Source organism: Biomphalaria glabrata, chromosome 12 (genome assembly GCF_947242115.1).
Source record: "Biomphalaria glabrata chromosome 12, xgBioGlab47.1, whole genome shotgun sequence".
Taxonomy (NCBI): domain Eukaryota; kingdom Metazoa; phylum Mollusca; class Gastropoda; family Planorbidae; genus Biomphalaria; species Biomphalaria glabrata.
Window position 1 is genome coordinate 32,733,020 of NC_074722.1, and position 72,089 is coordinate 32,805,108.

General features: G+C 38.2%; 4 protein-coding genes across 5 annotated transcripts in view; 3 read left to right on the top strand and 1 right to left on the bottom strand.

Annotated features, from left to right (window-relative positions):
• Positions 1–6,354: 6,354 nt before the first annotated feature.
• Positions 6,355–34,402, top strand: LOC106060362 (carbonic anhydrase 2-like). Its single transcript, XM_056005646.1, has 10 exons — positions 6,355–6,377; positions 16,927–17,027; positions 21,152–21,181; positions 22,412–22,585; positions 24,061–24,209; positions 25,869–25,961; positions 26,409–26,475; positions 27,997–28,008; positions 31,254–31,417; positions 32,654–34,402. Coding segments are annotated over exons 1-10 (1,014 nt in total). The 5' UTR covers positions 6,355–6,375; the 3' UTR covers positions 32,876–34,402.
• A 3,358-nt stretch (positions 34,403–37,760) lies between these two features.
• On the top strand, positions 37,761–49,515 carry LOC106075807 (carbonic anhydrase 2-like). 2 transcript variants are annotated; one of them, XM_056005647.1, is made up of 8 exons: positions 37,762–38,002; positions 39,616–39,642; positions 41,953–42,123; positions 44,137–44,285; positions 45,295–45,387; positions 46,166–46,232; positions 47,712–47,875; positions 49,128–49,515. In XM_056005647.1, exons 1-8 carry the CDS (start codon positions 37,903–37,905, stop codon positions 49,335–49,337), a joined length of 981 nt encoding a protein of 326 aa, XP_055861622.1. In that variant the 5' UTR covers positions 37,762–37,902; the 3' UTR covers positions 49,338–49,515. The 2 variants fall into 2 exon arrangements, with proteins under 2 accessions (XP_055861623.1, XP_055861622.1); XM_056005648.1 differs by lacking the exon at positions 45,295–45,387 and having other exon boundaries at positions 37,761–38,002.
• Positions 49,516–51,474: 1,959 nt separating this feature from the next.
• Positions 51,475–53,798, bottom strand: LOC129921945 (UPF0134 protein MPN_137-like). The gene is made up of 2 exons (XM_056005319.1): positions 53,793–53,798; positions 51,475–51,816 (listed from the first exon to the last, which is right to left on the bottom strand). The coding sequence occupies exons 1-2, from the start codon at positions 53,796–53,798 to the stop codon at positions 51,475–51,477; spliced, it is 348 nt and encodes a 115-aa protein (XP_055861294.1).
• Positions 53,799–67,127: 13,329 nt separating this feature from the next.
• LOC106062929 (carbonic anhydrase 1-like) overlaps positions 67,128–72,089 on the top strand; it is a 16,542-nt gene continuing 11,580 nt past the window's right edge. The window contains exons 1-3 of the mRNA XM_056005645.1: positions 67,128–67,460; positions 69,260–69,292; positions 71,424–71,597. Coding sequence (XP_055861620.1) covers positions 67,364–67,460; positions 69,260–69,292; positions 71,424–71,597 — 304 coding nt within the window. The 5' untranslated portion in view covers positions 67,128–67,363. The remainder of the gene's footprint in view (positions 67,461–69,259; positions 69,293–71,423; positions 71,598–72,089) is intronic.

A 72,089-nucleotide genomic window follows, 5' to 3' on the forward strand; every position in this document is an offset into this window, starting at 1 on the left:
GTAGAAATAGAGCTATGCTTTTAGATATGTAGTTAAGGCAGTTTATCTAGTAGACATGTAGAGATAGTCAATAGAGATAGACCTATGTAATTAAGGTAGTCAAGCTAGTAGCCATGAAGTTAAGATTACGGACGAGTGCCGTGTTTCACAGGGCTATTAAAACCCTGTTGCGACCTGCATATTTTCCCACAACTGATGAAGACAAAGCCTTTGTCCGATGGGTATCTATTCCTTTCTTTTCGTCTTCTGCGCATGTCTTCAACATACCCTTCGTATGTCTATCATGAAAAAACAACAAGAATATAAATCAATATATACAAATGAATACACAAAAATGTGTGTATATATATATATATATATATATATATATATATATATATATATATATATATATATATATATATATATATATATATATATATACATGCAATATGCACGCTTCTTCTTATATGATATAGTAGTTGCAAGTAGTTCCTTTAATTGTAGTTAAATAGGTGGACAACACTCTACATACATGCTATGAACGCCTACACTCCGTCCTGTATTTTATCAAATGTCAGTTATTTCATTGATACACACATTATCACTGTGGTTTCATAGCACAATAAGTTGCATAAAATCCAACTGTTAACTTTAGGTGAAAGGTCATAGTGGAACTGTGTCAAGAACGTATATTTCTATGCACTGTAGGGGATTAATTTCTTTGTGCTCTTGTGTGTAATTTTTGACAATGGAAGACAAATTTTTAAAAAATAAGAAAGATTATTATTGTGTGCCTTGTACCAGAGCTAGTGGTGCGTACGAGTGCACTACTGCAACCAGAACAGGAAGACGCTGTATTCGAGGAAAGGACAGTGTATTAAGTGAAGAAAAGAATCGTGAATTGTTGCAAACTAAGGAGCCGTCTTTTGTGCTGCCTGAAGGCTGTAATTTGGACCTGGAGCGAAGCCGGGGAAGGCTGTCGTTGGTCCGTATTCAGGTTTGGCGGAGAAAGGATTGGTAGAATTTGGAACAAGACTATTTGAATGTAGAAGCGTGTAATGTGTTTGTCCTTGTGAATAAACACATGCATGTATTTACTGTATAACGTTTCAACATTATTGTTATATCCTTTAATAGTCTTGAAAATGCTCTCAACAAGACACTTAAAGGTACAACTATCAATTCCTATTCTCCACTATCTTCTTTCTTTTTCAGAAAAAAAAATGATTATTTAAAAAAAAAATGATTATTTAAAAAAAAATGATTATTTTTAAAAAAATGATTATTTAAAAAAAAAATGATTATTTAAAAAAAATGATTATTTTAAAAAAATGATTATTTAAAAAAAATGATTATTTAAAAAAATGATTATTTTAAAAAAATGATTATTTAAAAAAAATGATAATTAAAAAAAAATGATTATTTAAAAAAATGATTATTTAAAAAAAAAATGATTATTTAAAAAAAATGATTATTTAAAAAAAATGATTATTTTAAAAAAAATGATTATTTAAAAAAAAATGATTATTTAAAAAAAAAATGATCTAGACACTCAACTTTGTGTTCTTCCTGTGTTTAGGCTCCGCCTCCTTGAGTGACCCTTGCATAACTTCCCGTAGACATACTTTAAGGCCTCGCTTTGAACCCAATCATGGGCGGAATGGCTTTATGGGAATTTGGGCAAATGCCCGGTGGGCCGGTACCCAAATGGCCTGGTAGGGCCACCGAAATGGCCGCAACGATGCTACTATGGCACATATCAAATCGTTAAAGTTTTTATAATATTCTCTTATAATAAGGCCCTCTGAACGTCGTGTTTAAACACACATTTTTTTACAGACTCTACAGTGAAATACTAATTTAATTGAACACATTTTCCGAAATAATGTAATAGCCTTCTACCATAGGCAGTGTTACTAGTAGGCTTCATCCGTTTAGGGCCAATACATACTTGACGATTAAAACGCAACACGAGGCCTATATTTATTATAAAGATATAGAGTTAACTGTATGCAAGCATATCGATACATTGTCAAGCTTAACATAATGATTTTTGATGACAGATAGAAATGAATGCCCATCATATGATGTAGAATTAGTGGGCTGGGTTGTATAGAAATGCCCGGTCCGATTTTGACATCCAGTCCGCCCCTGAACCCAATGTTTCTAAACTGTATTATATTTTTTACCATCGGGGATTTTATTTTAACCTACATGTACCCTGGTACAATATTTTGAGAACCGGGAAAGTCTGGACACAAAATGAAATTGTTTTCCATTACGATCTTAGTGCAAAACTTGAACATCGGCCTCGATTTTCTAGGAGACTCTTTAATATCACAGACAACTTAAAACAGTAGCATTTAAGAACATACAACAAAATTCAAGATAACGACTCCTAGCATAGGTTACAGATTTCAAGTGTGTTAGGATTGACTAAGGATTTGTTCAGCTTTCAAGGTACAAACAATTTCTTTGTTATCTCCCTTTTTAAATGCCTTTGACATAGTCTTAGGTTTCATAGAACGTAACTTGATATTGTAACTAAGAGCTTGATAGGGACAAATAGAAAGTATGTGTTCAGGGGCGAAGACGTAAGGAAGTTACTGAAGTTAACAGTGGCGTGGCTAGGGGGGATTTGGGGGCGCGGGGCCTTAACCTCCTTAGGGACCCTTGCATTTTGACATTCGACATCACGATATGAGATAATGGCTTAATATTTAATGTAAAAACAAAATTAGGGCAGTCATTTGGGGGCCCCTTCAAGTGGGGATACGGGGGAATTTTCAGTATAGAAACCCCACCCCCCTTTTCCCATCCTAGCTATGCCACTGGGAACTTCTTACAGACTTTGCAATCTATAGGATGATGTTAAAGGTCATCTGTTTCTTTCGCCAACGGCTAACGATCAGGGCGTCATGTGGCCAGCTCAACAATCAACCACCTTTACTTTCCCTAGTTAAAGTCAGTTACCCATTAGAGTTGGGTGGACTCAGGGGCCCCCCTAATAATCCCGAAATTCAAAATATCTAGCCTTTGGACCCAGGTTCGGAAGATAAGCGCTTAACCACTCAGTCACCGCGCTGAATTTGGCTAAAATTTTCAATAGATCTCTCGTACATACAGATGCAGACCTCCTTTCAATCTTAAAGTTTTTTGACCAGAGCTCATTCAGTAACGACTAATAACTAAAAGCACAATATACAAGGCCAGTGTAACGACACTACACATAGACAATCATACGAACACGCACAGACAAAAAAAAAAAGATTAATACACCATTTGTATGACAAACAAGAGGTTTCCAAGAAATGAACCAGCTGACTTCTGAATCGAAGAGTATTGGGTTTGAATCTCGGTAAATACTTGAATCTTTAATTATTTAGGGATTTTCTTTATTAGGACACGCAACTCTAATTGGTACCTGACATTAGTTGGGTGAAAAAATGTCTGTCGTTGTGCTGGCCACATGACACCCTGGTTAATCGTTGGCCATAGAAACAGATGACCCTTATATCATCCACCTCACAGGTGGTAAGGTCTAAAATGCGATAGTTTAGTTAGCTTTTACTTAAGAAATACAAGTCCTTACAAGTGTAGTACAGATCTTGAGTCAGTTGCAATGCAGTATTATTTATTGTAAACAAGAGTTTTAGAGTACAGGTTTAAAAACGTGTGACTTGGGTTTCCCAATTTTTCTCCAAGCTTTCTGTTGATTAGTTGGTTGGATGCTTTACAATTTGGAAGAAACAAGAAATTATTATTAAAAAATACTTTAAAAAAAAAAGTTTAAAATTGTATGGGTGGGTAGCTGTTTAATTTAGGTTGGATCAGTCATGTAATTAAATTTCTAATACATCTAGACCAGGGGTTCTCAACCTGTGGGTCGCGACCCCTTTAGGGGTCGATTGACGATTTGGCAGGGGTCACCTAAGACCATCGAAAATATAGATTGTTTTTTGTCTATTCTTCTATTGCTGTGTGGATGGGGGTCGCCGAAGAGTGAGATTGTAAAAAGGGGGTCGTCGAGCTTAAAAGGCTGAGAACCGCTGCAGGGGCGTAGCTAGGAATTTTCCATCGTTTGGGGGCCCGGGGGCTTGACCTCTTTGGAGCCCCTGCATTTTCCATAGCATTTAATTTTTAATGTAAAATACACTTAAGCGGGGGCCAGGGGGGATTTTCAAATTCTCCCCCCTCCTTTTCCACCCTAGCTACGCCACTGAACCCCTGATCTAGACTACCAATAATAAATTCTGTGTGATTAGAAATATTTTTACCAATTGATTTGGTTTAGCGCAGTTTCATGGGGGGGGGGGGGGGGAAGAGAGAAAGTAAAGAGTTTCTGGATTAATGTTACCGTCATTGTTTTTCAAACGTATTTATAAAAAAAAATATTTAGAAAGACACAAAAGATAGAGACACATTTCCATACGCTAGAAAAAATTCGTACAAATGCTCTTTCTATTGTAGTGCTATTATAGCATGGAAATGGGTGGCATGAATCAGACAGGAAAAGCGACTTGGCAGAGTTTAAGACATTGATTAACATCCGTAACTAGATTGAAAACATGAAATACGTTGGATGTAATTATTTTTTTTTTAAAGTAACGTCTGTGTTATAGAAGATAAGATTAGAATTCTAATGCTCAAACTTCATCAAGCCACTGTTGAACTCACATGAACGCCCGGTACTATTAGCTCATCGCCATGCAAAATAATCAGAAAATAGAATATACTCCTTTTTAAACTGCAGTTTCAGGTGTTACAATAGACAATGTTACATTAGAAAATGTTACGAAAAGACAATGCTGCTCAAAATGTAATCATAAGGGTCAAAGTGCCCTATCACGCCTGTTTCTACCTCCCATCCACTCCCTTCCCAATTAACATTCCTCCAAGCGAACACATTTTCTGGAAATGAAATAGGATGGGCCCTATCGTAACCTCTGCTTCTGATATGAGTGAGATTAGACTTGCACTATGTTAGATTTCCACTTTAGTCACTCAAAAAACAAAAAGGCAGATAAGTACCAGTTGTTAAAGGAAAAAAAAAATCCCAAACAAACTCCGAGTCGTTGAAAGAATTTTTTCCCAAGGGTGAAAATATTTTTTTTTCGTCGTACCCCGTAGGGACAACTGTTTGGTTTGAGTTGTCTGTCTGTCCGTCTGTCTATCACAGTAAAAGAGACGCTATTAAATATTCGTTTTCAGCAGCGTCTTCATCGAGTTTTATAAGAACACGGTTCTCGAAAACGATTCTGACGATTTTAAAAAAAATGTGACAGTTGATGCGTATCACTGGCTCTTTGGCTACACGAGAAAACTCTATCTTGACAGCTATAATTTTTCAAAGTATAAAAACATAGACTTGTATATACTCCATCTAGACTGGACATAGAGATTTTTTAACATTACAAAAAATGTGAAATTTTTTTTAGAAAGTTGGATCAAGGCGTTGTTTTGTAAAGTGGCTATAAGAAGTATAGGCTATTTTTTTCAACCCTAACCTATGTAACATATAATTTAATTTTTAGATCTAGATCTAGTAATTGAACATCAAAAATAAGAGTACTCTCGTCTCATAGTTATTATTTTGCAATTTTCAGATATAAAATCTAGAAAGATCTAGGTAATCAATCTATTTAAATGTACATAAGATGATTTAAATCAACATGAATTATATCCATCTAGGATTTTCGAAACATTATCTTAATGGAAACAAACAGGAAATGGCTTTGTTTCATATATTTGCGTGAATATTCGAGAAATGATTTTGCATTATTTCTAAACTTTGAAAACTAAAGATCAATACTTTTCTATGAAAAAAGAGTTTACGTACATAAAAGTCTATTATATAGATATGTCAGTGAATCGATTAGCCGCGAATAAGAATTTATTTCCGGTTTCCAGTCTAGATATAATAAAAAAAGTCTATGTATAAAAACAAGTCAATATAAATTTGGCTAGAGAACTAGTAAATCTTTGTCTTGTGGACTGTTTACGTGATCGGGTATTTCCGCACTTCGGCCATATCTAGATCAAAAGCCCAATTATTAGAATAGCATAAAGCCTAGAAGTTTTATACATTCCCTTAACCAGGATTTGTTTTCCCTCGGGGTTGGTTGAAAAAGGGGGGGGGGGCATGGGGGTGGTGCAAAAAAAAAAAAAGAATATTTTTTTTCTTTAAACCTAACATTCGTTAGTTCTTCGTAGCAAAATAATCATTATAAGATGTATAACCTAAGTGTTGTCCTTTTATATTTCTTTTATTGTTCTTGTTAGTTGATATTTTTTTACGCATTATAGGAGCCTGGATATATTGATCAGGCACGAACATCTCTTAAATCAATATCGCTTTGATAAGTGGCTCAGACGATTAAATTAAGAGCCTATATGTAAAGAAGATAAAAAATTAATTGCTCACTGGATACGCTGTTATCCAGAACCCCATATCTTTTCTGCACAAATATATCATGTGTGTAGAGAGGGTAAGATGCGTTGGGGCGCTAATGCTGACGCTTTCATAACTTCACACCACTGGCTCCTGCAGATTTCATTGTTTGATCGCTTCTTTTCTTGATATCTTCTACAGCCAGTCCACTCTTGTCCTCTACACAGCTAGTACACTCTTGTCCTCTACACAGCTAGTACACTTTTGTCCTCTACACAGCTATTACACTTTTGTCCTCTACACAGCTAGTACACTTTTGTCCTCTACACAGCTAGTACACTTTTGTCCTCTACACAGCTAGTACACTTTTGTCCTCTATACAGCCAGTCCACTCTTTTCCTCTACACAGCCAGTCCACTCTTGTCCTCTATACAGCCAGTCCACTCTTGTCCTCTATACAGCCAGACCACTCTTGTCCTCTATACAGCCAGTCCACGCTTGTCCTCTATACAGCCAGTCCACGCTTGTCTTCTATACAGCCTGTCCACGCTTGTCTTCTATACAGCCTGTCCACTCTTGACCTCTATACAGCCAGTCCACTCTTGTCCTCTATACAGCCAGTCCACTCTTGTCCTCTATACAGCCAGTCCACTCTTGTCCTCTATACAGCCTGTCCACTCTTGTCCTCTATACAGCCTGTCCACTCTTGTCCTCTACACAGCCTGTCCACTCTTGTCCTCTATACAGCCTGTCCACTCTTGTCCTCTACACAGCCAGTCCACTCTTGTCCTCTGTACAGCCAGTCTACTCTTGTCCTCTACACAGCCAGTCTACTCTTGTCCTCTACACAGCCAGTCCACTCTTGTCCTCTACACAGCCAGTCCACTCTTGTCCTCTACACAGCCAGTCCACTCTTGTCCTCTACACAGCTAGTCCACTCTTGTCCTCTACACAGCTAGTCCACTCTTGTCCTCTACACAGCTAGTCCACTCTTGTCCTCTACACAGCTAGTCCACTCTTGTCCTCTACACAGCTAGTCCACTCTTGTCCTCTACACAGCTAGTCCACTGTTGTCTTCTACACAGCCAGTCCACTCTTGTCCTCTACACAGCTAGTCCACTCTTGTCCTCTACACAGCTAGTCCACTCTTGTCCTCTACACAGCTAGTCCACTCTTGTCCTCTACACAGCTAGTCCACTGTTGTCTTCTACACAGCCAGTCCTTTCTTGTCCTCTACACAGCCAGTCCACTCTTGTCCTCTACACAGCTAATACACTCTTGTCCTCTACACAGCTAGTCCACTCTTGTCTTCTACCAGTTGATTTTCATCATCCATATTAATAAATGGCGAAATAAAATATACAAAGCAAACTTTTTAGTATATACGGTGTACAAAATAATGGAAGTGATGATAAACTTTTTTTTCCTCTTAGAAAGGCTTATGATTATTTGTATTCGCCACATCAGAATCAAATTTTCTAGATTCTTTCACTGTAGCACCAAGTAATTGGATATAAAAAAAAAAGGGAAATTGATGCCAGTTAGAAAATGTACCATTTGAAAAAAAAAATCTATCATTACGAGTCAAGTATTACGTCCTATGCCAAACCACCGTAGACTGGAAGCGGGCAGAGTTCGAACTTAAAACCAGTGTTAATGACAGTCCAAAGCGTAAACCACACGACCAGGCAGTCGTTATGACTCGAATAGGCTTGGATAACAGTTAGTCCTCGTGTGGAAAATGATCGGTAATGCATACAGTATAATAATTCACTAGACAATCTTAAAACAATTGATAACATTGAAACTATAAAATCTTTATTCAGACAATTGATACGTTTGACTTTAAACTCAAGGTGGATAAGTAACAAGATCTTTGATACAAAATAATAAAATAGATTTTTCAAAGTGGACAATCAACAGTAATCAAAGGAAATTTACTAAAATATCTCTTGATCAACTCTAAGATACAAATAAGGAATGCAATATCCCATTTGATGGTCATTACTTTACGAAATGTAGAAAAAATATGCATAAAACGGACTTTTCAAGACGCTTAGACTTTCCAGAATACTTCCAATTTGATTTGCGTCTTACAAAAGTATTGAACTTTCATAGGAGCTTTCAATAGAACTTTCAATAGAACTTTCAATAGAACTTTCAATAGAACTTTCAATAGAACTTTCAATAGAACTTTCAATAGAACTTTCAATAGAACTTTCAATAGAACTTTCATTGCTTTAGTTCGCAGAAGAAATATAAAAACAATGTTATAGAAGGTTTTCTATTAGAAAGTTGGACCCGTGTGTCCACACTTCCCTGCACGCCACTGGCAACTAAATGCTAATGATAACAGGATGTTTGATACACAAATACTCGTTATAGCGGCGTCTGCCTTTTTTTGTTTATGCAGCTCCCCCCTCTCCCCTGATCTAGAAGCTTCTTTTTATATGTAAGTTTTGAGTCATCATATCAATTTACAGGCATGTCTCTCAATGTAAATCTGTCTTACTTTCTTTCCGTATCACTCTTGCTATTCTGCCGTCTCTTTTTCACCAAACATGTTGTTTTTTTTTAAATCTAGGTGATTATGACGTTTAAGGTTAACACACACACGCATTAAATGCCACACACACAATCACACTATCACACACATACACTATCTCACACACACACACACACACAGTTTCACACAGTGTGACCTGATATTGTTCAAGGCGGTAACTGACACTCCCCCAACTAAGCCCTGCATGCTCTAGAAAGCTCGTGGATATATGTTTCTGCACTGCTGCCCGGCGCCCTCACTGCCCTCCCTCACACAGTTGTACCCGATGGCGTTCATGATCTTTCCTTCAGATTACCTCCCCTTCCTAAAAGATTTTTTAAATTTTGTGTTGTTGTTGTTGTTCAATCTAGTTCAAATGAACAATCCAATATACCACAAATCTACAAAGGAATGATGAAGTGATTGTGGAAAAAATATGATGACATGTATAGATGAATATATATATATATATTATTCACAATTCTAAAGAATAAAAACAACGGTTTTGTCCAATAGATTTGTATTATTGTGGACTGTAATCTCTGTCTGAGATCAATTGGGAGTGAGTTCCAAACCTTTGGTCCGTGTACTGAAAAAGCCCGCAGGCCGTAACTTTTGAAGGAGAAACATGGTACCACTGGAAGCGTTGAGTTCTCTGAGGGACATATGGGATGGTTAGTTCAATGTCTCTTTCTTGGCGAGCGCTTGAGGGCTACTGCTGAATTTTTTACACGTTTTGGAAACTAAACAGGACGGACAGACGGACAGAGACAAATAGACAAATACTCTTTATTAAAATGTGTAAATAAACATAATAAAAGCCAACTCCGTCTACACAACAACAAATGACGTAGTACTCATCACTACAATATTAAGTCCCTTCCCAAGGGAAATCAAACTGGTTGCCTTTCGCATTATAAGCATTAGGGCAACAGTGATGAATACATCAAACAATTTAGAGCAATGTTATAGAGAGTTCGTTCATTCCAGAGACCAACACACTATTTCACTATTAAGTCGGGCAAGAAACGGTCAACTAAAATTATGCCCCTATATTTACATATACAGGTTGTTCCCTTAACAAGGGCATGCCTCTGTAAAAAAAAAAACAAGTCTATTCTTAAGTCTGTACTATTATAAGAACAATGTCTAAAGTCTAAAGTAACCCAATGATCAGTGCATATTCTCTGTTAACATTCACACTCCTACAGCTCTCAAAGTCTACAGGCTTTACACTTTGTTCTTGGAGCCATAACATATAACATCACTTGTGATTTCTCACATTATCAACACTATACACAAATAGCCACATTCATGTCAACTGTTTATCAGGACCGGCAGAGAGTTCCTGTACCTGAGCTGAATGTATATGTTTTTGTTGCGAAATGTACTAAGTAGATTAAAAGTTGTAAAAAAAGTCAGGTCATATCACAAGAGTACAGTGTCTAACTATAAAAATCTCTCTCTCTCTCTCTCTTATATATATATATATATATATATATATATATATATAAAGAGAGAGAGAAAGAAAGAGAGAGAGAGAGAGAATAATGATAGATAGATAGATAGATAGATAGATAGATAGATAGATAGATAGATAGATAGATAGATAGATCGGCCTAGGTAGATAGATCGACCTAGATAGATAGGGCTAGAAGCTTTAGATAGATAGATAGATAGATAGATAGATAGATACAGTCAGACAGATAGACAGGCAGACAGACAGACAGACAGACAAACATATAGATAGATAGATAGATAGATAGATAGATAGATAGATAGATAGATAGATAGATAGATAGATAGATAGATAGATAGACAGACAGACAGACAGACAGACAGACAGACAGACAGACAGACAGACAGACAGACAGACAGACAGACAGACAGACAGACAGATAGACAGATAGACAGATAGACAGATAGACAGATAGACAGATAGATAGATAGATAGATAGATAGATAGATAGATAGATAAAAAATGGATGAGTCGGACGACATCCTTAATCATGCCGGCCTTGTATTTAATGTATCCTCTCACGCGTAGATATGGACATAAGTGAAATGTGGACTTGAGTAAGACGAAGACCCCCCCCCCTCCCACGCACTGATCGGTACCCAGTCTACGAACGATATAGATCCTTATGTCTGTGTGTTCGTGCGCGCTGGTGTCATGCAGGGGAAGGGTCATTTTTAATTAATTAGCTCATAAACGTAATGGTGTTTGATCTTCGATACATGAGCTACCAAAGCCGGCCAGTGACAGGAAGGCCAAGGCTGTTATAGGACAGATGTGTCATCACAACGTTAAAAGTGTGCTCAATTTAACGGTTCGATATATAGTACTACATTATATTAAAGAGAGCAAAGCTTTTAATCAAACTTAATATGAGTTCAATACGTTCTTCGATTTCTTAAAATTCTTATTTATCCTAAATACATGTTTCGTTTTAATGTGTATATGTGCTGACGAGACTAGTTTTACCGAAACCCCAAGTGTCATGCTGGCTGGAACTGTGGTGTATTGGACGCCATCAATCGTATGCGCGGCCCATCGAAGTCCTCCTGATCCAAAGTGGGTGTAAGGCTTTTGCAGGTGCCTTGCTGTGCGGCCGCGAGTTTGGTATGTTGGGAAAACAGCTCAAAGTGGGTGGTAAGCTCCATCTAACGCTAAATACATGCACGAGTGTATTAGAAACTTTTAAATAGGTTTAAACACAAGTAAATAACATACGTTTAGCCCCACTATACATTGAACCATTCTAATGTTTAGTACAATTGGAATTAGATTTTGTTAATATTACAAACACACCTTGCGAAGTGAAAGTTGGCTTTAAAAACATCGACTGTTTAAATATTTTGCAAAGAAGGCAGGTCACATCACAAGAGTACAGTCAGTCATATATAGAATAGAGAGAGAGACAGATAGACAGATAGATAGACAGACAGACAGATAGACAGACAGATAGACAGACAGGTAGACAGATAGACAGATAGATAGAAAGATAGATAGATAGATAGATAAAGAATTAAAAAGGGTGGATTAAGTAATATTTTTTAAAAGTTATGTGATTATTTTTCATTCACTTTTGTGGTCTATAGAATCACATTTTTTGAGTGCTTCTCTTTTGTAGCTTTTATTTAGTTGGCTATATTTAATTCGATTTAGTGTCCTTGACATTGTCTAAGTGTCTCCGTGGAAATTTCCAACATACTAGTGAATATAAGAATACAGATTAATAATGAATTATAATAAGTTCGGTAATGGTTATGTCTGCTCTGGGTAAGGCTAAAAATGTAGGTCGCAGCTGCGGCTGCGTAGCCACGGGAAATATTTGATCCCTTATTGACCTCAAAGCGATGGAAATCGATGTTGACTAGAGGGAAGACATCGCCGAAGACTGCACTGAGTGGAGAGAGAAGACGATTATAAAGAACTATGTACAATAAAAAAAAACTCAAAATTGTTTCTCAAAAGAGAAAAGTTCCCCTTTCAGACAATGTGGTCTATAGGGCAGATAATGTTAAGGTCATCTGTTTCTTTGGCCAACGGTTAATGAGCAAGGTTTCATGTGACCAGCACAACGACCAACCGCCTTTACTTTCTCCAACTAACATCAGGTACCCATTAGAGCTGGATAAGACTCAGGGGCATCCTAAAAATCCTAGACTTCACCGATATTCAAACCCAAAACCCCAGGTTCATAAGCCAAGTGCTTAACCACTCAGCCACCGCATCTCCACTGGTTTCTCGGGTCTGGATAGAAAACGAGCCAAAAGAAAAATGGCTGCTTCTTTTACAACCAAAGCAATTGTCACTTTTACCTGCATCGTGTATAGACGGAAATAGATCCCGAGAAAAAAGTGTTCGACGAACTGAGCCACATTCGTTCTACGGACTGAGCCACATTCGTTCTACGGACTGAGCCACATTCGTTCTACGGACTGAGCCACATTCGTTCTACGGACTGAGCCACATTCGATCTACGGACTGAGCCACATTCGTTCTACGGACTGAGTCACATTCGATCTACGGACTGAGTCACATTCGATCTACGGACTGAGCCACATTCGTTCTACGGACTGAGCCACATTCGTTCTACGGACTGAGCCACATTCGTTCTACGGACTGAGCCACATTCGTTCTACGGACTGAGCCACATTCGTTCTACGGACTGAGCCACATTCGATCTACGGACTGAGCCACATTCGTTCTACGGACTGAGCCACATTCGATCTACGGACTGAGCCACATTCGTTCTACGGACTGAGCCACATTCGATCTACGGACTGAGCCACATTCGTTCTACGGACTGAGCCACATTCGATCTACGGACTGAGCCACATTCGTTCTACGGACTGAGCCACATTCGTTCTACGGACTGAGCCACATTCGTTCTACGGACTGAGCCACATTCGTTCTACGGACTGAGCCACATTCGTTCTACGGACTGAGCCACATTCGATCTACGGACTGAGCCACATTCGTTCTACGGACTGAGCCACATTCGATCTACGGACTGAGCCACATTCGTTCTACGGACTGAGCCACATTCGATCTACGGACTGAGCCACATTCGTTCTACGGACTGAGCCACATTCGATCTACGGACTGAGCCACATTCGTTCTACGGACTGAGCCACATTCGTTCTACGGACTGAGCCACATTCGATCTACGGACTGAGCCACATTCGATCTACGGACTGAGCCACATTCGATCTACGGACTGAGCCACATTCGTTCTACGGACTGAGCCACATTCGATCTACGGACTGAGCCACATTCGATCTACGGACTGAGCCACATTCGATCTACGGACTGAGCCACATTCGTTCTACGGACTGAGCCACATTCGATCTACGGACTGAGCCACATTCGATCTACGGACTGAGCCACATTCGATCTACGGACTGAGCCACATTCGATCTACGGACTGAGCCACATTCGTTCTACGGACTGAGCCACATTCGTTCTACGGACTGAGCCACATTCGTTCTACGGACTGAGCCACATTCGATCTACGGACTGAGCCACATTCGTTCTACGGACTGAGCCACATTCGTTCTACGGACTGAGCCACATTCGATCTACGGACTGAGTCACATTCGATCTACGGACTGAACCACATTCGTTCTACGGACTGAAGGAGGCCAACAATAATACTTATTAGTATTTAACGTGATATACTAACTATTACCTGTAAATAATGTTAATTCAAACGACGAGGATTGCTGCTTATCAGATAATTTCTGTTTTATCCAGTCAAATGGAAATTCAGTTTGACTACAATTTTACCACCTCAGCGTAACTACTGTAACAATAACAATATAGATGCAAATACGAACAACATTCACACACGAAAAACACATACACACTCACAACCATCGCTTTATGAATAAGACTTCTCGATGATGACAGATGATCTTGTAACACTCTGACCGAAAATGGGATGGAGTTTTAAAATCTTTCTGTTTTAGTCCTAATGAAAAGGAGACGACCACTTCGTCCAGTGGTTTAATGCGTGCAGGTTGTCTTTAAGGATCGTGTGTGTTTTGGAAAGGCATATTTCATGAAAAAGATCTTCAAGAGATGGTAGCTGTGTTCGAGTGATATACGATGCTTTTTCAGCAGCCTCCGAAAGGGGAATAGACGCTATTAGTTTTGCGTGGTCTGTCTGTCCGTCCGTCCCGATAAGATCTCGTAAACTAGAAAAGATAGTGAAAATCCGACATCGTGATATTTTAGACATTTCAAAGTTCTGATGCAACGGCTACTTTTTTCTTAGCAAAAAATATTTTTTTTAATCAACTATGCAAACAGTTTTTCATAAAAATACACTAGTTTTACAACTATTCACTATTAATAGTAACAAACACGGGAGGCTATTTAGTAAGAGAGATGACAATTTACCATATTTTAAACACATTTAAACAAACGGTTTTAGATTTTTTGTCAAACATTTTTTTTTTTTAAAATTATATTGCTGAATTGGGAAAGTTCCGTCCAATGAGCTACAACTGTTAAAAAAATGTTTAATATTTTTTTTTTTTTAAAGAGAAAAAATCTATAAGTGGAACATAATTTAAAACATCAATTAATAAGTAGTTTTTCATATTATCGTGTGGACTACAGCCATGTTACATTGCAATGGAGCACTTAATTAAATTACCTTTTTATTTTTGCAGATCCTCTATCACGCTGCACAAAACAATTAAATCATTTAGATAATCATTATAAGACATCAGTTAGGCCAAGTTCACGTCTGACTTCACATTCACTTTAACCTATACCTTGGTCTGCTGAACCGATGGGGCACCACACAAGATCTGTCACCTTCTTTCTCCATTCTTCTCTGTCATTTGTCTTTGATAAAATTTCATTCTGATGTTCTTTCTGAAAATATTGAAACCTTTCTTTTTACCTACCTGGGTGGACCCACATCGAGGGCCGATTTTGAGTTTGTGTTTCCACACAAACTGTCTTTGTAACCTTGTTAATTAGTCTATGAGCCAGTGAAGTATCACCATATCAGCAGGTGATAGCAAAGTTAATTAGACTTCTGATGATTGCTGTATAGTTCCCCTTTCAAAACTTCTGGTCTATAGGGCTGTTGTTGTGGCCTATGGTTAACGAGGGTGTCATGTGGCCAGCACAACGACCAAACGCCCTTTCTTTTCCCCAACTAATGTCAGGCACCCCATTAGAGCTGGGTGGACTCAGAGGCGCCCGAAGATCCCAAAATAAAAAATCCCAGTTTTCACCAAGGATTCGAACTCCGGACCCCGGCACAGAAGCCAAGCGCTTAATCTCTCAGCCACCTCGTCTCCGAAAAGTTATAGTAGAAAAGTTTAATTATTATCAACGCTTTGATGACATAGTGTCGTTGATGTTTTTTTTTAATTGATAAAACGAAATATTTTCACTTACACCGTCACGCCTCATTAAACGTGAGTTTCTGTTACTTACTTTTTATCCAAAATCTTTCATTTCTTCTTCTATAGTCATCATTAATAGATAGGGGTAGAAAGACGAGATAGAAAAGCCATGGTGAGGAAGAGAAAAAGAGAGAGAACGAGAGAGAGAGAGAGAGAGAGTAAGAAAATAAGAGAAAGACAGGGAGAAAAAGAGAAGGAAAAAAAAACAGGGATTGGGAGCGAAATAAATAAGGAAATAAAAAGAGAGAGAGAGAGAGAAATAGAAACAGAAAGAAAATAAAATACAAAAAAGAGAGACAGGACGAGAAAGAAAGAAAAAGAGTGAAACACAGAAAGAGAAAGAAAGAGTGAGAGAGAGAGAGAAAAAAAAAAGAGAAATAGAGAGAGAAAAAAGAGAGAGAGAGATAGTTATAGAGAGTATAAGGAACCATACCATTATTTAGGATCGGCTTAGCGATAGTGTGTAGTTGTTAGGACTGTGATCAACTCATTCCTATCTATTTGTAAGTAAGTTATTTTAGGATTAAACTTTATAGATATGAAAAACAAGTCAAGACCCTGGAATGTACACATTTAATATCTTTGTAAACAGCGGCGATAAGTTCATTTTTCTATATAACAAAATCCATTTTTTCGCATTTAGTCTATATATCCATCGCTTATACAATATGTATTAGCGATCTCACTAAAACAATTAAGTTATTAAATGATAGCACCTAATTACGCCATTACGATAGCCAACTATACACATTAAAACTCTCCCTCCCCACCGCAAACACACGCCCTTTTTTTTTTAAATTGACATATGATAGGCGTAGTCACACATAACAAGCTTAATTCCTTACTGATAACCGAATCAATCTCTCGGCGGGTTTGAATTTTTAAAAACAAAAATTGTAGAGTTGCTTCTCTTCTCTGAACTTTTGAATTAACAGTTGTTTGACTCGTAAGATTTCGATTTACAAACAAATTAAAAACTTCTAGATGTATAATTAAAATTATATTTTTTTTCGGTATTTGCTATACACTGTATATTACAATTTTTTAATAACTTTTGTTTCATCTTGTCTAGGTCAGGGCCCAACATGGACTCTTTATCAATTCATTGTTCGTGGATGGTTTTGTTAATTGTTCTGAGTGTTGGACTACCATTCGTGGACGCTGATGCTGTAGGTAAGGTGGAGATAAGTACTTTATTTGAGCTCATAGATAGTTGTTGTAGACTCAAGTCTTAGAACGACTATTACTTATCTTATCTTATACAGGCGTTACTTTAAAAAAAAGATGATTACGCCCTACGCGTGTTCCTAATCTAATTCAATCTTGTCATACATATTAACCAATTACTTAAATTCTGCCAAGTAATTGGTTTTCCATGGTCTAATAGCACTAGGGAAGAAGGAGTATTAGTCATTGGGCGGCAATCTGTCTCCATAAAGCTCTGCCACTGGTAACGTCTGATGGTCTCTTTCCCACCTGGTGTCCACTACATCGAGGTCTGTAGACTGTAGACTCTCCTGTGTTTAATGTTAGGCAATGGGTGAAATAATGTCCAATACATCGAGGTCTGTAGACTGTAGACACTCCTGTGTTTAATGTTAGGCAATGGGTGAAATAATGTCCAATACATCGAGGTCTGTAGACTGTAGACACTCCTGTGTTTATAATGTATGGAATGATGTCCACTGCATCGAGGTCTGTAGACTGTAGACTCTCCTGTGTTTAAAATAGGTGGAATGATGTCCACTGCATCGAGGTCTGTAGACTGTAGACTCTCCTGTGTTTAAAATGGGTGGAATGATGTCCACTGCATCGAGGTCTGTAGACTGTAGACTCTCCTGTGTTTAAAATAGGTAGAATGATGTCCACTGCATCGAGGTCTGTAGACTGTAGACTCTCCTGTGTTTAAAATGGGTGGAATGATGTCCACTGCATCGAGGTCTGTAGACTGTAGACTCTGCTGTGTTTAAAATAGGTGGAATGATGTCCACTGCATCGAGGTCTGTAGACTGTAGACTCTGCTGTGTTTAATGTTAGGCAATGAGTGGAATGAATAGAAAGCGTTGGCTCTAAAGATAGCTCATTAAAGTAAAAAAAAATACTCCTTACTGAACTTGCCATCTATATAGGTCCAGATGACGCAAAGGTCATCTGTTTCTAAGGCCGTTGGCTAACAAGGATGTCATAAAACGGGATTTAAAATGAGTGAACTGACCATTGGGAATTCATAGCCTTAGACCATACTAGTTGGAGAGACGGTGACCAAGAAAGCTATGGACAGCGAGAAAACATGGGCCTTGGCTATTGTAGAAAAGCGTGCCACACGGAAAATGGCCAGCTCCTCTACCACCAAAGCGAAAGCTACCTTGACCTGCAATATATGTGGAGGGAGCGTCTCTCCAAAATAGGGCTCCACAGCCATATGAAAAAGTGTTCGAAATAAACCATAGTCGTTCTACGACTGAAGGAGGCCAATATATATATATGTGGCCTGTACAAATACGAACGGTATTTGCTTCTTCAAAATCTGTCATCTACTCAAGAGTTGAATGGACTCTTAAAAAATCCCAGCTTTCATTGGAATTCAATCAAGACCCCATCGGTTCGGAAGCCGACTGCTTCGCAACTCGGCCCCCACGCTACACAGCTACCGATCAGTGTGTTGAACATCCTTAAATGTTCAGACGTAATCAGAAAGGTCACTGATTTGTGTCATGCATTGAACTTTTTGGAGGAAACCATCACGTTTAAGTTATGGCACTGAATGAATAGCAATAATACTTTTTGTTACACGGGATTTATCAAAATTGAGGATTGGCTGCTCTAATATCAATGCCAGAGTGATTTTTTTTACAAATGTTATAATTATAATTATGTCAAGTATATGCCTGTCCGTCTGTCTGTCTGTCTATCTATCTATCTATCTATCTATCTATCTATCTATCTATCTATCTATCTATCTATCTATCTATCTATATCTATCTATCTATCTATCTATCTATCTATCTATCTGTCTATCTGTTTATCTACCTACCTATCTATTGACCAATTTATTTGTCCCTCTCTCTCTCTTTCCTCTCTATCTCTCCCTCTCTCTCTCCCTCTCTGTCTCTCTCCCTCTCTCTCTCTCCCTCTCTCTCACTCCCTTTCTCTCCCCCTCCCAATCTCTCTCTCTTTCTCTCTCTCTCTCTCTCTCTCTCTCCATATATATATATCTATATAACCATGCCATAATCACCGCGGTTCAATGTGCACAAGATGCACTCAAAGTTGTGCAGTTGAGAACTAGACTGGAGAGAAGTCTGAACGCTATAACCAATAGACCTTCGTCAAAGTCTAGGAGCTCAAGTAGAAGCTGTTATGAAGTAGACACACCTTGTTATTATGTGTTTGTGATGTCCTGTGACTGAAGACCTGTCCTCGTTAAGTTGCCGAGCCTGTTTTTATGAAACCTTAATAGACAGTCTAAGAAACGAATTGCAATAATTACGTTTGCCCAAGGTAACATTTTTCTCTTTTTAAACATTGTGGACCAGAAAACTTCATCATTAAAGTTGGACAAAAATGTTATCATTGAACAATGTTATCTGTGATTTCTTTTTTTGGACACACCCTCCAGAAAACGGAAACTAGGTCGAAATTTAAATAATGAAAGAAATCTTGCGTTACAAACTTAGTTGTTGCTCATCCCCCTTACCTTCTAAAAGACGCAGCAAGAAAAAAAAATTGCTGATATAAGATTGGTTTCATTTTATTTTCCACTTACTTTCTACTTCTTATTGGGTGTGTCAAAAAAAAATATTCTTGGAAGAGGAGTGGTGCTACGACTGAGTGATTAAGCGTATGGCTTCCGAACCCGGGGTCCTGGGTTCGAATCTCGGTAAAGGATTTTGAATTTTGGGATTTTTTTTAGGGCGCCCATGAGTTCACTTTAGTTGTGGAAAGTAAAGGCGGTTGGTCGTTGTGCTGGCCACATAACACCCTGCTAGTTAACCGTTGGCCAAAGAAACAGATGACCTAAACATCATCTGCCCCATAGATCGCAAGGTCTGGAAAGGGAACTAACTTTAATTATATAATAATAATAATCTTTATTATTCATGTAGAAATATAGTTTTCGGTAGATGAACCACATATGAATTATATCTCAATAGTTAGATAATCTAGATTCATCAAATGTAAGGTAGCACGGGATTACATAACAATCGTCGACCTCGGCATATAGATGCAATTACAAGCAACACAAAACACACACACACACACAAACACACTCACGGAAGCAGCGCTTAATGAATTGGGATTTTTCGTACTTTTCGGTGATGATAAATGACATTAAAACACCCCGAATGAAACAAATTCGAACTTCCTATATATATATATATATATATATATATTAAACACTTGAGGAGAAAGGTGTGAAAATACTACTATACGTTTGAAAAGGTATAAATCTGCATGCTTAATTTGGCACTATTCTGGCATGCCCAAGTGGGTCGATAGGTTCGCAACACTGCACCATCAGACCCAGCTTCTGGCGGTCTTTCAAGGAGAATCATGGAATCTGCATCTATCTTGATAGACCTCCATTTTGTTTTCCACGCTTTTTTTTAGACTTCTGATTAGCGATCGATATTTCCAAGAAGTATTTACACCATTGTTGCATGGGCTGGATTTCGGCCAAAGTAACCGAATGCTCCGCTTGGGCCCAGCGCTTTGCAAAGGCCCGCAATTTACGTTAAGCATATCACTCTTTTCACAGTCTATTAAATATGTAGGACTTAAAGGGTTAACATATTTAGTATTGGCCCATCGTACGATTGCCTTAACTTCAATTAACCGACTGGCACCTATTGCGTTTGAATTGCTACCTACGCATGTTGTATAACAATTGTTGGTTTAACGATCTTATTAATAGTAATAGTTAATATTATTTTTTAAAAAATTAGAAGAAGGTGCCTCGCAAGCATCCATTTATTTGGGCTCCGCAATTTATTAAGGGGAGGGTATATTCTAGTGTATGTGTTCGTGCTCGCAGTATAGTCTTAAAGTAGCGCGAACTGTTGGGAGTTGAATATCTCAAATTTTTTTTTCAATATACAAATAATTTATCACATCTTATAATTTGAGTATGATCTAAATGCAAAATATTTTGATACGTCATTGCTTACAATGTGTTTATGATATAATGCAAAATATTGTGACGTTTAATACAAACTTTTATATTCTTAAAATTTATTTTTTTAAATATAAATTTCGTTTAATTTTTTTACTGGTAATTTCCCTTGATCTATTTTTAGCATGGAATTACAACAGGAGCAGTTTAGGAGGTAAGTATGTAATTTTTAAAAAATGTATACATGTAAGAAAAGAGTTCAGTCCATACATAACACCAGGTGAAATGTCTTTTGATGTCTTTGAAACTGAAGATAATCTTTCGATACCATATTCTTGCATTAAATCCATGCCATTTAAATATATTTAGTATTTCTTATTGTGTCTATGCAAACTGAGGTCTGCATAAAAGTATTTAAGTGCATCAATTATATACATTTAGGACTAGTTATACTTCAAAGTGACTGCAAACAGGATCGATTGGTTAAAATTAACAAAAACAATATGAACAGCTATCCTCAATGTAAAATGCTATTAGTATTTTTTTAAACTATACATCGGCGTCGATAGGAGGGGGAGGGGGGGGGGGGAAGCTGAGATGGTGCAAGGAATAGGACCCTACCAAATGACACCTATCAGGCTCCTGAAGGGTTTTGGACCCTACCAAATGACACCCATCAGGCTCCTGAAGGGTTTTGGACCCTACCAAATGACACCAATCAGGCTCCTGAAGGATTTTGGACCCCACCAAATGACACCCATCAGGCTCCTGAAGGGTCTTGGACCCTACCAAATAACACCCATTAGGCTCCTGAAGGGTCCTGGACCCTACCAAATAACACCCATTAGGCTCCTGAAGGGTCTTGGACCCTACCAAATAACACCCATCAGGCTCCTGAAGTGTCTTGGACCCTACCAAATGACACCCATCAGGCTCCTGAAGGGTCTTGGACCCTAAAAATGACACCCATCAGGTTCCTGAAGTGTCTTGGACCCTACCAAATGACACCCACCAGGTTCCTGAAGTGTCTTGGACCCTACCAAATGACACCCACCAGGCTCCTGAAGGGTCTTGGACCCCACCTAATGACACCCATCACGGGCTGGTAATACTTAATACTTTAATGTGAATCTAGTCAATCTGTTTGAAAGGGGGGGGGGGAGGGTGCACCTTAAAGCATCTGATTGGAAATCCCCTTCTTGACGAGCGACGTGCTGAGACCATTCCCTTAGACCAGTGGTTCCCAAACTGTTTCCTTCACGGAACACTTTGCACATTCTGAGTACTTAGCGGAACATTTTGCTTATTTTTTTTAGTTCCGCGGAACACGGTTTGGGAAACACTGGTTTATTCGACATGAATATATATTTCAGATTAATTCCGAATAGAAACGTTGCCATTATGTTTCGTATTATTTTGCAATTTAATATAAAATCTATTTCAGGGCCGGACAAGTGGTCAGTAGAATATCCCGACTGTGGGGGAGTAATGCAGTCCCCTATCAGCATCTCTACCGAGGACGCCCTCTACGATCCCAAGTTATCTTACTTCAATTTAACAAACTACAACATGACAAAAGGAGTAAACATGACCCTGGTGAACAAGGGAGGCCACACAGGTGAGACTCTTTCGTAACTTATAATGTGGTTATCGTACTTGCATATTATAAAAAAAAAAACTTTATCTATGATCTGCCATACATAAATAGTATTATCAATAGCAAAATTTATAAAGCGCTGTTAAAAATAAATATGATGTATGCTTATCTAATATATAAAGCAAAATGTAAGGGTATGTATCTGTGACTCACAAAGAAATCAAAACCGTTTTGACCAATCATCATAAAACTTGGCAGAAATGTTTCTTAGGTAATGGCGGAGACCGTGGATTATGTTAAATGTCCCCCCTCCCCCCCCCCCCACACACACACATAAAGAGCGAAACTCTTTTACTTATCGGGTAAACCCCAAAGTCCGCGGGTCAGATTCGGCTTATATCCCTATAAGAATATACACAATTGTAAAGAAGACTAACTGATTAGCTGTGCTTATATTTCTACAGGTAGTGTATAATATAATCTAGATATTAATCTCCAGAATTCCAGAGTAAAACACTTACACTCAAAGCTGGATAAGACTTCGGCATTGTGAAAGGAAGAACAGATTTATCCAAATCAGGATTTTTCTTTTGGGAATGCTGATATCAAATATCAAATATTAAAGATTTCAATGATTAAAAATTAAAAATATTGTTTTCGTAGTATTAAATGAGACCCAAACCTGCATTCCATTAAGACTTACGTCAGGTGGAGGGGGGGGGGAGAGATCCATGATCATGACGTGTTGAGAACGCCTAATGCATGATATTGCACTAATTATTATTTTTTTATTTTGCTTGTTTTCAGATATTCTTTTAAAATATTTGTATATTATATTAGTGTATTAGTATCGATTCATCTGTGATAGGGATCTGAGTTTGTCTACGTGCTAAAGGGTTCAATACCCAGTCAGTTGGAAAAATGTCCTCAAAAAAAAAAAAAAAAAGGTTTAGGTCGTCATAGAATAGCAGTTATTATTATGGTACGTAATAGACATATTCAACAGTAGTGAGTGGCGAGTTGATGATTAGTACTCAAATTATCCGATCGGATAAAACTGGCCTTCAGAGAAGAAGTTACTTTAATGGTAAACAATTTGCATCTTTTCTGCGGACCCACTACAGTCGTCTCAAGGACCCCTTGAGGGTCTACGGACCACACTTTGAGACCCCCTGATTTAAAACATCTACGGACCACACTTTGAGAACCCCTGATTTAAAACTTCTATGGACCACACTTTGAGAACCCCTGATTTAAAACTTCTACGGACCACACTTTGAGAACCCCTGATTTAAAACGTCTATGGACCACACTTTGAGAACCCCTGATTTAAACGTCTACGGACCACACTTTGAGAACCCCTGATTTAAAACATCTACGGACCACACTTTGAGAACCCCTGATTTAAAACGTCTACGGACCACACTTTGAGAACCCCTGATTTAAAACACTATTACTAATACAGCCCAATAATTGCTTGATCGTATTTCTTTCAGCGGAGGTTCTCTACTCCGGAAGTGACGTCCTATTGAGCGGTGGTAATTTACCAGATACCTACAAGCTTGTGCAGTTTCACTTTCATTGGGGCGGGAAAGACTCGAATGGTTCTGAGCATCTTATCGATGGAAAATACTTTCCGATGGAGGTGAGTTTTGGTATGCAAACTGCTCACTACTGGTCGAGTCATTCTATAGTTGGTGTGTCGGAGTTCTTCGAAATACACAGAAAAAGATGTTGTGCAGCTCGGTAAAGCTAATAATAACAATACACAATACAACCCAATTTTAGCAAATACAGCAAAAACATCCCACGCGAAGCCTGTTTATTAAAAATATATTATAACGATGTATATTTGACTACAGTGGCTTCTGAACGAAACAGTTGATTTTTTTTTTTTTTGAAAAATCCTCTAAATACTCAATAAGGACATTTACTTCTTGCAATGGTGACGTCTGCGCTGGATGTGACAAATTATGTAGATCACAGCTAGGACCGAGCAGCCACTTGAAATACTGTAGATTCGAAGACAAGACTAATATTTTGTGGCTGACTTTTTTTCTCAAAACATTGTGTTAGCCGCCTTCAGCCGTTCAACAACTAAATGAACTATTATTCCCGTCCACAATTAATGCAAAAGATTTTGTCGTCTGCTTTGGCTTTGGGAACCAGCATTTTTACGATTACCTCGTTTTTCTTTCTGGGCTTATCTTTGTCACAATCTCTTTCCACATAGTGTGGATTAGGACTATGTCCTCCTAGTTTCCACGTAGTGTGGATTAGGGCTATGTCTTCCTAGTTTCCACGTAGTGCGGCTTAGGGCTACGTCTTCCTAGTTTCCACATAGTGCGGATTAGGGCTATGTCTTCCTAGTTTCCACATAGTGTGTATCAGGGCTATGTCTTCCTAGTTTCCACATAGTGTGGATTAGGGCTATGTCTTCCTAGTTTCCACATAGTGTGGATTAGGGCTATGTCTTCCTAGTTTCCACATAGTGTGGATTAGGGCTATGTCTTCCTAGTTTCCACATAGTGTTGATTAGGGCTATGTCTTCCTAGTTTCCACATAGTGTGGATTAGGGCTATGTCTTCCTAGTTTCCACATAGTGTGGATTAGGGCTATGTCTTCCTAGTTTCCACATAGTGTGGATTAGGGCTATGTCTTCCTAGTTTCCACATAGTGTGGATTAGGGCTATGTCTTCCTAGTTTCCACATAGTGTGGATTAGGGCTATGTCTTCCTAGTTTCCACATAGTGTGGATTAGGGCTATGTCTTCCTAGTTTCCACATAGTGTGGATTAGGGCTATGTCTTCCTAGTTTCCACATAGTGCGGCTTAGGGCTATGTCAATATCACCTAAGTGTAATTTTTAAATATCACTGTAATTGGCACTATCACGGCCATGCCATTGCAGCTATCAGTGTCATTGTCACTGTCATCCATCACTGTCACCATTAATGTCATTGTCATTGTCACTATTAATGTCATTGTCACTGTCAATATTAATGTAATTGTCACTGTCAATATTAATGTCATTGTCACTGTCACTATTAATGTTATTGTCACTGTCAATATTAATGTCATTGTCACTGTCACTATTACTGTCAGTATCAGAGTCGTGATCTATATCATCGTAAGTATTTATTTTTAAATATCACTGTAATTGGCACTATCACGGCTATGTTATTGCAACTATCACTGTCATTGTCACTGTCAACCATCGCTGTCACCATTAATGTCATTGTCAACCATCGCTGTCACTGTCCCTTTCTCCAATCGTTGTAAATATTTTGTCCTTCCATTTTCAGCTTCACCTGGTGCACTATAGATCACATCTACCAAACATCAGTGTGGCTCAGAGCCATCCTTTCGGTCTTGCTGTCCTAGGATTTCTATTTGAGGTATGTGCTTGTTGCTGTCTTTATGTTGGTCCCGGTTTCAAACCAAGCTCGCTCTCATTCCCTGACATTTTACAGTGTGTTGGCTGTAGGGCGAGGTGGCGCAGTGATTAAGCACTTGACTTCCAAACGTTGGGTCCTGGGTTCCATTCTTGGTGAAGACTGGGATTTTGAATTTTGGGATTTTTAGGGCACCCCTGAGTCCTCCCAACTCTAATGGGTACCTGGCTGTCAACCCAACTCTTATGGGTACCTGGCTTTAATTGGGGAAAAGAAAAGGCGGTAGGTCGTTGTGCTGGCCACATGACACCCTCATTAACCATTGGCCACAGAAACAGATGACCTTAGACCTTAACATCATCTGCCCCATATGTCAGCTTTTTCATTTTGATATTTAATTGTATATATATATATATTTAGTGTCATATTCAATGTCATGAATTCTTTCAGCGCTCAGAGAAAAACAATACCAAGTTTGACCAGCTGCTCCAACATTTTGATCGAATTGAAACAGTCGGTAAGAATATTACCACAGCGTAGCTCTTTGTACAATAAACTCTTTCAACTGTATATGTGACGCAAAAAATAATTTAAAAACAAGATTACAAAGAGAGTCTGTGTTATCACACAAACTCAGAGGCTGCCCACGTCAGAGGATCCCTGTCGGATCCGCCTATTCGCAAAGAATATTCAAGACGTGATTTTGTTTTTGATTGTCAAAAGTAATAATGTTTCAAAGATTCATTTGGCGTTGTAAAAAAATGTTGTTTTTTTTGTAAAAAATTTTAGACGTTTCGGATGTTCCTTCAAAGTTAAAGACTATTTACTTTCTTATCCGAACCTTCCGCTGGACGACGAGGGATGGTTGAGATAATCGGTCCAGCGCGCTAACCGCACGACCATGCACTGCTGTTAACTTAATAACAAACGAATACCCTGTTATTGATAAAGAGATATATTACACATGACGGCATGACAATTACCGGATATGTACAATATGTCAGACGAGCGATTTTAGATAACCTTTTGGTATTGTTCTAATTAGAATAAAAAAAAGAGAGAGAACAGGTACCGAGCATGTACTTCGGCAACATGTAACGATTAGAGGTGTATGTTGTGTTGTCATTCGGTGTATTAACCCTTAAAACGCGAGTGGTAGTTTAGCCTCTAAACATCAGAATTGTAATTCCATTTAGTATGCACTCATTCTAAAACAGCTCAGCACTTAAAGGGTTAAAGATGTATTAAAGTACTAAGTGGATATGGTTTTCTGCTCTACTGTGTTATTCTGTTCATACACAAATTTCCATTCTGGAATTTCCTGGGAAATGACATGTCATGATCGCAAAATTATAAATACCTTCACTACTGATAGAATAGATACCTTCACTACTGGTAGAATAAATACCTTCACTACTGGTAGAATAAATACCTTCACTACTGATAGAATAAATACCTTCACTACTGGTAGAATAAATACCTTCACTACTGATAGAATAAATACCTTCACTACTGATAGAATAAATACCTTCACTAGTGATAGAATAAATACCTTCACTACTGGTAGAATAAATATCTTCACTACTGATAGAATAAATACCTTCACTAGTGATAGAATAAATACCTTCACTACTGGTAGAATAAATACCTTCACTACTGATAGAATAAATACCTTCACTAGTGATAGAATAAATATCTTCACTACTGATAGAATAAATACCTTCGCTACTGAAAGAATAAATACCTTCACTACTGATAGAATAAATACCTTCACTACTGGTAGAATAAATACCTTCACTACTGATAGAATAAATACCTTCACTACTGGTAGAATAAATACCTTCACTAGTGACAGAATAAATACCTTCACTAGTGACAGAATAAATACCTTCACTAGTGACAGAATAAATACCTTCACTACTGATAGAATAAATACCTTCACTACTGATAGAATAAATCAAAATGAAAGTGTCTCAATTTGAACTCTTTTAATATATTGTATATATTGATGACATATATTGATTTCGATTAATTACAGAGCCGAATAAAGGTAAGAACCGTGTATATTTTCAACCATATAATCAACTCATTGTAGATCTGCTAAAGATTTTTATTGGCTTACATGTACTATATACTTGTATACATGCACCCAATGCTTAAAGTAATCATTTTTAAATAACTTTTTGTACAGGGCAACTTCCTATATACAGTGCTATTTCTAACCCGCTTTAACATTAAATGTTTATTTGTAAAACAAAAAGTAACTTTCGCTTTTTTTAATACGCTGGTTCATACTAAACAAGGGGCGGTCTGTATGTTAAAATGGGACAAGGCATTAGCATACAGCCTGACTTACAAAACTCCATGCCATAGCATAGCATGAAACCAATGCGTAATGAGCCACTTTTCTTTAAGAGTCAGCTCACAGTATTGTCGCCCGCAAAGCAGTCCCCCCCCCCCTTTCCATGAGAGTGATGATTCCAAGGGAAGTAAATGCTAATATGGGGAATAAATCTTCGCGTCTATACCTTTTGTCAGAGTTATGGCCCTTCTTAACGCATTCTGCATTACAATGAACTAGGCTATGGCTTTTACTTCATAGTTTATAGACTTGTGTGTACATTATAGCTCTGCTAGGCTATTAAAAACAGAAGCTTAACTCACGGCTTGAGACATTAACTTTAAATTCCTACTACTGTAACTGCCCTACGTAACTATTTTCCTACTCTATATTAATATATTAAGAAGATCGTGTTTATCCAGAGTCGCAGTGTGGCTTTAGGGCAGGTAGATCTACAACAGATATGATTTTCTCTCTTCGGCAGCTACAGGAGAAGAGCAGAGAACAAAAGCAGCCCCTCTTCATAGCATTTATTGATTTGACCAAGGCCTTTGACCTTGTTAGCAGAAGCGGTCTGTTTGCTGTACTAGAGAGAATTGGCTGCCCAAATAAGTTAAGAAAACTAGTGTCAGCTTTTCACGAAAATATGCAGGGCACCGTTCAGTTTGAAAGTTCTTCCTCCAGGCCATTCTCCATTAAGAGCGGTGTCAAACAAGGATGTGTACTGGCCCCTACACTATTTGGCATCTTCTTCTCAGTCGTACTATCCAGTGCTTTTAAATCCCTGGAAGACGGAATATACATCCATAGCAGATCCGATGGAAGGCTCTTTAACCTGGCACGTCTTAAAGCCAAAACGAAAAGGCGTCGTATCTTGATAAGGGAGCTGCTGTTTGCCGATGACGCGGCACTCGTATCTCACTCACAAGGAGGTCTACAGAAGCTAGTGAACGCCTTAGCAGCTGCTTGTCAAGAGTTTAGCCTTACTATAAGTCTCTCCAAGACCGAAATCCTGGCACAAGACGTCGCAGAAATACCTATAATACAAATTGGGAACCACATCCTTTCAGTGGTGCAGGAATTTACCTACTTGGGTTCAACAATTGTCAGTAACCTAGACTTAGACATCGAGCTGACAAAAAGGATAGGAAAAGCTACCACAGCATTGGCAAAACTCTCCAAGCACGTCTGGGAAAATGGTAAATTGACCACAGCGACCAAAATCCTAGTCTACAAAGCCTGTGTTGTGAGCACTCTCCTTTATGGCAGTGAGAGCTGGTCAACATACATGTACCAAGAGCACAGATTGAATAGTTTCCACTTGCGCTGCCTGAGACGCATAATGGGCATCTCTTGGAGGGACCATGTCTCCAATCAGGAAGTTTTAAGATTGGCCAATATGAACAGCATGTATGCTCTCCTGACACAAAGAAGATTACGCTGGCTCGGACATGTCACCCGCATGCCAGATGGCAGAATCCCGAAAGATATCTTATATGCTGAGCTTGTGGAAGGAGTCAGACCCAAGGGCCGCCCAAGACTAACATATAGAGATGTCTGCAAGCGAGACATGAGAGCCTCAGGCATCAGCGAAAGTATGTGGGAAAACATAGCCAAAGACCGGAGTGCATGGAGACAGACTGTGCGTGCTGGGACAACCCTTGCTGAGAACAAAAGAATTGAAGCGGCTTTAATCAAGAGGGATAAAAAGAAAGCTGCCCTGTCTGCTAGCCCTAAATCAGAGGCATACACATGTACGAATTGTGGCAAAGTCTGCCGTTCTAGAATTGGCTTGATTAGCCACACCAGATTCTGCCCCGTCTCAAGATTAAGCCAAAACCAGTGACTCATTTGGGCGCATCCATTGCCTTTCGAGACAAAAGGAGCCATATATTAAGAAGATAAATCTTGACAATATATAGATTATCTAGTAGGCCCACAGAAAAGTAGTAAAGTTCCTCTTTCAGACCTTGTGGTCTATAAGGCAGAGGATGTAAAGGTCATCTGTCTCTGTGGCCTACGGTTAATGAGAGACATATATGATCATCAGAACAGCCAAGTACCTTTACCTTTACCCACAGTAGAAGTACTTTATTTGTGATTTATTTAATTTGAATTAAAAGCAAAATTAAATATGAAACTAGACATATTGTTCTCTGTTGGTGTATTTCTTTATTTTAAAAATTATGTGTACATGTTTGTAAATACTATAAATATTTCGTTTTTTAAATCTGCGCTACTATTCAAGATGATATTATATGTACCTCTTAAATAATAAGTTACGTAAGTTTTATATTATAGTCATCAACCTTATGAATTTGTGAACATGTACTATTTACATTATATTTTTACCAAATAATTAAATTTTTACTACCTTTACTATTTTAACTGTGAATAGACCTTGTTTTTAATGATATGACTGTATATAATCTGGCCCTCGCTGTTTAGAGAGAGAATAGTCCTTAAGGGACTGCAGGCACAACATGGCCTAAATTGTGCCGATGTGCCTAAAATCAAAATCAAATCAATCAATCAAATGTTTCCAAATATTCATTTATTTTATAACTAATGAATTTCAATTCTAACTATAAATACTACGCTAGATAAATTTTGTATTGTAAAAGAAATTTAAGTTGAAAGTATTATATTAGAAAGAAAGTAAAAGACTAATAGGAACAGGGCCGGATTGGGACTTGATAGGGCCTGAAGCTATTCGAGATAAGGTGCCTCTTGTAATTAACCCTTTAAAAGGATTGAAAGTATCTCTGGAATCATTTTTATTTCCAAGGGAGGGGGGAATCCAGGCAAGTGGGGGCCCTAAACAATAGCTTATGTTGCGTATAGGTAAATTCAGCAGTAAATAAAATTGTTTAATCCGGCTTACTTTGGTAAAGTGCTTACCATGGTTAGTTTTTACCACGGCATTAACTAATTCTATTCTTTGTTTCCGGTAGATAACTCAACTGAAATCAAGACATTCCCTCTGCTGGACCTGCTACCTGGTAATACAGACAGATTGGATTTTTACCGTTATGACGGTAGCTTGACCACACCTCCATGTTACGAGTCGGTCATCTGGTCACTGGCCACTGAATATATACAAATATCTGAATATCAGGTAAATATGGGACCTAGGTATTTCTTGGTTGCGCCTTGATCCTACATTATGTTTAACATGTATATATGAGATTATTATTATTATAACACTTCAAAATACAGTTGTTTAACATGGCTAGCGTTGGGCGCTTTTGCGCTGTGTATTATGAAGCTAAGTCAAACGGAGGTAACTCTGAAATAACAAAATCCTATAACACAGGCAAAGGCCGACAAGATAAGTTAGTCGACGCTGATAGAGAATGTCGAATGTCGTCAAGCTAAAAGGCTGCCTCTCTCTGAAGCCTTGAAATGTAGTCTGTTTTACGTTTCGCTATTATTCCTCAAAACCCAGTCTAGTTTTTAATTAGCCGCGTCATTCAACGGTCATTGTCTTTAAGTCAAAACTTTCCTCTACTAACGAAACAAATAGCTAATTCCTAATCCTGACAGAACACTGGTAAAGATTTTCATCTAAGGCGGGCTAAGTATATATATCAAGCGTTCTGCAGTATTTGTTGTATTTGGTATAGAGAGTGAATTTAGTGTTAAGCTGTGTTTGATGGAAGATTATAGGATGCTTTTGGGCTGTTCGCGCTGCAGAATCAAAGTTTTCGTGGCTTACTTTAGTTGGCAACATTAAGTTCAATTTAACCTTTGACATTTTTTAGTTTATCGTCACAATCCCCAATGGTACAATCCTTCATCTTCAATTACCCTTTGATCTGTTGGACCGTTGGGGCACCACGCACTAGCTGTTGGACCGTTGGGGCACCACGCGCTAGCTGTTGGACCGTTGGGGCACCACGCGCTAGCTGTTGGACCGTTGGGGCACCACGCACTAGCTGTTGGACCGTTGGGGAACCACGCACTAGCTGTTGACCATCTTTCTCATTCATCTCTGTCTTTTGCCCTTGAATCTCCTTCAATAACAGGCCGCCCATTCTTTTTTCGTCTTCCCCTCGCTTTCTCTGTCTGCTTCTTTTTCTTTTTCCTGGTGCTGTTCCTTGAAGGAAGGATTTTACGAGCCATGATGACCTTGTGATATGACAATAGAGTTTTAGTTTGCGTTTTTTTTTTTTTTACAGTAGTTAGCTCGTCATCGGGGGTCCAGTCGCTGTATTAATCCTGCAATCCTACGCAATGTATAAGAGGGGTGGTGGTGAATTCTTTATATCTATATGTGTACGCCTTTTTTTTAATGAATGATATCATACTGTGTACAAATTACATAAACATTTGTCTTCTGACCATTCTTAAGCTGAACATCTTCAGAAATCTGTACAACGAGGAACACCAGCACCTGGTGGATGACTTCAGACCTGTCCAGGAGCTTCACAAGAGGACAGTGACCACCACCAAATCCAAACCAACGCAAGCCCCTCTGACCACTGGAAACTCCAATAACAGCGCCACCTGGATCCAAGGCTACCTCGTGAACGTATGCATCTGTCTGATGACTGTTTTGTATAAGTTTGTATAAACTAAAATCTTAATGATGTACGAATGAGACGAATGAAGAGTGGAGATTTATATAAATGGCGGATGAACTATAAATCGCAAGCTTTTTGGCGTATCCGGTATTCAAAATAATATGTTGATTAGCTATATTTTAAAAAATTAAATTAGTCATATTTTAGCACTGTGAAGTATTGGTCTTTTAACTTTTCTCTTTTTATTTAGTTGACGAACTTGAAGTTTAATTTAGTGTCCTTGACATTTGTATATTGTCAAATATTCAGATGAAGACATTACATTTTCACCATAGACATACATTTCTATGTTTACGATTTTCATTTAAACAGTCGCATTTTTTTTTATTTCTTGTATGTCCTGCGTTCATCTTTAACAGAAACTTTTAATAATTTTATAAATCAACTCCACTTTTTAATTTAAAACAAAACAACTTTGATTTCAAATTTCTATTTTAGACAACAAACTTATCTCACGCATACTATAGATTACATTGTCTGTCTTATTTTGGAAGTCTGAGGTCTAAAATATAAATGTGGCTTATTTTAGAATAACAGCATGTAAATAAAATAACAAAGAAAATATTACAATGTTGTCACTTATTCGATCAGAGAGACCAGCGTTTGATCAGGTTTACAGTAAGGATTTTTGTGTAGTCTAACAGTGCTAAGTTATTATTGATGTTTGGTTCAATCCAAAACTAAGACCATGAAACAAAACAATATTTGGTTAAAGAAGTTAAAAAGTGAAATAAAAAGTTATTAATAATTTCACACGTAGCAGAAACTCTAAGAGAAAGTTTAAAAAAAAGAAGTCACAACTTTATATCATGTTCTTGTTATATGAGGGCTACAACAAATGTTATATACAACTGAGATATCGTGGACAAAAAAAAACATGCTGGTAACATTGAATATAGACATGTGAATATAGACATGTGAATATAGACATGTGAATATAGACATGTGAATGTAGTCTTTATTTAGTTCGTTATCTGTAACTAAGATCATTTCATTTATTTTTTTCATCTGATGTGTTCAACTTTTTTTTTTTTTTTATTTCGTTGACATAATGCAAGGGGGGGGGGGGTTGAACCTGGTTGCATACAGGTTGCATAGATCTGGAGGTCTGTGAAGAAGCTTTAATCGTTAGACTTACTCGTTCTAATATACCACCACAAAGATGAACTTTAGGTAGGACTGTACGACTGGCCAGCGCAGGTCTTGACCAGGTGTGATCTCTATTTGTCTGATAACCCAATCTCTATTGACAGCATATTTGTTTATACTTGGTTAACCTGAATTTGTTTTACCAGTGTTTAACTAGTTGTATGTCTTCATTTCACATTACATCCATTACTTTTCTATACAATTATTCTGGCAGTTGATCATTATATTCGCACCTTTAAAAATATGTACAAAATAACTCATCCAATTAGCCACGCGTTTCTCACGGAGTTTGCCTACGCTGTAGACAGAAGCGTAGCTAGGAATTTGCCATCATTTGGGGGCCCCTGCATTTTGCGCAATATTTAATATTTAATTAAAAAAAAACACTAATTTGTGGGCTCACTTCCAGTGAGGGCCCGGGGGGGATTTTCAAAATTTCAACCCTCCCTCCCTCCACCCTAGTTACGCCTCTGGCTGTGGAGGATGATGTATGACGGTTGGTGGCAGTATATTGGCACGAGGAGTTGTTGAATGCATTTTAAATCTAGCTTTTAAATCCAGCTTGAAGAACTTGTAACATTAAGTCATTTCTAGAATAGCATTGATTTTATTGTATTGTTTGTTTATTTCTTTCAATTATTCTGTCAAAAGATCTATATATTTTTTTTATCTTTAAATAGTCTCCAATGGCTCATTTTATTGAATGCATTTTAAATTGAACTTATTGTTCAAAGATATTGTTATATTAAGTGACTTCTAGAATAAAATTGATTACATTTTCAATGTTTCTGTTCTGTATTGACGTATTCGTGGTAACTTCTATTAAAGTTTTTTTTTTAAATACAAATAAACAGAAAAGAAAACGTGTTGGCCAGAACGGACTGCACAAAGGGACATTCAATTCGTCCATCCGTTCCATCGGGGGTCGCATGCTGTGATAGAGGCCATCTCATTGGAATAAGATGAATTGTCAACAAAAGGACAACATTTGAATAACAAAAAGGTGATTTGGTCTGGACTGTAAGACACAAGGGTCTCCTTTCCCAGGAGACGTCTGCTAAGGAAGATGGATAGGTTAACAGAGATAATTACATTTCATCCAATAGGCTTCCAGAGCACGCTAAGCGAACAGGCGTTGCACGTAGAGAGTATGTCAGAAAAGCTCTGCTTAACCATCCATTTCGGCCACGCCGTTCCTCACGGGTTCGCCTAATTTTAGAATATGCCCTTTCAAGGTTATGTAGTGGTGGTGCAATGTAGGAATAACAGAAACCTCTCGGGTTATGTGGATGATTGACTATCCGAAAGCGCTCCCATGGAGGTCAATACAAGCTCTATAAAGACACTTTCAAGAGCTCCTTCAAAGAATGCGATATTGATTGTCGCAGATGGGAAGCACTAGCTCTGATCGCTCCTGATGGCGTGAAGCTGTAAGTCTCGGAGTCTTAAGATATGAAGTAAGGAGAGTGGCCAGGGCGATAGAGTGCCGACACAACAAAAAGCTAAGAGAAGAAGCAGGCCTATCTGCAACTGACCAAAACCTACACATGCCAAGTATGCGGCCGGCTTTTTAAAGCGAGGATTGGACTTTACAGTCATCTTCTAGTCCATAGGAAATGAGAAATGTGCTCATCCTCGATCACGAAGGAGGAGCTATGTATATCCGAACTCATAATATCCAGGTAACTACCCAGTATAGAGATTATCTGACTAATAGATATGATAGTGGGCTCAATATCAGAGTAATAATAGCAGACTGTGTGGGATAGTTCATTGTGATGATGCCACCCTTTAGCTCTTGTGAACAGACTAAGCATAACTTAATATATAATATAGACAAAAATCAAGTTGATTTTAAAATAAAATAACTGTATTAGACTTTAGTAATACTATTCTTTAACAAAATCTAACTCACTACAAGCGGGGCATGCTACCCTGGAACCTATCGGGTTATTATGTGAATGATTCACTATCCGATTTACTATGATGATTATGGTTTACTAGTGGCGCCCTGGTGGAAACGATAGTAAGATGAAACGATTAGGCTAAAGGGTAGCAAAACAAGACTCCCGTGGGGGTGCCTAAGGGGTTGTCCTTTTTTAAACAATGAAAATACAATAATAATAGCCCTAAGATCTCCAGAGAAAGGCACACCTCTTCTGAATACCCCAAGACAAAATACCAGTGGCTAACAGAAACAAATATCTACAGTACACATAACATACTGCAAGGTCCAGTGGTCAAGCTGGTAACTCTGGACGCGCGCACGCTATTCTGCCTCAACGCCGCGCTCGTGTTGAAACGGCCATTAGAGGAAGTGGTTAGGCTAAATGAATAGCAAAACAAAACTCCCGTGGGAGTGTCCACGGGTAGGCGAGAGTTTACTTATTGCACTGTGCGGAGTGTGTAAAAAGCTCCCACAACCTTGTCACAATCCAAGCGCTGTTCCTCAAGGGGCCGTTACATAAATGGCGTGTCCCGCACAGTTAGCCTGGTATAGAAAAGGAAAATGGCGGGGGTCTTAGTGTACGCGGTCTATTGCCGTGAGTCTGACCCACCCGCCAGACAGAACAGTGTACACGGTTCTCATTCAGGCCGGTGAGAGGGAGCTCTTGTTCACTTTTGCTGGCCTAGAGTTCCAAGAGCCGAAGGCTCAACTCTACCTGACAGTGAAATCACTACAATAAAACAACCTTTCAGTCTCACGTTCTGGAGTCGTCTCCCCCTTAACTAAGACCAAGTGACGACAATGCCACCTATATTGCATCATTTACAACCAATCGCTAACCTCTCCCCACCGTCACCATAGAAACACACACACACATACACACACACACCATAACAGAAGTGTCGTTTTAATTCAACGTAATAGGTACTAGAATTTACGGACCAAAAGTATGATAGGAAACGGGTCAAAGTGCTGGTCGTTCTATGGTGAAGTGACAAGAAAAGAAAGGGAATTATTTATGGCTAAGACTCTATGTAGCAGCTACGTAAGATGCGCGTGATGCATTTAAAAACATTTTAATTGAAGGTGGAAAAGAAACAATGTATTACTCCGCGAATGTGTACACTAGGGCAGCGTTTCTCAAAGTGGGGTACGCGTACCCTCCCCCCCCCCCGGGAACGTTTGAAGGGGGTGCACATTGCACATTGTTAACTATGCTGATTTCTTTTTTAAAAATACCCATGTAGTTTATATATTACAATTATATATCATACGTTTTAAATCCTTTTATTATTTATTTTATTTTTTTACGAAACTAAAACACGGTGCCATTTTATATTCTAAGATACATTGTACAAAGATCAGGAAATGGATTGGGGTGTTACTTCCGTCGACACGCCCACTTTTTAATGTAAAAACAATAATGCAATACTTAATTTTTATACAGTTATTATTATTTTGTGTGTATGTAGGCCTAGAAAAAATTTGATTGTAATTAATATAAATGCTTTTTAGGGGAGAGGTGGGCGAGGTGTACTCAGTGTTACGAAAATTCTAGAAGGGGTATGCATAGACCAAAAGTTTGGGAAACATTGCTCTAGGGATAGATCAACTGGCGATAACATTTGTTGAATGCTAGTCCTTATGTGAAAGGGGTGAATTTATATAGGTCTGTAAAATACAGAATGCTAACTTGTATTTCCAGATTTTCTTTAAATAGGAGTGTTTCAAGAATGTGTGCAATTTCAATTTTTTAAATATTTTTTTTTATATCTTCTTAAAAAACGGAAATCGCTATATTTATCTTGTTAAAAATCACATGATTTTCTAAACATTAAAAAGTTTTTATTTGTAGGCTCTAGATCAGTTTTCTTGTTAGTCATGGCTTAGAATAGAATATGGATACCAGTTAACCGAAAGATGTCCACTGTAGGCTCTATAGTTAATCTTGTCAATCTTTCAAGCTTTGTATTGGCTTTGATTATTATGTCTAGTGACTATTTGGTTGTTAACGCTGAAGGTAATACATCTAGAAATCTACTTGTCTAGACCCGTTCTTCTCGAGATTTCATTTTTTTTTTGAACATACAGAGAAAGAAAACAACTTTCAGCTTCAATGGACCTCATTCACCAAAACGAACTGTCACGTGATAATATTGATAAAACAACGAAAAAAAATTGTCACGTGATAACCATTGCCGTTTAATGTTAGATCGTAATTTGTATAGAAGAGATCGGGCTCAATGTTGTTTGTTTATAAGATTGGTGAAAGAGGTCCATTATGAGCAGAACATTTCTAGAATATTCACAAAGCTCTCTCTCTCTCTCTCTCTCTCTCTCTCTCTCTCAAATCTGTAGCTCTGAAACTAAATAGAGACGGCTTTAGGGGATGGCGAGTAGGGCAACTGCTTCAGACCCCGCAAATATCGAGAGGCCCCCGCGACAAAAAGAATATTTTTTCCTTTTGCCACCGTCAGCCCACTGTACAAATATTCGTGGCCCTGACATGACGCTCGCCTAGGGCCCCGCATACTTCTAAAGCCGACTCTGTAAGGCGCAATTCTTGTATATTTTTACAATTTTTAATTCCATCTGCTCATTAGCATATTTCTCACCTATTATCTATCAGACACGCTCGACTTGTTAACAATGTAGATCTAGTGAATGTCTGCAATGTTTCTCTTCTTCAGTTCGTCCTTACAATACCCCCAATTAGCTTTAATTACATACACAAGCTTCCTAAACTCCCATAATAGGTAAACACATGACGAATTATTTGTAAAAGTATATAATAATAATAATAATAATAATAAGAAGAAGAAGAAGAAGAAGATATAATAATCTTTATTATCCATAAGGAAATTTGTCTTACAATTTGTGCATTACATCAAACAAAACAGTATAACTATAGAAAACTAAAGTGTACACTCCCACCACACTCACTCATAATTTACATGTGACAAAGTTTATATCAGTTTCTATTTAATGATTTGATTGCCAGGGGGAACAAAAGAGTGTTTGTGTCTGTTTGTCTTTGCTATGGTAAAATCACAAAATACTGACCCAAATGGTGATTTTTTATTTCTAGAATCTTGTTTAGCTTCTTTATGAATGTTTGTTTCAAACAACTGCCCCAATTGGGTTTGTTTTTTGCCAATGATTTTACCAGCAGCATTTAGGATTCTATAAAGTTTATTTTTATTTCTAATGCTCAGATTGCCATACCAGGCAGTGATATTGAAACTGAAAATATTGCTGATGTGAGCGTGATAAAACATAGCCAAGGCCTTTTCGCTGACATTAAACGAAGACATTTTCCTAAGCAATCGTAATCTTTGCTGCCCTTTTTTGCTGATATAATCAGTATTATCAGTAAAATTTAATTTGTCGTCTAAGATAGTGACAAGGTATTTAAAAGCTTGCACTATTTCAATGGTCTCTCCAGCGACAGAAACAATTTCATTTTCCTTCTTGTCCCTAGCATAAACGAATCAATAAAAAATTCAAACAATTAATTAATTTAGTTTGATATAAAAAAAAGGGAAATGAATATTAGAAATATATGCAGTTCTTTCCCTTTTCTTTTAAATAGTATTTTTTAAGGTTTGTTTGTTGTTTTGTACTCTCTAACAGAATGGAGTTACGAGAACACTGATACAGGTTCGTATTTTTAGTTTACAATGTTATTCATAAAACCTAGCATGTTAGAACTAGCAGCCTTCGTTTGTTGAATTAACTGTCTAACATTTGAAGCATATGTAGTTTATTCATGAGCGTGTGGATATGCTTCAGCGGTGGATCCCAGAACTTTTACGAAATGGGTCAGTTGAGTGGAGGAGGGGGGGGGGGACGAGCTTGGACTCTGATCATCAATATCGATAACTTCTTGGTTGGCCATTGCTTCGTTGATTAAACTTGGTTTGAGTCTTTGTTTTCTTTCTGACACCAAGTTATAGACGCCCACAGACAAAGACGTAGCAAGATACTCGTGGGCCCTGGTTCAACAATTGGGTGGTGGGCCCTTCCTCGGGTTCAACAATTGGGTGGTGGGCCCTCCCCCCCCCCTCTCCCATAAATCAAATTTAGTGTGTAGCGAATAAATCGAGTAGTCAGTATATTTACACACACACACAAAAAGACATTCAAATGCAGGTAGTTTTAATCGGCTCATGTGGGCCCCGATCCGTCACGAGCCCAAACGCAATGAAACTCACAACTTGCCATTGTTGGTAAGTCACGGGCTTTGGGCACCTAACAGTCGTAGGCCCTGGTTCATTGAACCCCTTCGCACCAAGGATGCTACGCCACTGCCCACAGACAAACGACTTTATATACACGAGTTTCTCTTTATTCGAGTCTTACCATTGCCACTAAATGGTACTGTATGTCAGCTTGTTATAATACAAATATGAAACATGCACGGTTTACTCAGTAGTGAAATATCATAACGGAGGCGCAGTGGTTGAGTTGTAAAGCGTTTGGCTTTCGAACGGAGGGGTCCCGGGTGCAAATCTCGTAGAAGACTATGATTTTTAATTTCGGGATTTCAGCCCCCCCCCTTTTCCGATTCTACTGAAACTTAATAAGTATCTGACAAAAGATGGGGAAAGTAAAGCTATTTTTCATTGTGCGTGCCATATGCTACCCTCGATATTCTTCAGACATAGAATCAGATGACCTTTACATCGGATGCCCTATGGGTAGCTAGGTGTAGTAAACTTACTTTTTTTTTTTTCTTAAATCTGATGACCCAAGGTCCAGCGTATTTCTAGTTTTCATGTTGAGATGAAGAACTGTCAGAATACTTCTTTACGAAATAAAACGATTTAAACCTTGAAGAAGAATTCGCTAAACGATTTTAGTATAAACTAAAAACGTCCACTATAACTTTATTTCAATAACTGATTCACAATAGAAGACCTAACATAAAGCTTGAAACTTATTTACTGACCTCTCTTATTGTCCTCATTCGAATATATATCCTCATTAAAATTTTCCAAGAAATAGGAATGAATCTTTAATTCCTTAAGTTACAAGTAGAAAAACAAAAGCAAATGAAATACTCAGAAAGACACAAAGATAGAGGCACATTTCTTATTCCATTCGATAGAATAAATTCGTCCAAGTGCTCCTTTTTCCATAGGGCCATTAGAGAATGGAATGGTCTTCATGAATCAGCCAGAAAAACCAACGACTTATCAGAGTTTATGTCGTTGATTAACATGCATGACTAGATTGACACATCGAATGCGTAGGACGTAATTATCTTCTTTTTTGAAGTAACGTCTATAAGATATAAGATAATCTGCTATTGAAACGATTCCTTCCATTTTCTATTTTTAGTCCAATTGGGAAATTACTGATTTTTCTTGAAAACGTTTTTCATTGTTGATGCAATGTAAACAACCTTGGCCTTGGCGCATATTATTATGATTTTAGGTCAGTGTTTCTCAACCATCGGGGGAAAAAAAATAAGTTGGTGCTCCTCTCCTCTTCGATAGCAAGGGGGGGGGGGGAATAGGGGGAGCGCTGCAAGCTGGAGGCGTTCTCTTGCATACGTAGCTGCCAAAATAATGAAAATATATACTCCTGGCGTTTACAGAATTTAGACATTTAAGTATCTCTGTGCTCAGTGGCAAAGCTTAGAATTAGGTGGCTGGGGTGGGGACCCTTGAACTCTTTAGGGCCCCCTGCATTGTGACATTCAGTATCATGAAATTAGATTATGGAGTAATATTTAATGTAAAAACAAATTTTGGGCACTCATTTGGGGGGGGGGGCCTTTCAAGTGCGGGCCCGGGGGTGATTATCAAATTTAAACCTCTCCTTCCCCCATGCTAGCTACGCCACTGTCTGTACTTATATGTAGAAGGCGTTTACTTTTTCACTGTTGACACAGAGTGTGCTTTCTTCTGTACTGTAAGTGAAGTCTGTTCCATGCTTACAGATTGCACTAACCTCTTGTTTCAGGACCCAAACATTGGAAGGAACATTACCCTGACTGTGGAGGGTTAATGCAATCCCCAATCAACATTGAGTCGGATAAAGTTCTGTATGATCAAAACTTGAATTACTTTGATTTATCAAGTTATTCTATAACACGTGGAGTAAACATGACCTTGGTTAATAAAGGTCATACAGGTGAGTTAGTCTACCAACCAGACAGATTGCTTTTAAGTTTACTTGACACGGAGAAAGGGAATTCGTAAGAGAATGTTAACGTGACCTTGACCTACAATGGCCTCCATGCAAGGGCGCTGACATGACCTTTGTTCCATAAAGGAGGTCGTGCATAAAAGTTATGGCATGACCTTGACTGACCCTGAAGACAAAGGGCTGATGCCATAAGAAATCGGGCTTACTTCTTGGCAGGCATCTGTCCACTTTCTTAAACTAGAATGTGAAAATGCCTATGGAAAAGCTCCTCAATTACAACCATATGTCTAAAAATGTAGAAGCTATTTCCCTTATTCAGTATCACAAAAGATAATTAATTATCAATAATTAATTGACTATTTGGTTAATTTTGCAATTGATTCGTGGGCTTTTTTTTTTTAGACAAATAGTTGTTTGAAATTTCAACTTGATCCGACAATCAGTAGGACAAATTTTATAAGGGGACCAAACCCGACATGTTTAGACATTTCTGTGAATACTTATCAATTAGTTTCCCTTGTCGGTGTCTAACAAAATAATGAAGTTTCATTTCTTGTCTCTGATAATGAATATGTGTGCAAAATTTCAGCTTGATCCAAGAATAACTGTGGGCGAAATAATGTGAACAAACTTTTTACCAGACAGACGAACAGAGTTGATATAAGCTTTGTGGATAAGAAACAAGATCAGTTTTCATTCCTCTATTTGGTCCCTGTCAGCTCTGTCTAACAAATACAGATTTCTTCATATATGACATATTACAGTAGATCTAATCAAGCGACTCAAGGAAAGTCAGGCAAGGAGTATGCCTTGTGTATGTTGCACCTAATGGGAGTGGTGATGAGGTGATGAACGAGACACACATGACAGGTCTTGGGTTCCACTCCCCCAGGGCCAGCACTAGGCAGAGACAAACTATGCAGCAGCCTAGGGCCTCCGATTGGTCAGGGCTTTGCACGTAACAATTTTTTTTTTTCAAGAATATCGAAATTTGTCTTCAATGTGTTGGACCACACCAGGCTTTAAATAAATTGCGTAATTTATTTTTTTCGCGTTTTATTTTTTTTTATTTTACATTAGGGGGGCCACCAAATTTACTAGCCTGGGGCCTCCAATTATCTAAGGCCTGTCAGGACTCCCCTATAGTTGTACTCTGAATGATCCGTCTTTTAAACTATCCTGTCTAAGGGGTATTGTTATAACTTGCCAGTATTGCCTTTAGAATGTTTGCATTGCATTTCACAAAGCGACTTCCCGAAATTCAGTGATTTTCACTTTCTGAACTCCATAACTTCACAAGTTCTGAACAGTAACAAGCTCGCCTCAGAATAGAAACGTACCTGTCTCCTTTACAGGAAGAATAGGGTTCGATTACTCTCTCTGCCTGTATGTTTGTCTTTCGCAACAGCGTCGTCTGGTCCGATATTTAACGGAAAACTGGTGTGCACAACGAGCAGTGTGACTAATGGTGCGAAACGCAGAATTCAAACAAATTTTCTATACCTTGTTTGGAAGCGCGGTGGTTGAGTTGTGAAGCGCTAGGCTTTTCTATACCTTGTTTGGAAGCGCGGTGGTTGAGTTGTGAAGCGCTAGGCTTCCGAACATGTGGTCCTTGGTTCGAATCTGGGTGAAAACTTGGGTATTGAATTTCGGGATCCTTAGGGTGCCTCTGAGTCCTGCTAGCTCTAATGGGCGCCCCACATTGGTTGGGGAAAGGTAAAGGTTGGTCGTTGTGCTGGCCACATGAAGTCTTCGTTAACCATGGGCTACAGATATAGATGACCTTTACATCATCTGCCCTATAGATCGCTAGGTCTGAAGGAGGAACTTTTTTTTCTACTATACCTGGATGTGAGTAACTGAGATTCTTTTAACAATGGAGATTTGTTAGTTCACACGCGGTATGTTACATTAAATCAAGTATCGCTCTTAATGTTTCTTTTTCATTACACTGTTCTAGTTTCAAAGATATGCATAAAACATGTATTTTTTTTTCAGCGGAAGTACAGTACACTGGAGAAGACATGATCCTAAAGGGAGGTAATCTCCCTGATGACTATAAGCTTGTTCAGTTCCACTTCCACTGGGGTGAAGATGACATCATGGGTTCTGAACATTTATTGAACGATGAACGCTTTCCAATGGAGGTGAGAGGAAGCAATAAGTACTAGTCACTAAGGGGAAGAGACTAGAATTTCATGATGGGCCCTCATTGTAGTCACGCCTTTCTCAGTAGCAGATTCGTCCTTTCGGTTACCCGCCTGCGTTTTTCATGAGACCTCATTGTAGTCACGCCGTTCTCAATAGCAGATTCGCCCTTTCGGTTGCACTTCGGCGTGTGGCCGTGATAAGAAATAAATGAATAATTAATAGGAGGAAAATTTGTTTTAAAAAGGTGCAAATATTATGCGATGGTCAGAGGTTTCACTTATCTGACTTTCACTTTTCTCATGTTGACCTTATTTTTATTTCCCCTAATGAAAGTGTTTTGAATACAGGTAGATTGCTAGTGTGGTGATTGAAGCCAAAGTGATTGATAGCCCATTGAGTAAGCTAAAAGCATAAAATTGTGCTAAAAAAAAACAAAAAAATTGGTACAAAATGTAAGCACATGTCTGATGCAAAGTAATTAATATAATCACTCATAATATCAAAAAAAAAATTTTTTAGGCTCATTGTTGTGACACGGTTACTGTGTGGTCAACCGTGACACACGGTCAAGTGTTGGGTATCGGAGAGTTAGGGGACTTGCGGTAAGTGACGAGTGTGTAAACAAGAAGAGAGCGAGTCAGCTTGTAAAGTTGGGTATCTGTATATAATGTTTGCCGTGTATATATGTTATGTTGAAATGCTTCACAATTAAAAGCCACTTTAAACGTAAAAGAACTTGTTTCTTCACACTCATAATGGTATACTCTTCAAAAGATCTTGTTGGCGACAAAAAAACAAACAAATTAATACCAATTGCCACTAAATGTTTGAATACTTAAGTCTTTCAATTCCAAACTGAATATCTTTGGCCAATAAGTCCATTTGAGCCCTAGCTGCTAAGCCGCCGCATCTGAGGCAAGTCTGGACAAAAAAATAAAAATGAAAACATTTTTTTTTTGTGCTTGAATGATTATTCATTGAGGTCACGTGACAATCTTGTTGCAGATGCACCTGGTGCATTATCAGAGTAAACTTTTCAATTTCAGCAACGCCCTTTCGCACCCCTTCGGCCTAGCAGTGCTTGGGTTTCTATTTGAGGTAAATGAAATGTCTATGTCATTTTTTTACTTTACTAAAATTATCTTATCTTCTTATCTTATATAATACAGATGTTACTTTAAAAAAAAAAAAGAAGATGATTATGTCCTTTGCGTCATGCATTTAATCATGCATGTTAACCAATGACTTAAATTCTGTCAAGTCACTCGTTTTCCTGGCTAGCTCAGGCAACCCATTCCATGCTCTAATAGCACTAGGGAAAAAGGAGTATTTGTACAAATTTGTCCCACCATATGAAACGAGGAATGTGCCTTTATCTTTGTGTCTTTCTGAGTATGTTATAAAATTGTGTTTTTGTATTTGAAGATTATGGTTCAGTGTTTGATGTATAATAGCTACTTTACTTTTGAGTTTTCCCTCTTGAAGGCTTTGTAAAATTAATGATTTTACTAAAGGTGTACTCTAGTCAAATTTAACTCAAACGGTTGTTTGTAGTTGCTCGTCAGTGACAATAAAATGCCTTTTGGCTTTTCTGACGACGCTTAGTGGGTATGTTAAATTTTAAACAGTAAATACGATTACTTTGCTCTCAATGGTTAATGAATGATTAAAAAGGGATTATTTCTTTAGTGTGTATATTATTTTTTTATTAGTATCTAAGGCACTGACGGTGGCAGCGTCGATACGACGAACATGTTTGTTTAAATGTAAGACAATAGCGTCATAGTGGACGCAAAGTTAATATAGAAATGAATTCTTTGAAAAAAAATAATTTAATCACGTTTCGCTGGATTTTTAAAAGTATGTTTGTTTTCAGATTTCTGCAGAAAATAACACTCAGCTAGATAGTCTTTTACAGCATTTCTCGAAAATTGAGGAGCCTGGTAAGAAGATTAGGGGATAAAACGCCTTTAATTTTGTGTGGTCTGTCTGTCCATCCGTTCGTCCGGTTACGATTGCTAAAACTGAAACTAAAAAAAATAAATTATGGCTTTTATATAGCGCTACTTTCATGCTCAGAGCGCTTTGGTCCAATCTCAGTTGTGGACCAGTGGGGGGATAAGGGGGCATCTAGGAGAAGGTTTTCCCGTGCTGCCTTCAGGCGCTCAGTAAACACAACTCTGCCCGAGTGGGGTGTCGAACCTCGAGCCCCCCATCATAGGTAACCAAGCAAGCCAAGTACAAGCACCTCTCGACCACGCCTCCCACTATAAATGATATTGAAAATCCAATATATTATATCCTATTTTACATCTTGCATAGTTCTGGTGCAAAGGCCTCGTTATAATTTTTTGAAAGAGAACCGTATAATTTTTTCAAAATTAAATATATAAACAGTTTGTTTTTATCATAAAATAAACCACTTTATAAAAAAGACGTGGAGAGATGGAGCCCGTGTATTAATAAATTGGGCGGAATCATTATAATAAACTTCCACCCATCATTTTTCACCTCTCTTTCGGATCGATTTCTCTGTCTGCCTGTTCTTCTTTTTCCAGCTGCTATTTCCTGAAGGATGGTCCTTGCGAGCCCCTAGAGCAGCGGTTCTCAACCTTTAAAGCTCGGCGACCCCATTTTACAATCCCCCACTCTGCCGCAACACCCCCCCCACACACACACACATACAGCAATAGAAGAGTAGACAATAACAATCCATATTTTCGATGGTCTTAGGCGACCCCTTGCAAATGGTCAATCGACCCCCAAAGGGGTCGCGACCCACAGGTTGAGAACCCCTGCCCTAGAGCCTTGTGATATGGTTTTAGTCTACGCTTCTCGACAGTGGTCAGAAGGTCATAGTGGGCCCCAAGTTCCGTTCTAACCATGTGTGTCCTCTCTTCGTTTGCAATATTGACATGGATTTTAAAAACAAAACTAGGTGCCGTAAAAATGTTTGTAAAATGTTTTACATGTTTCGGAGGTTCCTTCAGAGTTGAAGATAGTTTACTTCCTAGTCCAAACCTCCCGCAGGACGACGGTGGGATGGGAGCGGTCACGGTTTGAACCCCTCGACCTTCGATAAATCCGAACGACAGTCCAACGCGCAAACCGCACGACCAGGCAGCCAGTGATGGCCTAACCTTTAACTACTATATAAAGTTATAATAAACGTTAAAATACTAGAAAAGTAATATTTTTTCCCCACACTGAAAAAAGGTGCCGGTACGCCGTACCGGTGCGTCCCGTCCCCCTCCCCCCCCCCCCCAAAAAAAGCACGGTATATAATAACATTCTTAAAGCATAGCAGCACGTTGTTAGTTGACTCTAAATTTTGATTTTTTTTTTGTTGTGTTTTTTAACATTGATTCCGCAGTCAATAACACTATAACGTTTCTGTCGCCTCTGTTTTTCTTCAAATACAGACATCAAAGCTGAGATTGAACCGTTCCCACCAACTCGGTTACTCTCTGGTAATAAGGACAGACTTGACTTTTACCGTTATTTTGGCAGTTTGACTACTCCTCCATGCTACGAATCGGTCATCTGGTCATTGTCCACTGAGTTTATTCCAATAAGCGTCCCGCAGGTAAAACTAATGATTTCAACGGGTCTCATTCTCAAAAAAGGAACGGTCACGTGATATCCATAAGTATAATTATGAAAATTATGGTCACGTGATATCCATGTTTGATTGGAGCAAAGTCGTAAGTTGTATAGAAGAGATTGGGAAGCACGTGACTCAAGGGTGTTTGTTTACGATTGGTTAATGAGGTCCGAATAAAAATTTCAACGGGTCTCATTCTCAAAAAGAACGGTCACGTGATTTCCATAAGTATAATTATGAAAATTATGGTCACGTGATATCCATGTTGGGTTGGAACAAAGTCGTAAGTTGTACAGAAGAGATAGGGAAGCATGTGACTCAAGGATGTTTGTTTACGATTAGTTAATGAGGTCCGAATAAAAATACAAACAAACAAAAAGGAGGCATCCATGTGAAGCTCATATAAAAGTTTAGCGACATTCCATTGACATGCAATGCAGATTTATGTGACATTCAATGTCATATTTATATTACGTTAACATGACATGTATGTACATTAGGCTTGTCTTCGAGTCCGAAGATTAATGAGGAATGCAGTATTTCCGGTGGATACGCAGCCCCAGCTGTGACCTACATATTTTGCCATATCAGGACAAGCATAACCAATGTCCGCCTCCAAAATCGAAGATGTTTACATTCTAGCGCAAATCCCCTGCATCTTGCTAAACGTCGCTAGCGGCAAGGGTTCGAATTCTGGGCAAACGAGAGACAGCCCAGAGCGTATATGAGGAAACCATCCTATATGTGTGTGCATCTATAATTTTATATTCTTTCTATCTTTAGATACAGAAGTGCGTTGGCTGAGTAGTAAAATGCTTGGCTTCCGAACCGTGGGGCCCGGGATCAGTGGCGTAGCATCCATGGCACGAAGGGGTTCAATGAACCCGGGCCCACGACCATTAAGGGGCCCACAGCCTATGGCGTGGCAAAGGGGTTTATCCTACTTGGGCCCATGACTCTTGACCAGTTGTGGCCCACGGGTACCTTGCTACGCCACTGGCCCGGGCTCGAATCCTATTGAAGACTAGGATTTTTACTTTTGGGATATTTAGGGCGCCTCTGAGTCCACCCAGCTCTAATTGGGACCTGGTGGGGAAAGGTAACGACGTATGGTCATTGTGCTGACCACATCACACCCTCGTTAACCATGGGCAAGAGAAACAGGGGACCTAAACAACATCTCCCCTCATAGATCGCGAAGTCTGAAAGTTTATTTTTTTTTTACACTCTTCAGATGACTCTCTTCAGAACTCTGCATAATGAAAAGAATGAACATCTGGTCAATGGCTATAGACCCGTCCAGGCACTCAATCATCGCTTGGTGACCACCACTAGACGTCCCACTATGCGTTGCGGGGTCCGAAGTTATCATATGGAGACAAGCTTATCATTCATCCTCTTGATCGATTTAGCGATTGAACTTGTCACTTCACAATATATGTAGCAGTCAGTGACAGTCTGACTTGTTGAATGCCATCTCTGGCAGGACAACACTGTTACAATAGAGCTCAACCATTTTAAAACAGAGAATACCTTTCATACAGTTCGCCACAGAGTTCGCCAAAGAAACATTTACTTCTATAGTGTTGCTGCTGTTGAACATTCATGATTATGCATCGATGTCTGCCTTCAATACAAAATTACTAAATTAAACATTTAAAAAAAATGATAATCGTTAATTAATCTTTACTAGAAATTTGTATTAGTTTTTTTTGTTTTTTTTTGTTTTTTTGTATTAAAAAACTATAAACGAATTTTTAAAATTCCATAATTTTCTTTAATTTTTACAAACTCCTCATATTTTTAGTTGAAGTTTACTTTTTAGCATTCATAAAACTATATATATATATATGTCGCTACGAAAATTCTAACAATGAATTGATGAGACTTCGGCTTCAGGACGAGACAGCTGGAGGTCACTTACAAAGACCTTGGGACAGACTTCTGAGACCAAAAAGAAATCACTGACAACTACTGACAAGGACAGACGTAGTCGGCGGAAAAAAAATCTAAAACAACCACTGACGAATAATGGTTATGTCTGCGTTGATTGTGGCAAAATATGTAGGTCGCAGCTGGGGTTTTGAAACCACCTGAAATTCTGCACTACTCATTAATCTTCAAACCCGAACTCAAGCCTTATTATTATATCGAAACTTAAACTTTAAATCTTTGGAATTTGGTTCAGTATGCGATATATCTTGGATTGGACGCCCCGAGCACTAAACGCTATTCCGTAACATGATATTGGTTTGTAAAGTATTAAATATATATATAAGAGGACTCATCTTCGCTTATAAACAACCACATCCAGCTATAGAGAAAAGAAACAGCTCACGGATAAGCTCATCGACTGCACACAGACGTCTCTTTTTCACGTTCACGAGGTCTTAGAAAATTTTCGATTCTTGCCTTAGTGGACAGAGGTCACCCACTTCGCGACCACTTGAGATATTTATAATTGAGCCGGTGGCGATTGTCTTTTATTTAAGGTGTTTTTTTTTCCAACTTTGCTATGACATTTTTTTTTGTTTTAAAAGTTTATCTTTGTTCTACATGTTTGTAAAATGTTTGTAAACTGTTTTACATGTTTCGGATGTTCCTTCAGAGTTGAAGATAATTACTTCCTAGTATAAACCTCCCGTAGGACGACGGGGGATGGGAGCGGGCAGGGTTTGAGCCCGGGACCATCGATAAGTCCGAACGACAGTCCAGCGCGCAAACCGTACGACCAGGCAGCCATGTGTTGTTTTTTTTCAGACTCTTTTTACACGACAGAGCTACTGTTTGGATAGCACAATGTCTTTCCAAATATTTATTTTTTATGTTAGTAGATTTTGTCTACTGGCGCAGTAAACCTTAGATGCTCTTTTGAAGCTTGAAGTTGTCAAAAATGTAAAAGAATAATAGCCGCTGTGTGATTTTTATCAAAACAATCTGTCTGTGTGTGTGTGTGTCCGTCTGCCTGACCAAAAGTTTGTTCAAGTTATTTCTCCAACACCCAATCTCGGATGAAGCTGAAATTTGGCACAATTATTTCTTTTACCTGACAACACAAGAATCAATTATAAAATATAACCAATTAGTTAATTAACTATTGGTAATAAATTACTTTGTTTGGTATTTCAAACAAGGGAAACAAATAGTACTTGACTGAAGTAGTGAAATAAGCTGACTTAGTCACCTTTATATAAGTCTTAGGTTTAGTGAACACAAACATAAAATGGAAGCAATAGAGAACTAACTAGACAATCTTTCATGTTCATAAGCTCTTCACTACCAGAGTGGTTACCGCGCTGGCTTGAGAAGCCTGAGAAGGAGCCCACAAGTATGAAATCTGGTCTTACCCTTTTTTTTTAATTAAAAAAAAATACATTTAACACATTTAATTACATGACTGATCCAAACTAGCCGATACACTTTCATATAAGTTTTTTTTTAAATTTTATTTTTTTTATTTTTTTGTATTTTGCTTGTTGTTTTTTTTTTGGTCAGATTTTCAAGGTAGTTCTCTTATAGCTTTCTATTTGGGTGATTCTCGCTGAAGCGAATATATAACGAGTTAATAAGCGAATCCTACCCTACCTATCAGATCCAATCTGATCCAATCTGATCTGTATCTGATCCAACCTGATCTGTATCTGATCCAACCTGATCTGTATCTGATCCAACCTGATCTGTATCTGATCCAATCTGATCTGTATCTGATCCAATCTGATCTGTATCTGATCCAATCTGATCTGTTTCTTATCCAATCTGATCTGTATCTGATCCAATCTGATCTGTATCTGATCCAATCTGATCTGCTTCTGATCCAATCTGATCTGTATCTGATCCAATCTGATCTGTATCTGATCCAATCTGATCCAATCTGATCTGTTTCTGATCCGATTCAATTGATTGTTACAAATGACTATCCGATTCTATTTTAATTCAAGCCTATCCAAAAATAATCAGATTCAATCTCACGGTATGCGATCCTTTCAGATCCTATTCAATCTGAACTAATAAGTTTCTATGCGATTTTATTTGGACCCCCGGTACGGAAGCCAAGCTCTTTAATGCTCAGACACCGCGCCTCCACCGAACCGGGGTCTGGGGTTCGAATCCTGGTGAAGACTGGGATTTTTTAATTTAGAGATCTTCGGGCGCCTCTGAGTCCACCCAGCTCTAATGGGTACCTGACATTAGTTGGGGAAAAGTAAAAGCGGTTGGTCGTTGTGCTGGCCACATGACACCCTCGTCAACAGTAGGCCACGGAAACAGATGACCTTTACATCATCTGCCCTCTAGACCACAAGTTCTGAAAGGGGAACTTTACTTTTTTTTATTTGGACATATGGATTTTTTTTTTTAGCGGCCCCTGAAAGGGGAAAAGACGCTATTAGTTTTGTGTGGCCTTTCTGTCCGTCTGTCCGGACATCGTGATATTTTGGATCATTCAAAGTTCTTATGCAACGATAATTTTTTCTTTTCCAAAAAAGTACCATCTAATTTTTTAAATTATATATGAAAGCAAATTTTTCAAAACATTACACCATTTTTCAATGAAAAACTTCAGGGGAAGTAACTTTTATTAAAAAGTTCACAAGCTTTTTCATTAATAAAACAACTTCATTCAAAGATTCAAGCATTGTTACAAAACATATGCATCTAAGGTCACAATGGTAAAAGTGTCAATGGATCATTATAAAATATATTTTCCATTTATTAACTAACTCATTGAATAGAATACTGATTCAAATATTATTTAAAAAAAAAAAGAATTTTGTTACGAGCTTCGTTTCAATTGTAAGTTAAAAAAAAAACAACTACTTTTTACTGCGCAGTTTTCACACATGCTCATGAGGCTATACACTTGACAACAATCTGAATCTAAATTACAATAAATAGAGGCCAGATCTACATAGATCTATATACGAGTTCTAGTCAAGATATAGTAGATTCTATATCAAGATTCTAGATCTAGATCAAGACTTAGATATAGAATAGACTTAAAGTCTTAAATCTAGATATAAACAGACTTAGACTTAGAATGACTTAGACTTGGACTTAGATCTAACTCTAGATCTAGACTTTGGACGTAGAGACTGAGATCTATTTCTAGATCTAGGCTTAGACTTCGATCTATATTTAGATCTACAACTAGGTCTAGATCTAGCTAGATCTATGTCTAGTGCGTATCAAACTGAAAGTATAAGGAAAGATTTCGAATGTATATATATATATATGTTTCCGTAGTGTAGTGGTTATCACATCTGCCCTATCACACCTGTCTTTGTAACCTTGTTTTTTTAAGTTTCACCTCGCAGTAAGCATAGATCTCAAGATAAGCCAATAAGCTAGGTTATTGCCCTTGCCTCCCCCCCCCCCACACCCTTACCATGTTTAATTATGTGTATAAAGAGGCCCCCATTCTTGTTAATGTGTATGCAGCTGGATAGCTAAACATGAAATTGTTCAATCAACATAATTACATTCCCGTAGGGTGTTGGGTTATGATATAAAGATAGATTCCCGTATCCATTGCTTCTTCATCGTCATGTCAAGTCAGTGTCATTGACATTTGATTCTTATTTTAGACATGCCGTTTATGCCAAAAAGTCACGTCGCGACATGAAAGGCATTCTAGGTCATTCCTCTTTCTTTACACCAGCGGTTCTCAACCTTTTAAGCTCGGCGACCCCTTTTTACAATATACCACTCTGCCGCGACCCCCCCCCCCCACCCCCCATAGACACACACAGCAATAGAAGAATAGACTATAACAATCCTTATTTTTGATGGTCTTAGGCGACCCCTGGCAAATCGTCAATCGACCCCCAAGGGGGTCGCGATCCACAGGTTGAGAACCCCTGCTTTACACAATATGACAATATCTAAGCCAGCATCTACTTACAGCCATTGTTTCTTTATCTCATTGAATTTTGAAACTAGAGACAATCAATTGTACGGGAGGTTTTCACGATATGGTATTTCACGCCGAGCACTCCTATTTGAGCTGTTGTTATACACAGTCTGTTGACTTGTAGCACCAAACTGCTGGTAGACATCTAAACCGCTGTAGGCGTATTATATTGTTATGACATGATCAGAATTTAGTTATTTGTTTCGGGAATAATGGGAAAGTTTTACTTAGCGACAAGTGACGTGACAGATCTTTAAAAAAGAAGAACGCTCTAAGTGACGCTACAAACAAGATGTTTTTGTGTAGAACAGTAGAAGTAACAAATAATAGATACACGGCTTTACTGAAAGACATTGGACGGATCCCTTCTTAAGTATTAAGGTGTTTTTTATTGTTTGATACTAGCGTCGACTACTTATAATAATAATAATAATAATAATAATAATAATAATAATTTAAGAATAACTGAGATAGAAAAACAAAGAAAATATGGGAACCTAGGCTTGGAGATTAAGCGTCTATGGAAATTGTCCAAAATAACAATATACCCCATTGTTATATCAACCGAGGGGATAATAACAACTGACCTCACAGACACCTTCAAGGCCCTTAATATTCCTAGGAACATCTTCGTTGCCTGTCAGAGGGCGGTACTGCTGCAGACCTGCCACATCACCAGAAAATTCCTCAGTGGAAACACTGTTAAAGGGACTACGATGAATTTTGTTTCTCTTTAGCGAAACTCGACCCTGGCAGCGCCAGAGAATGACTACTCGTTCATTTCTAACATAATAATAATAATAATAATAATAATAATCTTTATTATCCGTATGGAAATTTGTCTTACAATTTGTGCATTACAGCAAACAAGAAACATTATAACTATAAGAAACCAAAGTATACATTCACACCAGACTCACTCATGGTTTACATATTAATTGTTTTGGCATTTCGCCGGTGTTTCTGATTTAGTTGAAGGTCACCTCCTCCTGTTTGTATTTGACACGGCGGAAGAGCCATAACAATATTATAACGTGTCAAACTTATAGCAACTTCTTTCTCAACAATACTAAATTAAAAAAATGTATTACAATAGAGACAGAGTTTAACTAGAGATGAAGTAAATGAATTTAGTAGACTTAACCCTAACACTGTACAAAAAAAAACAACAACTCTGCATTCTGATAATCTTGAGTCGTCTTTCTTACACAAGATCGCTTATATCTTATAGAATACAGACGTTACTTCAAAAAAGAAGATGATTACGTCCTACGTGTCATGCATTCAGTCATGCATATTAACCAATGACTTAAATTCTGCCAAGTCACTGGTTTTCCTGGCTAGCTCAGGCAATCCAGTCCATGCTATAATAGCATATTGCATATCTTACATCATTCACCCAGCGTAGCTAGCCTATTCCCACCGGGACCATGGTAATACACACACAGTCCTTAACAAATCTCATATCACTAATAAAATCATAAAAAGGATTGAGCTTTAAAAGTTACCAATATTTGCAACGCGTGATAGTTGATCGCGCAAAGACTTTTTTTTAAATATAATTTTTTAATTATTTTTATAATTGTTTTTTTTTTTCACACAATTTAATTTTAATAGTTCGATCTACTCCAAAGTTTAAACAGAATCTATAAGATCGATGTTACGATGTTTTTTTAACACGTGATAAAAACACAATTGATGATATTTTAATAAGTCATAGAGGAGAGCCTTTCAAAAATCCGAAAAAGTGGAAGAATACTTAGTAAGCGACCTCCAGCTCGTTCTGAGCATGCCACCAGGTGCTCATGAATTGTATTTTCTAAGGCGTAGAGCAGGGGTTCTCAACCTGTGAGTCGCGACCCCCATGGGGGTCGATTTACCATTTAAGACTGGGGTCGCTTAAGACCATCGAAAATATGATTTAGTGTTGTCTACTCTTCTATTGCTGTGTGTGTGGGGGGGGGGTTGTAAAAAGGGGTCGCCAAGTTTAAAAAGTTGAGAACCGCTGGCGTAGAGTGTGGGGAGGGGAGTGTTATTCGTAATCGAATTCAATGACAAAAAAAAAATGTTGTAGGGGGGGGGGGGCGTTAGAATGCGGGCCGTGCCTATTGGATGTAACAGAGACAACAATTCTGGTGGTTTCAACGGGCTGGACGAAACATAAAGGGGGAGACAACAAATTAATGCGTACAACAGGCCAGAAATGAATGCATTTAAAGCGGGCCGTTACAATTAAACAGTAACATATACTAAAATAAACTGGCCAAAAAGGAGGGTGGGGGGGGGGGTGTTGGAATGCGGTCAGTTTTGTTGAAAATGCAAAAAGAAAAAGGTGCGGCCAAAGTTTTATGTAAGCGTTGGCAGGATGTAATAAAAAAAAACAAGCAAAATTTAAAAAAAAATCCTTTTAAAAAAACAAAACAAATCTAAGGGGAAGAACTCCTCACTGGCGGATGATAGTTGTGCATAGGGGGGGGGAAGCAGGGCCGGCCTTAGGCCACTGCAACCTATGCTGTCGCAGTGGGCCCTGCGCTTTTATCGGCCCCGCGCTAAGTGCAAATTATTAAATTAAACCATTATAACTTGTACATAATAATAGCGTTTTCGCTTGAAAGACAAAGTCTACGAAAAAGTCTTGTAAATCTTTTGCGATTATTAAAATCTCCTGTAAAATGGACCATATTGTCATTTTTGGGGTGCCAATAAATAAAAACAGAATTGTGAGCTTTCTTCTAATACAAAAATTATCGCAAAGACGAAAGTGTTTTCTAATTTTTAAAAAATCTTAATTTTGACATTATGCTTATCCCTACCCAGAAAGGGCCCTGCGCAATCCGTTTCGCATAGGGCCCCGCAATGGCTAGGGCCGGCCCTGGGGAAAAGTGTGTGGAAGAAGAGAGACTGGAGTTTACGGGCTGGTCCAATTCAACATAATAGATACTAGAATTAGTCCATCGTAGGTATCAATAATGTACAAGTTATTTCCCTTATTCGCTATCAAACAAAATAATTAATTACCAATAATTTATTGACTAGTTGAGTAGTTTTGTTTATGGATTCATGTTTTGTTGTTTAAAGTATTACTTGATGGGAGAATGCTTTAGGGAGGAATAGCGTTAACAATTATTTAAGGGGACCAAACCCAACAAATTGAGCCATATCTGTGATTACTGAGGTATTAGTTTCCCCTTGTTTTCATTAAACAAAATAATGATTTACCACTAATTAATTGCCTAATTGGTTACTCTTTTTTTAAATTCATGCCTTGTTTATTTCTACGAATAATTGTGCGAAGTTTCAGCTTGATCCGAGAATGGGTGTCGGAGAAATAACGTGTACAAACTTTTTTTTACCAGAGAGACAGACAGAGTGAGTTTATCTTTGTAAAAATAGACTGCATTCGTGACTTTTTGCCAGCAAGTCGCACCCCTCCGCCCTCTCTTTTTTTTTTTTCTGTGAACGGTAGCGCTCTACACTTTGGAGAAGAAAAAAAAACCTGCTTGAGATCATTGCTCCTGTATACCATAGAAATACTTGACTGGAAGAGCTCGCCTGGCTGACTCTGAAAGACACAAAGATAAAGGCACATTCCTCGTCCCATATGCTAGGACAAATTTGTACAAATACTCCTTCTTCCCTAGTGCTATTAGAGCATGGAATGGGTTGCCAGAGCTAGCCAGGAAATGACTAAATGCATGACGCGTAGGATGTAATCATCTCCTTTTTTGAAGTAACGTCTGTATTATATAAGATAAAATGTGATAGGACAAAAGACAATAGAAATTGAAAGAAGCAAGGCCAGATAAATCTTGCAGTTGTCTCGCATGCATCTCGCTTTGTCTCTGCATTTAAATCTATCGCTATAGCAATAAGTCCCGGCTGTTTCTAGTGCAGATGTGCCGATTTATGCACTAACCCCTTTTTAACTTGTTGACAATGTATTAGCTCTGCGACGTTATCTTATTATCTCATAAGGCTAAGGACAAGCGTTTGAAGAGTGATACGGAGGGGGGGGGGAGTTCATCGTCCTCAGCCCTCCCCCCACCCCCCTCTCTTACCTCCGGCGGTCACTGACTGTCATTGGCGGACGTAAGTACATTAATCAGCTTACTTAATATTAGATCACGACTTTCAAGGTTCACTGAATTACAGCGTACACGCACACACACACATACACATTCTCCATACATACACACACACAGACTAATTATTCAAATGGCACTCATGATAACACTTGAGGTCCCTTTTACGCACTGACTAGCAGACATACGCAAACACTCTCATATAATCTTACACACACACACACACAGACGCTGTTGCCAGTGCTCTGAGTCCAGGGGGGGGGGGGGGACTAGTATGTTCTGTAGACTAAGTCATCGCAAAGGTCTGAAAGGGGAACATTACTTTTTGTTACTTTTTACTTTAGCAGTACAAGTTCATTACTCATACTGAGATACGTATTCAGAGCGGTCATCGTAGAACCATTCATGCGTACATGTAGTTTCCAATGATACCGTTTAAACGAATGGTTTATAAGTGAGAGGAACTATTGTCATTGAATAGTGTCATGGAAAGTCGTGACAAATATGGATGCATACAATTGTAAGCCTTTTCGCCATAGAGCTTTGGGAAGACGGCGAAATCAAAATGAGTCATCACCTGAAAGACCAGACTATATGTTCGCTAAAGTAATAAAATAAAGTACTACACATTTTTATAAATATATATACGTCAGTGTGTATCGCGACCTTACTAAGAGCTCTACTTCTATTGCTTACTGAGATCCTCCACTGCCAGCTGCCTGCCTCGATACCAGTAAGAGCAAAATGAAGCCTGGTTTGAGTCTTATAGATGGATCCATGCGGAATACAGGCGCAGACGACTAAATGACAACTTCAATAGAAACTCAACCCCCCCCCCCCATCTGCGGACACAAGCTTTGTATGTAGCAGGTGTGGCAAAATATGTAGGTCGCAGCTAGGTTTTCGTGATCACGTGAACACACAACACTCATACATACTCTTTGGAATCAAAGACATCAGAAATTGCTCTCTCTTTTTTTCTCTATTTCTCCTTCTCTCTCACTCTCTCTCTCACTCTCTCTCTCTCTCTTTATATATTTATATATATAATATATGTAGCATTACCCATCGGCTTCGCCCGTTGATTTGTTCCAAGGCTATATATTGGTTTATTTTCTTATTACATCCTGCAAATGCTTGCACAATACTTTGGCCGTAACAACCCCCCCGAACATTATTTTATTGCAGTTTCATTCAGATTGCCCGCATCTCAACACCCCCCGTTTGGCCCGTGTACTCTAGAATATGTTACGTTGAATCAAGTGTTAAAACTTATCTTACGATCGAGGTTATACATTCTGTTTCAACTTTTAAAGAAATTGAATTACTCATTTTAAATTGTGCAAAATACTATTTTTTAAAAATATATATAAATAACGAATATGCTGTGATTAGAACGAATGAACTTTTGATGTAGAGTCCTCTGACTCTGCCGACTGAGCTTAACATAAACAAGGTCATCACAGAAACAAGGTCATCACAGAAACAAGGTCATTACAGAAACAAGGTCATTACAGAAACAAGGTCATTACAGAAACAAGGTCATTACAGAAACAAGGTCATTACAGTAACAAGGTCATTACAGAAACAAGGTCATTACAGAAACAAGGTCATTACAGAAACAAGGTCATTACAGAAACAAGGTCATTACAGAAACAAGGTCATTACAGAAACAAGGTCATTACAGAAACAAGATCATTACAGAAACAAGGTAAACGGTTGTGAATGAAAGTTGAAATTACTAACAAAAACTAAACGAAAATATAGGATTATAATTTTTTTTTAATATGGCGAATTGACTTAAAAAGGTTGGGCCGAAATGGCGAATAAAGAATCGTTTACGGTACATTTGATACTGCGGTTTTGATCGTGAAAGGTGTTCTAGGCACACAGAAAGTAGTAACTGGTTAAGTTTTCGTATATTTTTACGTCCACGGTAACTAAGATAAGATAAGATTAGATTGATTAGATTAGATTAGATAAGATAATTTTTCTTGATCCAATCAAATGGAAATTCAGTTTGACAACAATTGACAACCTCAGCTACGAGAATTAATGAATTGTTAGTAAATCAAAGCCCTCTCGTTTATAAATATATATATATATATATTTACTATGTGTTTCTGTGTATATGGTCTTGAGATGTTTTTATTCAATATCAAACCAAAAGGCTTCTATGTCAAATCATCATAAGACATTTCATTTTGAAATACTTTGAACGCTATACACTAAGCGAGAAAAACTCCTGCCAGTACTGAGTTAAACAAAAATACAATAAAGGGCAGTAACCTTGCTTCATATCTACCGTATCTCTCCTTTATTGTTGTGTGTAAATTTAGCATCGTCTATTCTAATGTTCTGACCTTCCACCTCTCAGACACCCCTCTCTTATTTCTCTCTTAACACTTGAATAAGAGTCCAAACGATAACAATCCTTGACCTCTAATGTTTCAATACGTATGCTGTATTTCAATGTGTCCTCTGTATATCCATACCATGTACCTTGTATGCCATACATGGGGTCTCTGTATATTACAAGATTTATATGGTCAGCCTGTTTGCGAAACCTCCATTCCTTACAGAAGTATTGCTTTAACAAATGGAAAGTGAACTCAAGCTTTGTATATATATATAGGTCATCTATCGAAGTTCGCTGATGACCACTTTTGTCATCCCGGGGCTGAGGGCTTTGCACTGGGGTTTTATGCCTGCAGTGTGGCTGGTGAGACCTATGCTTGGCCCGGAATGTTCGTCTGCACACTGTCTATTCACTAGAGGTGCTACCCCTCCTTGATACCCCTTACAGCATAAGCTTTGTATAGAGTTATAGTGTACAGTATTGTAAAATGTTTTACATGTTTCGGATGTTCCTTCAGAGTTGAAGATAATTACTTCCTAGTCCAAACCTCCCGCAGGACGACGGGGGATGGGAGCGGGCAGGGTTTGAACCCGGGACCATCGATAAATCTGAACGACAGCCCAGCGCGCAAACCGCACGACCAGGCAGTAGATTTGGATCTAAATAATAGAAACGGTTTTGTACTAAATATAGAGCTTCCTCCGTGCTTTATACTCTTGTTTTTATTTTGGTAATTAAGTCGTTGAATAAAACGTAACTAGCCGTTGTAAACTATATATATTATGTTAATATCACACTGGGGTATGAACGTATATCTGGTGTGCTATTGTACAAATGTTTGCTCTAATCATGTACTGTTTTTGTTTTTTTGTAATGCACAATGGACCTCATTCACCAATCGTAAGCAAACAGCATTTAGTCACGTGATGAAGCTCAAAATTGGAACCAGTGAGGTCTGCCCATGTGAAGTATCACCAGAGAATGCCGACCACGTCCTCCAAAACTGCTCTCTTTACCAAGAGGCCCGTATAAGACATTGGCCCCAAATCACCCCAATAGAAAGAAAACTCTATGGAGAGCTCCCTGATTTGGAAACCACTGCGCAGTTCATCTCATGTATTGGTCTAGTCATCTGAACACTCCAACATAACAATGAGAACGAAGAAGAAGAAGTCACGTGATAATATTGATAAAACAACGAAGAAAAAAACTGTCACGTGATAGCCATCGTGTATTAAAATTAGATCGTAATTTGTATAGAAGAGATAGAGAATCACGTGGCTAAATGTTGTTTGTTTACGATTGGTGAATGAGGCCCCCATTGTAATACACATTTTCTCACGTAAAATAAAGATTAAATTAATATTATTATTTTTTTATTATTATATTAGAAATGAGTAGTCATTCTCTTGCGCTGCCAGGGTCGAGTTTCGCTAAAGAGAAACAAAATTCATCGTAGTCCCTTTAACAGTTTCCACTGAGGAATTTTCTGGTGATGTGGCAGGTCTGCAGCAGTACCGCCCTCTGACAGGCAACGAGGATGTATTACTATTATTATGTTATAAAAGAACGAGTATTGTTATTATTAAGATAAGATAAGATAATTTTATTGATCCAATCAAATTGAAATTCAGTTTGACTGCAATTGACAACCTCAGCGTAATGACTACAATTGACAACCTCAGCGTAATGACTACAATTGACAACCTCAGCGTAACTACTTTACAAAAACAAAATAGATGAAAAAATTCGAACAACATTCACTCACAAAACACATACGCATTCACAATCAGCGCTTTATGAGTTTGACTTCTATGTACTTCTCGATGACGACAGCTGATCTTGTAACACTCTGACCGAAAGTTGGGTAAAGGAGTTTTTTAAATCTTCCTGTTTTAGTCCTAATGTAAAGGAGACGACCACTTCGTTCAGATCTTATGTAACAGTGGTTTATTATTATTATTACATGGAGAATATAATATATATTTCTTTTAATGAGCGCAATTAAGAGGGAAAGGAAAGAGTCTATATTAGTACAGTCGTTCTCCAAGAGAATTTATTTGTCCTATCCGCCCTCCCCCTTGAGTCGCCCTTGACTCAAGACTCTTAGTTCACATTTTGTTGCATAACGGAAATAGTGAAGAAACCCGCCTTTTTCTTCTCTGTATACGATCTGTGTGGATTTAATGAAGTAGGTCAGTTGTTTGTTAAGACACAGAGGCACACAAACACAACAACAACAACAACAACAACAACACACACACACACAAGCACACTAATATACACATAAACATATACAATCAATGAGTCCATTAACGCAGTCGTATACACACATTGTGACCAATAGGGCCCCATATCATATACTTGTTTTAAAGTAAAAAAGGACACTTCTACCATAGTGGACTTAGGCCTCAGACAGATACAAAAAGCCTGGTAAGGATAAAGGTCTCGGACAGATACAAAAAGCCTGGTAAAGATAAAGGCCTCGGACAGATACAAAAAGCCTGGTAAGGATAAAGGCCTCGGACAGATACAAAAAGCCTGGTAAGGATAAAGGCCTCGGACAGATACAAAAAGCCTGGTAAGGATAAAGGCGTCGGACAGATACAAAAAGCCTGGTAAGGATAAAGGCCTCGGACAGATACAAAAAGATGGTAAGGATAAAGGCGTCGGACAGATACAAAAAGCCTGGTAAGGATAAAGGCCTCGGACAGATACAAAAAGCCTGGTAAGGATAAAGGCGTCGGACAGATACAAAAAGCCTGGTAAGGATAAAGGCCTCGGACAGATACAAAAAGCCTGGTAAGGATAAAGGCGTCGGACAGATACAAAAAGCCTGGTAAGGATAAAGGCGTCGGACAGATACAAAAAGCCTGGTAAGGATAAAGGCGTCGGACAGATACAAAAAGCCTGGTAAGGATAAAGGCGTCGGACAGACACAAAAAGCCTGGTAAGGATAAAGGCGTCGGACAGACACAAAAAGCCTGGTAAGGATAAAGGCGTCGAACAGACACAAAAAGCCTGGTAAGGATAAAGGCGTCGGTCAGACACAAAAAGCCTGGTAAGGATAAAGGCGTCGGACAGACACAAAAAGCCTGGTAAGGATAAAGGCGTCGGACAGACACAAAAAGCCTGGTAAGGATAAAGGCGTCGGACAGACACAAAAAGCCTGGTAAGGATAAAGGCGTCGGACAGACACAAAAAGCCTGGTAAGGATAAAGGCGTCGGACAGATACAAAAAGCCTGGTAAGGATAAAGGCGTCGGACAGATACAAAAAGCCTGGTAAGGATAAAGTTCAATGTTATATCGATCCACGACATTATCTGCTAAAAAAAAAAAGATTGTAGAGAGAGGTCGGATCCTGATTCCTGACATCTATGTTGATCCCTTCTTTAAGAACTACGCCCCTGCTTACTGGGAAAGTTTGACATAACATGGCAGTAGGAATACAAACACTACTACAACAACACAGTTTAGCTTGACTTAAGATGTTGAGCTTTAATTCAACCAAAGAGTAAATGTTTCGGATGTTCCTTCAGTGTTGAATATTATTACACCCTAGTCCAGGGGTCGTGGCTTCTTATTTTACTTTTAATTATATTCATGCGAGAATATGCCGATCCGACTATAGTCAGCCATCCAAATGCCAACTTTTTCACCAGACTGTAGCAATATAAGCGCCTCTTCTAGCGGCATTTCTTTTAAAGCTGTCAACATTTCTGGAACTTCATTTTTTTTCAACTTGATTTTCAACTTTGTAAATTTCTCACTACACAAAGCTTTACTTTTTAAATCAATCAATTGCATATCTAGAGATAAGTATCAATGCCAAAGGCTCAATCTGGATTTCGTTACTATTTGTGTTGAGAGGATTTTTTATTAATGCTACAATCGTTTTGTTTCTTTTCAATTGCTCAAATCTGTCAATAAATTCATCTTTAATTTTTTCTTTATAACTGTGCTGAAGTAACTCGTGTCAACAGTTGCACTGGTTTTATCGCGATTTTGCTTAAAAAATTGAAACAGAAGTAATTTACCGCTCTGAATATCTTCTGCAAAAAGAATAAATTTCTCTTTAAAACAAACGAGTTCTTCGACCAAAACATAGGCTGTGTATCCCTTTCCTTGCAGTTGTAGATTTAGCTCATTTCATTTCATTACTATTTCCATCATAAAGAACAATGCTTGCAACCATTCGTCGTTCTCTAATTCAGGGTGATAAATGCCTTTTTCATTTAGAGATGTATTTAATTCACTCAAGCACAAAGCAAAACGTTTCAACACCTTTCCTTTGGAAAACTATCTAACTTTACTGTAAAGAAGGAGGTCGGAATCTCTATTTCGTAAAGAATTCTTTAAACTGACGATAGTAGAGTGCTTTTGACAAGATGCTGTTAAAAATCTTGATTACCAAATTCATGACCTCAACTATTTCGGCCGGAAATGTTTGGACACAAAGCGCTTCTTGGTGTATTATGCAGTGAAACGTAAGAATTTCGCAGTTTATTTTTCGCCAAAGAATCGTAGCTGACCCTTTTCCCTGTCATACTTATGGCTCTATCTGTTGCTATTGAAACGATTTTATTTATACTGATTACTTTGCCTTCAATGTATTTTTGCACGACATTAGCTGTATCTTCTCTTCTAGTTTGTCACGAGAGCGGTAGCAATCCAAGAAGTAATTCTTTTGGATCTTGGGAAGACATATATCTTTTATGTCGCAAGACACATATACATCAAGTGATAAGGCAGAAGAAAGTTGAATAATTTCGACCTCCAAATAGGTTACATTTCAAGACATGGGGTGCGTTGAAAAGCGAGTACAAGTGGCTGAGAGATAGAATCGGCGCCTAATACTCGTTAATCGAATTAGAACGATTTTTAATTATTTTTTTTATAAAATAAATAATATTTGCGTATGGAACTAAAGAGCTGTAGCTTAACTTCCAAAGAGCCGCATGTGGCTCGCGAGCCACAGGTTGCCGACCCCTGCCCTAGTCCAAAACTTTTAGCATTAATAATGGCAATGTCTTCGATTTCGCAGATTAAGGATGAGTGCTGTGTTTCCCCAATGTCACTCTAAGATGAAATGGGGGCCTATAGGAGGAAAGCGCAAACAGGGACGTCCCCGTATAACTTTCATGGACGACCTCAGAGCAGTGGACACCAGGTGGGTGGGGGCTTCAGACATTGTCAGTGACAGATCTTTGTTGAGACAGCTTGCCGCTCAATGCACCGAACTGCGCGAGAGGATCTAAGTCTAAGTAAGTCTAAGAAGTGTTTCCCATGACTAAGCAAACACATTTGTGACATGCATATTATTCCACATATCATGCAGACAAAGCCGTCGCTCAGCAACCGCGCCTCCGAAATTGGGCTTGACTTGATCTTTATGATGCTTACGGGAGACAACTCTGTTACACTAAGGTTGTGCAAGAAGATTGCCTTTTAGCATTATCCAGAGATCTATTTACAAAGGTAATAAAAAGAAAAGGCGAAGCACCAGATAATAAAATCTCGTTAGGAATAAGCCTAGAAAAGAATTCATTTAAATAAGATTGGAAGGCATTGGGAAGTTATATGAAAATTCCATTCATTGCTCCAAACTCCAGTGCTAAATAAAAATACAGGAAGAAAAACAGAACAAAATACAAACACAAAAAAAAAAAACACCGAGTATTGACTTTTAAACATATAAATAGAAGGTTGGATTCAGTGAATTAGCGAGGCCTGGTCTTGCTGGTCACAACTAACCAGGCCTTGAGATTAAATTAAAACATGTGTTAAAAGATGTTACATAATCACATCTCAATAGGTAGTTGGAGTCCTTGACCAGAAGGTCAAATAGTGTGTGTGTGTATGTGTGTTTGTGTGTGTGATAAAGGACAAACGAAGATCTCGCTCTAGTACACACACCCAATGTGTACACACCTCTTGTTCTTTCTATAAAGTTGTGGCCTGCAGCCTCTCCCAGCCCACATTCAGGATCTAATACTTTTGTTGCGCCATTACTGGACATTGTCTATAGCCCTCCCCCCCCCCCAACTTATTTTTTCCAGAACAAAGGTACACAAAACTCGTAAAGGTTTATTGACATGCTGTAAATGTTTGGTATTTACCTTGTACAATGCTCGTAGCTTTTCTTTTCTCTTTGAAACATGTTGACAAATTCTCTACCCCTCCCCCCATTAATTTTTATCTGCCAGTTGAGATACTGCCACTCCTCTCTCTCCCCTTTTCTCTCTAACGTTTCTTGTCGCTCTTTATACTTCTTTCTCTCTGTCTCTTGCCCTCCCCCTCTCTCTCTCTGTCTCTCTATCCAAGACCAAGATGCCTGTGTGCAGTCGCTGAATGAACTTTATGTTGTCTGTTTGATTTATGTGTATTTTTCTGTTGTGTTGTCTTTATATGAGAAAAGAGTCCTTGTAATCACAACAAATTTCCGTAAGGATCAATAAAGCAGTCGTCTAGTCTTAGTCATTTATCTCTTTCTCTAACTCAATCTATCTCTTTCCGCTTTCTTTTCCTCTCTCGCCCCGTCTCTGTATTTTCTCTCCATCTCTCTCTCTCTCTCATTTTCATCGTCTGTCTGTCTTAATCACTCTTTCACTCTCTCCTTTTCTCGCTTTCTCTCTCTCTCTCTCTCTCCCTCTCTCCCAAACATAGAACCATAAGACAATGCATGCTTGAACCGACAATAGGTCGGGACAATGGCGTCTAAACGAATCCTTCTATGTATTGGTTGGTTCTCGTTCCGGCTGACGTGATTTCGTCACTCAAGAGGAAACTGAAAATCTGAAGCACCCCGCTCCCCCACCCTCTTTTTTTATTCCTACTCACCCCCCCCCCCCCCTCCATTTCAAAGGCAACAACCTGTAAATATAAAGTCATAAACTGGTTAAGGGTGGATCTAGCGTCACTTACTTCCAACTTTAGACCCCTCAAACAATTTATCTACAGATTTAAACATTGAAATATCTATATTATTTTTTTTTAACTCGAGTCACCAGAAAATTGTAATGAGAAGCAAGTATTAAACTCCCAGAGGACCTGAAAGTTATCACTGAGTTTAATAGAGATAGAATTCTCATATATTTCAATTCTGATTGTAAGTTAAACCATGATCGTGATGGAATTATCATTGCAACGCTTTTACATCACTTCTGTGTTGATCCTTCTCTCAAGCATGCTGACCGCGGTGAATGCTTACGCAGTAGGTAAGAGATCAAAACTCTATAAGTTAAATAGCATCATGAGTTCTGTAACACAAAAAAGATAAATGTGTATATCTCCAGCACAAATCTTTCCTGTCCGTTTCGGTTTATTATTATTTATAAATCCACTTCGTAGTCAGTCTTAACAAAACAAATCAATAGTTTTAATTGAGAAAATTGACATGTTCATTTTTAGCGGCCCCCGAAAAGGGAAAAGACGCTATTAGTTTTGTGCGAAATGTCTGTCCGTCTGTCCGTCCGTCCCGTTTAGATCTCGTAAACTAGAAAAGATATTGAAAATCGGACATCACAATATTTTAGACCATTCAAAGTTCTGATGCAACGGCTACTTTTTTATTCTGAAAGCGAAAAATCTAATTTTTTAAATCAGTTATGCAAGCAGTTTTTTTAATGAGAAAAAGTATGCATTACAAGTTAGACCTAATTTAAAAAGAATAGTAATCTTGTAAACTTCATTTTTGTGAACTTTTTTTTTTATTGTGGATTTTTTTTTTTTTTTTAATAAGAGCCTTTTCAAAACAATTAGATCAATTATAAGACATTAGTTAGGCCAGGGGAGGCGCGGTGGCAGAGCGGTAAAGCGCTTGGCTTCCGAACCGGGGGTCCCGGGTTCGAATCCTGGTGAAGACTGGGATTTTCAATTTTGGAATCTTTGGGCGCCTCTTAGTCCACTCAGCTCTAATGGGTACCTGACATTAGTTGGGGAAGAGTAACGGCGGTTGGTCGTTGTGATGGCTACATGACACCCTCGTTAACTGTAGGCCACAAAAACAGATGAACTTTACATCATCTGCCCTATAGACCACAAGGTCTGAAAGGGGAACTAGTTAGGCCAGGTTCACATCTAACTTTACATTCACTTTCACCTATCCTTTGATCTGCGGGACCGTTGGGGCACTACACAAAATCTGTTAACCTTCTTTCTCCATTCTTATCTCTCATTTGTCTTTGATATAATTTCATTCGGATGCTCTTTCTGAAAATATTGAAGCCTGCCTGGGTGGACCACTTCGGTGGCCGATTTTGAGTTTGTGTTTCCACACTAACTGTCTTTGTAACCTTGTTTATATTTAAAATTGTTTGAAATTAATTGGATATTTTTTTTTTGTTTTTCAAACTTTTACCAATGACGCCTCCTCCTCTTCCAAGACCTTAAATCACATTCTTTTCCTCCCTCCCCTTTTATTGTCCAGCTCCGTTCAAAAACACAAACTTTTTTTTTTTTTTTTTTTACATTCTGAGCTTCTAAACTGCATTCTTCTGGCGTCTACAAATCAATATACCTCGTTATAATCTTAAGAATGCGAAGAAAATTTGAAGAATGAAAAGAGAAGAAGAAAATACTAGTCAACATGTGATGAAGATGAAGCTCTATATTGCCGGTACATAGAGAATGAAATAACTAGTTCATTTCTAGACAAAAATAATAAAAAGGTACAAAAAAGAAAAAAAAAAAGATGTGACACTACAACCATATCTGAAAAAAAAAACTGTCGTAATCAGCAAGACAGAAGGCTTTTTTTTTTTAAAACGTAAATGTTCCGATGGTAAGTTATTCCGGAGATAAATTCGACCGCTTTCATGTAAGAGTCGAAATTTTCCTTAAAAAAGAAAAACATCACAACCCCTCCCCCCCACCCTCCCTTTTCAGAAAGACTAGCTTAACAAAATGACAAATTTGACGCGGTTACAATTAATCGGACGAACGGATTGACAGGTAAACAGAGAAACCTTCTATGCTCTAACAACGCTTGACATTTATTAATTAATTTTTTTTTCAGATTATTGGAACTACGATAATTCTGGTGGCTACGGTAAGACAATTCAGTTTTATATACTCTTGAGTAGATTTTTACATTCGCATAACCAGGATTTGTTTTCGTGGGTAAAAAGAAAATTCACTTTTCGTTTAAATTTTGATATTCATTAGTTATTAAGACTAAATTAATGGCATCTTACAAAACAGTCATTTTGTTTCATAAAGGATGAATAGTCTTTTTACAAAACGTGAAAAACATCCTGTTGGTCTTGTTGTCCGTCTTGTTGTTTGTCTGTCTGTCTGTCGAACACGTTATTTCTCCCACTTTCCAGTCTCGGATCAAGTTGAAACTTTGCACGTTTATTCATTGTCCCTAATAAAACATGAATCAATTAAAAAAAAAAAGATTAACCTATTAGTTAATAGATAATTGTAATTAATGAGATAAAACTATATATGGCTGTAAATGTGGAGTTCTTCCTCTAAGTACCATATCCCTTACTCTCTCTCTCTCTCTCTCTCTCTGTCTGTGTCTCTCTCTCTCTCTCTCAAAAGAAAAAAAAAGAAAAATACTCTAGATCTATCTTATTAATTCTATTAGGTTTTCTTTTTGTCTGAAAGAAAGTGAAAATGACGTAAAGGTATATTAAAAATCAGTAGACTTAAGGAAAGAGAACAATATTGCTTTGAAAGTACGGAATTTTGGGAAATACTGAAAATAAAGTACAAAGGTTTGATAGAAAACTTGCATTTTTTCGCAAATCTGTCAAAATCCGTTCTTAGATCAAGGTAATCTATCTAGGAGCACCAATGAGGTAAAAGAATCCGATGTACGAAATTTGATGCAGATACGCACGATAGTTAAAAAGATTTCATGATGAATGAATCAGTCAGTGAGATACATTTAGCGTTGATATTATCAAAGTTATAGCAATATATTCCCATATACACAATCCTAAATGTGTTGTTTTTCCCCGTCATTGATCTTGAGAGCAGACACAATTGTTTATAATGTAGGCGCTATTTTGTCAAACAAATTTGAGAAGCCGGTGTTAGTTCATCTATATATATATAATTCTCTTCTTCGCTCAAGAGTTTGCACGAGAAGAAGGAGTAAAGGAAAGATCACTCTCTTATTTCTAGGGATAGAGTTATCCCACGAACTTTACGAGCCTTGCGTGTTGCGAAGTCATACAGTGTATCATGAAAATTTTATTTCCTACATAGATCACGCTCAATAGCTAGGATATATTAATGTTTCAATCTATCTACGAGAATTGTTGACCTAAAGTAATTCTTCATTAGTTTGAGGCGCAAGAATCTTCTTCATCAGATTACACAATTACGGCTAATGCATAGTGCCGTTTTTATTTATCGCCAATAGTATTGACCTTTTCCCTTATTGAATGACACCCCAAAATGACAATTTTGTCTATATAGTTCAGGAGATTCGTATGAGTTTTCTAAAGATTTTAATAATTTCCGGATATTTCCAGGACTTTTTCGTATATTTTGCAATTTCAGGAGATTTCCAGGAGAAATCGACAGGAGGCCGCGGGTGTTATAAGTTATACAATGGTTTAATTTAATAATTTATACACCTAGAATTAGCGCGGGCCCTATGAAAGTGCGGGGCGCACTGCTGTCGCATAACTGCTGAGCCCACTGCGGTCACCTAAGGCCGGCCCTGCAAAATAGCAGCGTATGCTACGCCGCCGGTCGACTAGTTTGTTTATATTTCGAATGAGTTGACCCACGTGATGCTCGTATAAGATTTCTGCACGCGTGTCCTGAGCCTATCCAAAACTTTTGTCTGGACTTCTTTTTTTTTTAAATTAAAAATGCAATATTCCTGCTCTGTGGTCGAAAGTTTAGAAGGGTCTGATGACACAGAATCAAGGGCTGGCTATGTTCCTCCGGAAGTAGATTAAGTTTTACTGATTTAACTATTCCTCTCCTAATGAACGATACCATCGTTGATTTGATCCCATTCAATTACATAAATTTTTGGTTTTATAAACTTTAATTTGTGCTATATACGTTTTCAGATTACATACAAAAATGTTATTGAAGTTTAATGATAACAGTGTACAATGTATAAATGTGAAAAATGAACAATACTGTCAGAACATGGGAAATAATGACGGAGATAAAGAGTTTAACCTTTTCCATTTTTTTTTGTTCAGGGCCAGACAAGTGGTCTGAGTATTATTCTGATTGTGCTGGGATGATGCAGTCCCCTATTGACATTAATACTACAGACGTCCTGTACGATCCTGATTTGGCCTACTTTGATTTCAGCGGTTACAACTTGACAAATGGAGTCGATTTGACATTAGTCAACAAGGGAGGTCATACAGGTAAGACCACTTTTTGCTTTCGGTTTGCAAAGTTATCTCTCTTATTTCTTCCAACTATTGCGTGACTCCCGCTATTCATACCTTGTGATCCGTAGTGCAGATGATGTTTAAGGTCATCTGTTTCTTTGGCCAGTGGTTAACGAGCAGGGTGTCATGAGGCCAGCACAACGACCAAAGGCCTTTACTTTCCCCAACTAAAATCAGGTACTCAGAGTTGGGTGGACTTAGGGGCGTTCTACAATTTCCGAAATTTAAAATATTTAGAGATGTTTTTTTTTAACACCATAGCTCGATCAATGGAGCTTATTCAGTGGTAAGCTGCGTGGGGTATTTTGCAATAGAATTAAGAAACACTAATTACACGTATGTCAAATATGTTGGTACATAGTGTTTATTAGTTGATGAGGCATGTGGTGGCAGCCCCTTCACTTTTACTATATGGTTTAGAACTCACTCCCCATTGATCTCAGACTGATAACATACAACACTACA

What these genes read in the sequence shown, in the direction of transcription:
- LOC106060362 (XM_056005646.1), top strand. An exon ending in CAACAGGAGCAGTTTAGGAG is followed by an intron (nt 21,182 to 22,411) that starts GTAAGTATGTAA and finishes AATCTATTTCAG; the next exon opens with GGCCGGACAAGTGGTCAGTA. An exon ending in GAACAAGGGAGGCCACACAG is followed by an intron (nt 22,586 to 24,060) that starts GTGAGACTCTTT and finishes TATTTCTTTCAG; the next exon opens with CGGAGGTTCTCTACTCCGGA.
- LOC106075807 (XM_056005647.1), top strand. Translation starts at nt 37,903, where the DNA reads ATGTCCACTGTAGGCTCTATAGTTAATCTTGTCAATCTTTCAAGCTTT. An exon ending in TTACGAGAACACTGATACAG is followed by an intron (nt 39,643 to 41,952) that starts GTTCGTATTTTT and finishes CTCTTGTTTCAG; the next exon opens with GACCCAAACATTGGAAGGAA. An exon ending in CTCGAAAATTGAGGAGCCTG is followed by an intron (nt 46,233 to 47,711) that starts GTAAGAAGATTA and finishes CTTCAAATACAG; the next exon opens with ACATCAAAGCTGAGATTGAA.